This window comes from Eschrichtius robustus, chromosome 17, assembly GCF_028021215.1.
Source record: "Eschrichtius robustus isolate mEscRob2 chromosome 17, mEscRob2.pri, whole genome shotgun sequence".
In the NCBI taxonomy this organism is placed as follows: Eukaryota; Metazoa; Chordata; class Mammalia; order Artiodactyla; family Eschrichtiidae; genus Eschrichtius; species Eschrichtius robustus.
The window spans coordinates 17080092-17152180 of NC_090840.1; the positions used below are offsets into that span (position 1 = coordinate 17080092).

Here is a 72089-nt window from a genome sequence, read left to right on the forward strand (position 1 = left end):
AAAAATTGGACCTGTCACATAGGCAGCACACTTCTACACGTCGTGTTATGAAATTAACATATTCCACATTTCCAAGTTCTGTGGACCGTCATTCACCAGTTTATGGAAACTTTCAAAATCCCTGTTCTTCTGCCACTTTTTCGGCAGTGTCATTTACCAGCTTAGGTCAAATCCATTTCAAAGCGTGCTGTGGCAGCGCAGCAATTGCAGGAAGGTAAAATGTGCAAACAGGGAATGTGTACTGAGTGGTAAGACCACAGTGATTTGGATGAAAAGGGCCCCTTCATTCCTCGAGAACTGAGAAGGAAGGGCAGGGTTGACTACGAGATGCCAGGCAGCGCTCTAACTGCTGCAGAACTGGGCTTCTCCTCAAGTGAGTAGAGGGACAATTTGGATTAGCACATTTCCCATCTTATTTAAATCTGGAAGATGTGTATTGCTCAAGCTACACAAAGTTTGAGAAGTGTGAAGACTGTGAAAGGACCATTTGTTTTCATGATCGGGACATCCCTGGTTATTGCTCCTGTATTGTGAACTTCCAGTCTCTCTTTTTTAGGAAAACAAAGGCCAAAAGCTCTTCGTTTTCGTATCAAAGATTAATGCGCATACAACATAGCTTCTAGGCCATCGGTTCTGTTGGACCACGGATGTAAAAATGTCTGGTTTTTTCATATTACATATTGTCACTCAGCACTCTGCCTGAGTGAGTGTGTTTGAGGATGTGTGACAGCGGGAGGGGAGGCCACCGACGGGTCCATCTTTGGAGCAGACAAGAGTCCAATGCGCAGGTGCACACAGTGACAGGGAGCAGCCATCAGAGGTTCTTACTAACTGGACAGGGGACACCTCAGTTGTACCCTGCAGACATGACGTTCAGTGGAAAAGAAGTAAGAAAGAGAACAAGAGCCATAGCATAGCAACACACACACCTATGTAAATAAAAACATACCCAAACAATACTGTTCAACAAAACACAAAAATACATTCATGGCCAAAGACATTCCTTAGACAGGGTGCTTCCCGGGGGTAATAACATGAGACTTGGGGTGAAGAGGAAAATAAAACAGGAGAGGGACCTTGGAAAGATCCATGATGAGGCATTTAATTGATTCACACGTTGTACTGGACATCAAAAGAAAAAGGACATATATGATGGAAGCATTTTTGCAAATCTCAAAAATAAATGTAATAAAACGCTCACATGATAATCACTGGGGTGACTGTATCGATTTTACATTTATTACCATCATCGGCAAACAAAAAATACAGAAAAAACAGACGCTACATATAGTAAAATTCATGCATAAGGTCTATTCATTTGGGCCTCATCTCAAAGTGACATCAGGTGTGTCAGGAGCAGCAGGAAGGTGGGGGGATTTATTCTGGTGGGAACAGAGCACACAGGGTTCCACCCACAGAGTCATCCAACACAAAATATACCAAGTGGTAGGACCTAATACGATACTTCATTGTCTAATGCATTTCCCTACTGTATAATTATTAAGCAGGAATCCGGTATTGACATTTGTATTCTAGCTTAATAGTTACATGTATTACTCCTTATCATTACAAATGTGTGTTCTAGCAAATTAGTTTTCTACCCATTCAAATAATGTGAGGTAAAGTCCAACCTGAACTTATTAGCAAGGATATTCCCTGTACGTAGTGACTGGTAAAAAATATGAAGAGAGATAGAAAAAGAGAGTCTACCTTTCCTATAGAATACAGGAACCATGATTTCACATATAGTGGAATCAGAATCATATTTCTGCTTTTTCCTCACTCTTGCCAAATTGGAATTTAGACTCAGTAAGTCACGTAACCCCCCGCCCCCCGTCGGAAACCCCGTCGCAGGCTGGGATAACTAATGCTAAGGGCTGTGTGGTTTTGCCTTTACTGCTCTCCGTACAGAATTCCATTTGCTATTCCTTTGTTCTAACTGCTGTTTCTTAAACCTGTCTTGAAAAGAACTGTGGTAATCTTCATCCTCTGTCTCAGAGATGATTTCCATCTTCTGAGTGATGAGTTTAATAAGCTCATGCTGTTTTTCCAGAAGAGAACTGAGATCCTTCAGCCTAAAAGGACATACATTTCATGAGTTTCTTTTCAATCATCCTTTCAGCCCTCGAGTGCGGGAAGGCCTGTGTACTCAGGTGTTCTAGAGCGGACTAACTGTGCCCAGGTTGGAGCCTCCTGGTAATCATAATCCTAAGAAATACATACTTTTAAAGTTTAAGTGATTTTCCCAAGCTTACACTGTTCATTCATGGCTAGTTAATCTTTGTTCCCATTTTAAAGAGTAAAACACTGTTGCACAGAAAAGTTCAGCAGCTTGCCCAGGGTCATACAGTTAGTAAACAGTTGAGTAGGTCTTTGAATGCAGGTAAATGAACCCTAAAGCCCTCAGGCTTGACCACTGTACACTACATAGCTTCTCCAGGGATCCTCAAAGCTTCCAGAGTTTTGATGTAAGAATTCAGACGGCTGATGAAGAATGCAGTTTAGGATACTGATTGGCAAACTGATTTGTCAATAGCAGCAAATCAGTTATTGGGTCTAAAAAGAAGTCTCAAGATTCTCAATATACTAGCCACATCAGTCAATTAAAGCCTGGCAATATAGATAAATAAACACAAATATACAATATAAACTTATACTATGCCTCCTTGTTAAGAGTTTTAAATTTTTCAAATACAGATGAAAGGAAGCATACATACCGGTACTTTTGCTTCATTATTTCTGTTTCTAAAGATGTATCAACATTTGGCATTTCTTGTCTCACTTCTTGGGTGCAAAAGAAATAATGAAATACACCACGCTATGGGATAAAAGATTAATAGTTACGCAGGTAGAACTCAGTTCAGGAACTGCTTCTTGAACGTGTGCCATGATTCAGCTACTGAGGCCGGCATGCTAGCACAAATATTCAGACACAGCCATGACCCTCAAGGAGCTCACAGCCTCTTAACAGACAAATGCAAAGAGCTATAAAATGAAGTCATATATGTTACACTAGAGGAAAGTACAAGACGTATAAATAATACAGGGGAGTAAACTGGAATGGGGGGTTGTTTAGGAAAAGGTGTAACAGAACCATTTTATATTTTCTCATGAAAAACGTCCATCATGAGTGGTGGTATTCCACACAGGATTAGTTGTTAGTTCTCTAAAACTGCTCTGCACCATTATCCAACACAACTGAATTTCACATGGGGACATTTCTGAAATGCAATTTCAATATATTTTTTTAAATTCAGTGTCTTTTAAACCATCAGCGGACTGGCGAGGGTCAAGGGCAGGTGTGAAATGACTGGGAATGAGGAAGTTCCGGCCACCCAGGCGAGAGAAGATAGCCACTTGCACAGGCCACCTGGTAAGTCAAACGGACCAAATGTGGGACTGCCTGGGTGTGAGGGGGGAGAAAAGGGAAAGGAGACGACAAGGACGACGTCTTGCCCAGGCAGATGAATGGAGGTGACCGTCAATGAAATAAGACAGTCTGGAGAAGGATGGCGCTGTTTCACTCTCCCCCTGTAGGGGATGTCGGGAGCAAGTGAAACAGGAGGGGTGGAGCTCATGAGTGTGTTTTGCATGAGTATGTTTTGAACACGTGGAATCTGAGGTACATTGAAGACGTACCAGGGAAGATGTCAAGTAGACAGTTGGATACAGGGGCCTGAAACTCAAGGAGCTCTAGGCAGGAGAATCAACTGCTGAGCTTTCTGTGTTTCAGTAGTGACTGCAGTGGTGGGTACGAGTGAAATCAAATAGGGAAATAGTTTAGAGTAGAAGAAAGCCTAGGTTCATACTGAGATCGACTTTATCATTTTATGACTACACAATGGAAAATTAACCTATGAAGGACTCAGAAAGAATTAGCATCCAGTACTTGCAACTCTTAGTATACTCCCTTTTCCATTATAACGCAATGACCTTGCTTAGTCTTTGACAGTTTGTATGTTCTCTATAATGTACACTCTCCTTGTATGTGTATATACGTACCTGGGTGTACGTACATGTGTGTTCTAGATACGTACACATACACATCTGCACACATATGTCAGGGACATGTGACTAGGAAACGCAAGTGAAGTATACCTACACTGTAAGAAAAGATCCCTAAGGGTATGGCTGGCCCACCCCCCCATCTGCTCTCACAGTGGTGTGGTATATATTTAACACAGAGGCTGTGGACGAGCCACTTGGAAGACAGGACTACATGTCTCCTCCCCATTGATCATTACCAGGCACCCTTGGGGATAACACGATGAATGAATGTTAAGCTCCATCACATTATTTATGTCGATCTTTGTCACGTGTACTTACTAACAGCCCTTCACCATATCTGGGTCTGTTGGGATACACGACGGTGGATTTCTGATCGACTTTGTGTAGGAACCAGAGTGGCAGCTTCTTTTCCAGGCTGGTATGAAGTTCCACCTGAAGTGCATTGGGGATTTATTGAAAGGAATCATTGATAAGCACCTGGAATCCGTACACTGCAGAGAAGCAGTCGTTGGCACAGTGCACTGGAGACTGACTCCCGTGTCCTGGCCTGTGCACAGGCAGCCGGGCTGGCCCAGTTTCCTTCACCCTGAGTTCGAGCTCGCTGTCACCTGCCCCCACCTCTCACTTCATCCACTGACAAAACAGGGGCAGCCGTCTGCCATCGGGGGCCAGCTGTTTAAAGAAGGGATTCCATTTAAGTCAGCAGATGTTTACTGTTCAGGGACCGTGACCAACACTGGGCATGTCAAGAAGAAGAAGACGGAAGCCACACTCTCGGGGCGCCACACTCCACAACGTGCACAACCGCGAGGTGTGGGTGGTACAATGTGCACCTACGACAGGGCAGAGGGGGGAGTGCTGAAGTGGAGGGATCAGAGGTCAGCAGGGAAAGAAGGAGAATCTAAGCACATCCAAGAGGACCTGATAAACCTTTCACGCTGTGCTATCAGGTGCCAAACGGTTTATCCATGACGCACCTTGAGGATAATTTCTGGTTTCAGAGATACAAACTTTTGTTTAATGTTTTCACCTTGACTTATTATTGAATTTAATTCTCATATTTTCCACTTTTTTGTTTGCATTTGCCAAATTTATCTTTGATTCTCTTCTTAGAGCCCTTTGTGTCCGTTGTTTAGCTACGTTTAATATAATGACCGTATAAGTGAGATTTTTCTTTCTAAGACCATAGGCTTTTTTAATATATGGGCATCTAAGTGGTTGATATTCCTAAATGGTGTGATGGTAAGAACTGTCCTGACCACACTGTATAAAACTGCAGCCCCCCTCCCACATAGCACACTCCCTAACTTGCTTCCCTGGTATTTTTATAGCACTATCGCCACTTAACATACTTTACGTTAGTTCCAGTTTCAAGAAGAGCTATATTTTCTTATATCTTATTAACAATTCCAATTAGATGTTTTGAGTAATGTAATTTTCAGGGATTCCTCTTCCCCTGGGTCTTCAGGGCAATATTCCTTCCCCTTGCCATACACATTTTCAGAGGTCACATGCACTTACTCCAGCTCGACTGAGAAGGATTTATTCAACCCTCGTGTTTGCCGACAGATAAAGCACGTGGTGTGTCTTAACCTTGTTCGTTCTCTACACAGGAGCTGCCAGACTACCTCTCTCGAATACGGTCCTAGCGAGGATGGCAGGCAGAGCCCAAAGTCTAATCGTGGTGGGTCCAGTGGGACGCGCCCAGCACAGCTCCTCTGGAAGGGCACATCTTCACCTCTCCTACCTGGTGGGTCTTCCATGTTGAGGGGTAAGAAGCACTCCGTGGGTTTCCTTTCGTAATATGCACCATGTGTGTAAATGTCTGTGGAAGTCTACGGCTGCCAGCCTGCTCTGGGAAATGGGGAAACTAGTGTTAAAAACTAACCAAACAGCTCCAAGGCCCTCAAGATACTCACAACTCCTGTACTTGGGGAACTGACACTTCACTTCGTGAATGCATCTCCCAGCAGCACTGTCTCAGGGACCTTTCTGGCCTCACTTGTGTTTGAGATGATTTTGTGGGAAGACGAAATATCCCTGTAGGAAATGCATTGCTGCCCATCCTCTTTTGCCACCGGTTCTGATGTGGGCTCAAACTTCGGTTGTTAGGTCTGATGTAGAGAGTCGTACGTGGATAGAGAGTTCCTTAAAAAACAACTCAGGGAAGAAAGGAGGATGGCTTCCCGGTTTTCTAGTCAATACTATTATTGACCCAAAACAAGAAACAGATAATATGGGGGTACTTGCTTTGCCTGCTTCCCTTGGCGGTCTCTGCGCTGTTTGGTTCCGGGCAGCATTATCAAATCTCATATGGGACGGTGCTTTCCAAATCAACGGCACTGACGCTGCACTTCCGCATGCTTCCTCCAGGCGGTTTGTCTAGCGCCCTTGCTCATATTTATTTCCCCTGGTATTTTCAGGAGTCATCAGTTATGAAATGCTGCTGACATGCCAGCCGAGAGCTTAAACATCCCTTCTCCTCTCCTGTCCGCCTACCTGGAGTCCCGCAGTCCATCTTTGTTATGGCGATAGCCAGTCCGTAGCTCTTCCTTCCTGCAGTCTTTCCCCGCTAAACCAAGAGAGTAACAGGTCCTCTTAAATGCCACTTTCATTCTGTTCCCATTCTTTGGGAGGGCTGATAATAACTTTCTAGTCACTGACAAAATAACTTGAAGCACTTCATCGTTTACTGCCCTTTCTTTCCAAGCTAAGGTTCTTCTTTGTTCGCTGTTTTTGAGTAAAGCCCTCTATCATCTGGAGCAGCCTTATCCCCCTCTAAGGAGCCATCCCTCCAAGCCAGGAGGCCCCATCACACCTCCTTAGCCATTTCCCCTGTTTTGCCTTCGGCCCTTTGCTCCTGCTGGGTGCCCCCTTTCTGGACCGGCCTCGCAGCCCTTCTAAATCCCACCATCTTTCAACGCCCAGCTCACATCCCAATTCTTCCACGCAGCGTTTCCTTAGTTATTTTTACACTGATTTTCTGTACCTGACATTCTAACCATTTAATTCATGTTCTTTAATGTTCCAAGCTCTCTGCATGATATACAGCTTAGTCACAGAGTTTAGAGTTTAAGGATGGTTCTAAGTTGACTTTGATATTTTATACTCTGAAGGTTTAGTTGGTGTGCTGATTAGATTGTTTTGCTTATTAAAGTCAAAGATCACATCCCTTTAATTCCTCTGGGTTCTCATGCTAAGTTGTACCGTGCTTTGCTTTGTACATCCCATGTACTGGAGCAATTTTTTAAGATAAATATTTGCTAACATATAGCTGAATAAGTAACAGAAGAGAGCAGTGTGACCAAGAAAAGTGAAGAGTGAGGAGAAAGTTATATCTTAGCATGAATTTTTTTTCCTTTTGAACTGGCCTAAGTTCCTAAATGTATATATTCAACTGGTCGTCAGATATTTCTGAAACATCAAATATTCCCATTCAGATTTGAAACTGAAAGGCAATGCAATAAGAGCACAGAAATAGCTTTCTGTCCTGTAACAGGAAACTACCTCACAAGATTCAGTAGCCAAGGATCCATCCAGGAACCTTGACTCTAGGGAATTTTACATCAAATTGTCTAGAAAGACGATTTCTAGGGAACAAAATCTCATGTATGCAGTTAACACTTCAATATAGCACACGCTGGGAGGACCCTGTAATTCTGTGCCCAGAATATCAAGCGCTCCTTTGAACAGTTTGGCTGTCAGGAGACAGAGTGCTTCACCTGTGATGTTCTTGGTCCGCCCTCTAACTACCTGGTTGGCCACATGCTGACATAAAAAGAGGCTCAGGCAATTTCCCAATTTCTCTGCCGAGATTGCTGTGGGAAATCTTCTTCATGACGGTTGATTCTCTGACCCCAGCAGGGACATCACAGAACATGCATGACCTGCACGGTGCGGTGCTTCTCAGGACTAAGACAGCACCCGTATTCAATAACTGTGTTCTCAGAAACCAGCAGTGATACATTTGAATAATTAGGGTGGTGCTAATTTCAGCAAGTGATAATTAAATATAACACCTACCTGCATGGCAATCCTCTTCAACAATGCATGCTTCTGGACCTCAGCAATGTCACCAACTGCCAAACCAATCTGAAGGACAACACGGCAGTGAATCACTCTTGGTTTAATGGCTCACCTCAAAATACACTTGTGGTCTCTCTGGCTACAGTCTGGGAGTGGGCATGACGTTCACCAGCAGTGGCCTCAAAACACTGTGCTTACACACCTTACAGAAAACTGCGGTCACATCAGTGGGTCCAGTAATCCTAAGTATTATCATGAAAAGGGAAGGCACACAAATTAATCTGCACTTCATCTTATCTTAAAATAAAATGAAGTTATTTGTGGAGAGGACAGGGGTGATGTGATATCAACTAGGATTGGTGTAGCCATGAAACATGGTTGCAAACTCCAGGAATTTAGCACCCAAGGTAAACAAGAGTGACTTGACAACATGGAAAAGCTAAAACATTAACCTGAGGGAATGGAAGGAATGTGTATCTTCCATTTGTTTGGGAGGAACAGGTACCCTTTCAGGGTGGGTGAAGCTCTGGTAAAGTCTCCCTCTAGAAATCCATGGCTAGGTAGAATTAGGTGGAGGCAAGCTGTCAGCTCAGTTCTACTGAATCCGAATTAAATCAGCTACGTTCACTCATTCTCTCATCACTTGTTAGGAACTTAGTACCTGTCTATGCCGAACCAGCCTCCTGCATGCTGCAGTCGGAGAGCAAAAGCCAGTCTCTGCTCAAGGAGCTCAAAGTCAAATAAACGCCCCGAGAGAAGGGCTCTGTCTGCCCAGGTCACCACCATATGCCCAGTGCTTAGAACAGAGCAGGGCACATGGTAGGTACACAAAGTCACCGCTGAGTGAATGACCGGTGAAAGAGTATATTCCAGGGCATGCACACTAGCACTGAGAACCATTTAGATAGTCAGCAAGTAGGTTTTATTTGGCAGGATAACGGTTGTTTTAAATTTTTAATTTGCAAGCCTTTAGATGGGCATTCTCTCTAGTTTATATCGGCCCCCATCAGAACCAGCTGTCTCATAACTGCTGCTTCACACATTTAAGATACTTGCCTGGGCTCAGAGGATACCTGAGCTCATGAGTCAGTTATTAATGTTGAATCGTAGTTAACATTTACTAGATGCTTTTCATGTGCCAAGCGCTGTTTTAGGTGCTTTGTTTTAGCTCATTTCATCCTCACAGCAACCTCGGAAGTAGGTTTTATTGCTATCTTTCTCTGATTTGTGTCCTCAAAACTATGAAAACACAAGGAAGGGGCACTCGATTCAGACTAAGGGTGCTGGAGGGCGGAGGGAGTTGGTTAAGAAAGTCTGCCCAGGGGAGATGATGCTTGAGCTGAGTGGTGAGAGCTTAGAGTTAACCCAAGGTGGGCGGGCCCTCCAGGGAAATGGACAGCCCATCCGGACCCCAGGAGGCAGGAAGGAAAGCCTTGCACCCTCAGTGAATGTGCACGTCTGGGTAAATCCTGCTCCAAGCGGGGAGAGTTGGGTAAGATCTGGGTAAGATCCAGATTACGAGAACCCGTGCATGCTATGATAATGGGTTTAGACTGGATTGAAGTTTTTGGAGAATCATAGAAAAAATTTTTGGAAATACACTGATGAACCCAGCTTTTCATTACGAGAACATCACTCTGGCGACAATTTGCAGGAAGGAACAGACAGAGAAGTGAGAGGAGGTAGAAAGAATCTTCCGTCCTGCAGCAACTCGGATGAGGAGCCAGGAGGGTGCAGGCCCATAAAAGTAGGTGTGAGAGGCAACATTTATTGAAAGAGCTGAAGAAAGGGGGCGGGGGTGGGATGATTTAGAACATCTTCCAATGATTTGAGTCAGAAGACTGGGAGTTGCTACTGAGAGGCAGTAGCAGAGTTTGAAGGAAGAACAGTCAGTCTCAGCTCTGCTGGGTTGGATTTTCCTCTGGGAGATACAGGTAGAGCTGCTCCACGGATGCTGGGTTTAGTGGCTTGAGTTTGGCACCAACCTGTACTTCCGCTGGGCCTAATTCTCTTCTAGATAATTATCTCCCCAAACATAAGAGAGGAAGTGGGCTTTATATCATTCTTTATTAGTCTTAGGGCCATCCTTTATTTTTCTAGGTCACCAAAAGAAAACTCTGAAGTTGTATCAAGTATGTGAATCAAAACATTAAGTAGTCTGTATTTTTTTTTCTTTCCGTCAGCACTGCCTAGCACAGTCTCTGCCGCAGTCAGATTCAGAAAAAATGTACTGAATGTGTGCCTGCCCATTTAAATATTTATTTATTTATCTATCTATAAATATGTATTTATATGGACAGGCACACATTCAGCACATTTTTGCCGGGAAAGTCTCCCCATGGACCTGGTGTTAGGATGTACTTCTGCCTGCATCAGCCAAGATGCCCGTGGCCAGAGCAGGCTCTCTGTGGAAGAGAATGCTTGTGTCTCCTGAGGGCATCCAGCCTCTGACTGGCTCAGAGGTGGCAGCTAAATGCTGCAGATGCCCTCTGCGTGAGCGACTCTTCCCCACTTGAATCTCCGAATTTCAATGAGAAATTCGAGGGCAGAGATGAGGTCTTAATCCTTCACTCCATGAAGGTCTCGGCCTAAACTGTGACCCCCAGCCCAACCCCAAAGCGGCACACACCATTCATCATTATGTCCTTATTCTACTTCGTACTTCTTCATGGCACTTAACACCCCCATGACATCATGCTACATATTTATTGGTTTACTACTCAACTTCATGACTAGTTTATAATCATGTCAGGACTGGGTGTTGGTCTGTTTTGTTCATCACTGTTGCACCTGGATCAGTGTCTGGCACTTAGTAGGTTCTCGGTAAATATTTGCCAAGTGAATGCATCTTTGCATCCGCTGACCTCACACTACCTGGCACGCCCCAGGCACTAAATGAATGTTGAATGAATGAATTTTATAGTAGTCCCCTTTTCCCCTTCATGAAGGGAGACTAAAGAGGCTATAAATCATTATCATTATTAAACGTCCCAAATGATCAGCCAACAGAAAATACAAGGATAAATTACTCACAAGTAAATTCATGAGGACAATTGGAACGAACATGGTGAACGCAATAAGGTGTGCAAAGGACAGAAGTGGATAAGCCAATTCATTTCTCAAATACGGTTCTAAGAAGGCATCGTGATAATTGATGTCTCCTAGCATCATGCTGAAGGTCTGCATTATAGAAAGCAACGGAGAGCTGAAAGCATCCTGAGAAAAGACAGTAAGGTGAAAATGAAATGCAAAATGCATATAATGAAAAAAATGTTTCCTGGAGAGTGAAATGATAAAAATCACATTTAAAGTACTTTTTTTTTAAGTCATAAGAATATAGCTACTGAAATACAGTGATAAGAACTACTAATAAACTGGAGGTAAAGTCATCAGAAACATCTTTTCTGCACATATAACAAATCATCATGCACTAGACATAAACTTTTTTGACAATGAAAGAAGAGTCATTGAGTAAGACTATACTTTTTCCTGTAATGAAAATCATGTGAATGCTATTATATCAGATAAAAAAAATATTCAAATATTGTTAGGGTATTATGAATTTTCTACACCATTAAGATTTAAGTATAAATATGTATCCCCACTATTCACAGCAACAAAATCAATGACTCACGCAAATACCTCACCTGTATACTCAGGAGGACATAAAAGCTGAGTCCAAAAGCCACAAGAAGGAAGACAAACACAACTGTAGATTTCAACAGCGTTTTCATGATCACCTCCAACATCACGATAAAAATTCCACAATTTTCAAATCTAGGGACATTTTAACAATTACAGCATTTATTCACTTTTCTGCTCAAACTGTATTTCACTCAGTGTCATTAGTTATCAGGCACCAGGTACTAGGTTTCACAGATGAAATAATCAAGGCCAGTTACTTTCAAAAAGAGACATGAGAATTCATGAATAGTCAAGTCTTTATTTTCAAACTGTCAAACTGCTTTGTTTTTTTTTTTTTCCATCTTTCTAACGTTTATCTTGAATTGTTTGTCCACTTGACCACTGGACATTACTTCAGCCAAAGTAGGAGAGAAAAATCACAGCGTCCCAATATCAAGTAATGCTACTAAACGCTTGATGGAGTAGAGAGAGGCGTTGTCTGATGCATCCAGGGGAGATGGATTCAATGAGCTCACGTCCCCGAGGGCACCTATTCCTGGGCACAGGCCTACGTTCACCATCCCCACCGCTTCCTGAGGTTTCCCTTCTCTCCCCCAGCTACCAACACTGTGAGACTTTTGGGTAGATAACAGGTGTGTCACCTGCCACTAACATGTACTTTTCCTTCAGCAAAGACAACTTGTTAAAAGGGGGACTCACAAGATTTTAAAGCTGAAAAGGACTTTAGAGTTCTCAGAAACTCGGAGACGTCCCAGAGATGTCTAGCAACTCGCTAAAGTCACTGATGGTGACAAAGCCCGGGGGGTGGCAGTACCTGAACCCATCTTGAAGCCTCTTGCCCTCCAGGCCACTGCTTCTCCCCCCATCCCGTGTCCTCTCCTACATCCCCAGAGCAGCGTGCTCATGACGCAGCAGTGCAGACCACACGGTGGGAAAAGCATGTTCCTGGAGATGGAAGGACTGAGGGGAAATGCCTGCATCCTGACTTAACTAGCTGAGCTCTCCAGCCAGTCACTTATCTCAGTGCTTCAGCTTCTCTGAAACACTGCGAGTAATGACATTTACCCCTTGTATCGTAAAGGTTACGTGAAATAACGTATTGAACTCAATTTAGCGATTGCAGGAGGTAGTGGAGCTTAGCCCTTATTTCCCCTCTAGGATTCGATTTGTTGGGCTTACTTTTTCTCTTATGTCATTATTACTCCCCATACCTGTCACTTCATTTTGATTGTTTTATCTGAGATAAATGCTCACCAAACTACCAGGTAAAATAAGAATAACCAATACTTTTACTCCCATTTCCTTCCCACATTTCATCTACTTTTGTCTAGACCAGTGGTTCTTGATCCAGGGTGATTCTGTGGCCCAGAGGATGTTTGGTAATATCCGTGGAGACATTTTTTGCTGTCACACTGGGGAGAGGGGGTTGCTACCAGTGTCTAGGGGGTAAAGGCCAGGGACGCTGCTAAACATTCTGCAATGCACGGGACAGCCTCCCATAACAAAGAATTATCTGGCCCCAAATTTCAATAGTGCCGAGGTTGAGAAACCCTGGTCTACCCTCTGAACTCCAAACCTTCCTCCCCTTTTCCTTAATAGTATACAAAAGATATCTTCACAGTCTAAAACAACTGGAAAAGAAATAAGCCAGTGATAAACTCATGATACTTATAACAGTTCTTGTTTTGATATTAAACCTGCCTAAAGGATGTACAAGTCATTCAAGCTGGTTTTACCTCTGAAGATACAATAAGAAGTTCATCCAATAGAGGTATATAGCAATTGCTCCACATTGCCACTGCACATAAGCTGGTATACTGACGAACAAGGGTGACACAAAAATGATGCTTGTTGTGTAGATAATCCATTCAACTGCATTGTTATTATCCAAAAAGTAATTCCTTTTCTGGGGTTGAAAAGAATGAAGAATTACCACATGTAGAGACTAAGACCTGGCATCTTATGGATGGTTATATATATGTAACCAGTAACAAAATTTTTCTGGCATTGCAGCTGGAGAGAAGTTTATGCTTGGTATTTCCGGTCTTTACATTCATCAAGCTATGTGGTTTTATTCTGACATATATTGTTTCAATAATAGTTTAGCAATTAATTTATGTTATGCATATTAAAATATTTGCAACTTTAGAGATATAAAACGTATTGTGTACCTGTTGGAAAATTTGGACCACTTCCTTGCAATATCCAAATATGCTTGATAACAAGACTAAAATCATACAGATATTTATAGTATAGGAATTCTGAAACAAAAAAGGGTGAAAGACAAACAGTTATGAAGGATCTAGATAAAACACTTTTCTTCATAATTTTCACTATTAAATATTTGTTTTTCTTTGATTTCATTTCTACAAGCTGTCCATTTTTGCTTTAAACAGAAAATCATCGTGATGCCAATATAAAGACAACACACTCATTTCATAATGTCTTTATTAAGAGAGGTTGCCAATTGAATTCTAAAGGAATACAAATCTGTAGATCTATATAATTTTAACTGTGATAAAATACACATAACAAAAAATTTGCCATTTAAAAAATTTTACATTTTACACATTTACATTTTAAAATGTACAATTCTGTGGCATTAAGTACATTCACAATGTTATGCAACTCTCACTATTACATAGTTCCATAACTGTTTCATCACCTCCAAATGGAAACCCTATCCCCAACTAAGCATCACTCCCCTCTTCCCACGATCCCTGGCAGCCAGAAATCTGCTTTCTTGTATACCTATTTTAAACTTGTATACTTGAGCATCCAAGCTAGCCTCTCGTACATGTCAATTCCCTTTAAGTTAGTTTACGAGCTCATTTACTGACCTTTTTATTTATATTCCCTCTCATTCTACACAGGATTTTAGGAGGAATTGCTACATATATGAATTCTATAAGCTATTTGTATTAAGCAAAGTCTTGCTATTTCAGATTTATTATGAGGTTAGTATTTCTAAAGAAAAAAGGCCACACTTTTGAAAATCCTTTATTTTAAAAAGTTGAAATATAAAAACCAATTGAAAATACCTTGGTGTCTAATATTTCTGAATGGTCACTAGTTTCATTGATGATTCCAGTTGAGTTGAAAGCCATACCTGGTCTGATACTGACAACAAGAAAGGTCATAGGCAGGAGACCAAGACAGTAAGATCCTAGGTTCATAACATGGGCTCTAAACCCATAAGCCAACCTACAAAACATAAGCAAACCATAATTGAGTAATTTCAACGCCAAATATTTACTTAAGATGCCTGCAGAAAGAGTAGTTATAGTCTCTCCTGGAAATCTATCTGATAAATTCACTGAACTTTAAACCCAAGAAGATCTTGGAACTCACCTTTTTCATTTTCAGAAAAGGAATCACAGCTTCCTAGGAAATCATGACTTACTTAAGATCTGTCACCAACTAATGGAAGGAACTTCAGCTCATACCTTCTGACTCCAATTTGAATGCTCTTCCCAGGAACACACTTGTTACTTCATTGTCTGCTAAACTGCAGGGCCCAGGCATGCTTCTTCATGTTTTATATAATGATCCACCCCCCAAATATTTCATTTAATGCCAAAGATAAATAATATCAACATTTTTAATACCAAAATTTGCCTTTGACGTATTTCTTTTTCAAGATGTAAAACATTAAAGTAATAAAATATAAAATATTAAGATACCATTAAAGATAATTACTTAGAAGACCTTTAATAAATTTAATGAAGGCTTCATTAAAAAGAAACACTACTTAATACCCACCATTTCATAAGTAAATATTCTTTACACACAGGGTGATTGAGAAGCTCTATGCGGTTATGTTGTACCATTGCCTGAGAAATGAGGAAAGATCAATAAAATCACAAATCACGTTAAACTCTTGAGTATATACTCAGCTTTTTTGTTTGCTGGTTTTATAATTTTATTTTGGTACATCAAAACAACACTTGCTTATTTTAGAAAATGTGAAAGATCAAAAAGTATATCAAGAATATATTTCTTCAAAAAAAAAAAAAAACGAGCTAGAGAGGACCATTTTATATAGATGCTAAAATGCTTTGCATAGATCAAATGTGAGCGTCAGTTGCCATCACCAGCCTTATGGGCATAAAATCCACATGCCTCTGCTTCCTTCACACTCCAAGTCCCCAGTAAGCCTTCTCGATTTCACTTTAGGTGACGGCTGGTACCATGGTCTATACCAAAGGCTTCCATGTAGCGAGATGAACAAATTTAAACTTAACGAAAGTTCCTAATTCGTCTAGACCAATGCTGTCCGATAGAACTTCCTGCAGTGATGGAAATGTCTATATCTGCGCGGTTCAGCATGAGAGCTACAAACCACATAGGCTCCCGAGTGCTTGAAGTGTGGCTACTGCAAATGAAGAAATGAATTTTTAACTTCAATTTTAATTAATTTTACTTTAAGTAGTCGCATGTGGCTCCATTGCTATATTAGAGGGAACAGATCTATATCCTTGATCCCTTTATCACAATTTGCCAATCCAACCTTCAGATATGTTTCCTTTTGCGTGCACATGCGTTTACATGTTGCTGATATTTACACAAGCCTGGGCTGCCATTCCACATGGCAAAACTTTGTTGAAAGTAGTAGCTGCTGTGCTCTTAGGCCAGGAGCCCACTCATCTGGTACCCGTTTCCTCTGCAGTTATCTGAGTTTGAGGCCCCTGGTGTACACTGACGTGGGTCACCTGCACGGCTTTCATTGCTTCATCTGCTAGGAATGTAAAAGCACTTGTTAGAATAAGAGCTGGTTTGGAGCCCGTCTCTTGGGAAATTTGGGTCCAAACTGTGTGCTTAGGGCCCACTTTCAGGTTGGGTTCACTCTTCCAGAAGGATCTAAGAGCTTCTGAGAGGTCAGAGTTTACCCTGGAGCCCAGTGGTTGGCTGAATTTGGAATCTATGACTGTAAATGTCACCCCCTGCATTTTCCTGTGGTTTAGACTGTTGGAAACTCTTAAATATGTATGTCTATATTGAGATGGAAGGAGCTGGGAGCCAATGCTGATGGTCAGCCTGTGCTGTCCATGGTTTACTGGATTCTGGGTTGGGCAGGTTTAACATGACCATTAGGACTAAAGTGATCAAGAGTGTGGAACTTTAAGGGCACCAACTTATAGCAACTGTAGAAAATGTCTGCTTTCTCTAGTAAAAAAATAGAGAGTTAGGTCACATGGCAGACATAGACATCAAAATATAAATCTGGAATTCTCTCCAGGCTCCTTCCTGGAACTATCATACCAAAGCATTACAGAACCCGTGTATAAACTACATGGATAAGGAAAACACCGGACTTACATTGAGGGTTGAAAGAGGCTCGTATGTAACATCCTGTAGAGGTGCTCCTTTTTCGGTGAATTCTAATGGACATTGAAGATATCTGAAATTATACTCGATCTGTAGAAGATACAATTTTTTAGAATTACAGTCTAGCATAGGCCCCCAAAGTAGTTCTTAACACATCAACTATGCAAGCCTATAATTCTGCTGAAAATTAAGTGATTCAAATAAAGTTGAGTCATTTCACCTGAAGAAATGTAAATTAAGTCATTCTGTATAAATTTCAAAAAATAAATGTCCTGGCAGGCTATTTGATTGCTTTCTAACTCATAGTCATGGAAAAAGATGACTTCTCGAAAAACCACTTAGATCTTTTAGAATTTCATTCCTCAGGCAAGATTACCCGAGAAAATATAAAGACTAGAAACACTCCTAAATAATGCTATTAGAAACAATTAAAATACTGGGAGAAAACTGGAGAGCTAAGGAAAAAATTCTCTCATAAGTAGATGATATAATAATATGAGAAATGAAGACAATTACCATCTTTTGAGATTCTGGAACTCTAGTAACATTATTTTTAATATTCCTTAAACAACTATAATAGAATAAACTTTAAGTTATTGTAATAAAAAAAACTTACGTGGTAGTCTTGGGAGGACTTGTCTTCTGTGGAGGGCATCATGCGGAAATCTAAAAGTACCTTTGAGAGAGAAAAACCGGCTACGATATTAGGCAGGAGGCTAGATACGAGATGGAATTTGATGCCATTTCTAAAAGAATACCCAAGATATTCCCTTCCCTGTCTTTTGCTTCTTGCACCTCAAAGATAAACTATAAGTCACTCAGGAACAAGGTCTAAAACATAAAGTGTTACAGGTACCACTGCTGCCTCAGAAATGCCGAGTGATTCAGAAAAATATCATGCACTTGAGAATGAAATTGCATTTACTAAAATTTACGTAAGAAATATGCCATTGGTTTTGCCTAAGATTAGATGTTTTTCTGGGTTTCTAGAAAATATATAGATGACTGAGGACACCTTTGCTCAGCATCTTCTAGTGATAACTTACTGTCCCAGTCGAGACCTTTAGCCAAGCCCTGGGGTCTTCCCATGGTCTAGGTCCCCTCCTCTGTATCGCTCGAGCCTGGAGTACTGTGTCTGCTTCTGCACCTGGCTTACTGAGCAACCCTGACAAAGCACACATCCAGAGTGGCGTGGACAGGGCAGTGGGGCATCGGTATTATAACGAGAAACAGCTGAAGGCCCTCTAGATGCTCAACTAAGGGAGAAAACACTTAGGAGTTCAGCGTTGGATCCGCCCCTAGGAAGCGTAGGGACAAATATTTTGCGGCGTCCCTGTCTACTACATAAATAAATTGAGTCATCCCAAATCGGTGTGCTGGGACCTTTCTGGTGGCGCCCAAATCACGCTCCTGAGAAAGATATTCTGCCCAGTCAGACTACCCTCCTGGAACCGGATGTGGACTCAAAGCCCCAGGTGACACCACCAGTGTGTCCCTTGCTCCTGGGGCATCTGGTTGACCCCACCTACAGGACACGAGGGTTAGGGTTAGCACCTTGAAGGGGAGACACAGGGACCCAGGCCCCACTGGAAGGGTACCTCTATCCTGGCTGGTCTCAAGCACCAGGTCAACTTAAAAATCTCCAGGAAGTCTCTCTCTGTTGGTGACCAGGCAGCAGTACTGGGGGTCATAATAGACATCATGGCAAAGAAAGGCAAGACCAATCAGTAGTGCTGTGCAAGGCAGAACCGGAGGCAGGCCTGGCTGTTACAGCTGGTGAGCTTTGTGATTACCAGCACAGGCCAAGTGAAGGCTGGACTGCTGGGGGAGGGGAGGGGAGTGGGGGAGGGATTGTGCACATTATTCAAATGTGTGATGTGATGCTGATCTAGAAGACTCTTCACTTCCCCTAGTTAAAAGAATATATTCCTCATCCTAAAATAATACCAAGTCATTATAAAACACTAACTAGAGAATATACAGCAACATGAAGAAGAAAATAAAAACCAAATCATAATCACAGCGGTGATAACTCTTATTAACATTTTGGCATTTTGGTATAATTTCTATGTTTTCCATATGGGAATATTTCTTTTTTTTTTTTTTTTTTAAGAAATTCACGTTCTTTTATTTATTTATTTATTTATTTATGACTGTGTTGAGTCTTCGTTTCTGTGCGAGGGCTTTCTCTAGTTGCGGCAAGTGGGGACCACTCTTCATCGCGGTGCGCGGGCCTCTCACCATCGCGGCCTCTCTTGTTGCGGAGCACAGGCTCCAGACGCGCAGGCTCAGTAATTGTGGCTCACGGGCCCAGTTGCTCCGTGGCATGTGGGATCTTCCCAGACCAGGGCTCGAACCCTTGTCCCCTGCGTTGGCAGGCAGATGCTCAACCACTGCGCCACCAGGGAAGCCCCATATGTGAATATTTCTAACATATTTTTTTACTATTCTTCATGATGTTGCAGGAAACATCATTGCACATAAATCTGTTTATACGTCTGATTATTCATCAGGACAGATTCCAACAACTGGAATTACTGAGTGAGAAGGTCTGAGATCATTTTCAATCCTGAATATTTATGTGCCCTTGATGAGATTTATGCACCTAAAATGCTAATCTATGAACTGAACTGGCTCCAATTTCCATTAGACATCCTAAAGAAGAAATGCACATGAAGCACTTAGCACATTCTAAGTGCTTACTGAATAAATAAAAATAGTGTTAGTAGTAGTAGTAGTACTAATAACCACATAAGCAGTAGAAAAATAGTAAGATATATCATATGTGCCAGTTGCTATCCTGAACAGTTTTTACATTTTATCTCTAATTTTTGTAATCACTTTGCAAGATCATTATCAGCATCACTGTTTTAGAGATAAAGAAAATAAAAAGTGAAGCTCAGAAAGCTCAGAGAAGTGAAATGACCCACCTAAAGCAACAGAGCAACAGGCAGAGCCAGGACTAAATCCCAGGGCCACCAGGCTCCAAATCTGGCCCTCTGTCCCCTGTGTCCCTTTGTTTCACTGCCTCTTCCAGTATTTGAATATATTTTTCCCTCTAAGTGAAGGGAAAGTCATTGAAGTCATTCATTTTTTTCTTGATTATTCTATATCTGTCCCAATCCTCAAACCCCAACTTTCCCAGGAGGTCTTTTATCTGCATCCTTCACGTGCCCGAGAGCTCATGCGTATTTGACTTGTAGTTGGTTTCAAGTCATGTGCTGGGTATGTGTTTAATCTAGCATAGAGTCACACATTCAGAGGCCCACAGAGGCCAGGCCAATAGTGTAAATGAATGAACTGTACCAGCCTAAGAGCTCTCTCCCTTTGTTCTTGAAATGTTGGCTCTCCTTGTACCGGCTTTTATCTTCACAGTTTGGGTAGGGGCATTCATAGAGAAATCTCCCTCTACTATGAAGAAAGCAATTGCACAAGAATGGGAGTATATGGTAACCAACACTAGGCATGAGAGCCGAGTATCCAAAAGGAAGAGGTGCGGTCTGTCAAATGGGAGAGCTCGTGCCCAGCTAAAGGAAGCCGCTGATACTCAGCCCCGTGATTCCTGCCTCGTGAGGAGGTAGGCTCAATCATCAGATCTTCTGATTTTTATAGAAAGCTAGATACCTGGATCTTTAAGGGAAGAATACTGGTTTTACATGTTCGCAACTAATGAATGCAAATTTGAAACAATAACACGCGTGCCAAAAGCCCGCACATCTAGAGGCATTATTCAGCCAGTAACCAGCACTAGTGGTCTCTGCTCTAGACTTGGATTGTTTGAATAAAAAATCTGTTTAACATATTTTCCTATATTGCACATAACCACTAATAGGATTTTTTAATCCAAGTAGGTCCTTCTCAAATACTCGTTGGCTAGATTCCCTTATAGCATATATAAAACTAGAAACCTTACTTTAAAGATGGAAATTACTATGTTTAGGTTGTGATTACAACAATAAATCCTCACATTTTATTATTTGCCAAGCATATACCCAGAAGGAGTTTTGTTTTGAGAGCTTACTTTCCTGCATTCAGGGAGGTATTCTACCATTTCCAGGATTGGACATCTATTGCTTGGAGAATAATGACTAAAAACCTTAAGACATTCTTCCCATCTGTAAAAAAATAATAATAAAACAAACACAATTCTGAATCCTCCTGTTGCGTGCAACAACAAAGCTACCAGTTGAAATTCAAGATTACTATCTTTAGGAGAAACTGAATTGGTTCCAGTGGAATCAATATGTGAACCAAGATCAATCCAATAGAGTCCTTGTCCGTTAATGGAAATGAAATGTGGGCAAATTCTGGGATGGCTGTTATAATCACTGTTCTGTCTCTTTACCCAAATGCCTTCTCAAGAAGGCAAGTTTTTACCTTGTTTTCCTCCTGAAGTCATGAAATGGTATGTACTTTCAGAGCTGGTCATGCCAGATAGAGGTACCCACATGTACATACATACAACAGCAACATGGCACGTGATACTTTACATTTAATCCAGGTATACATCATGTATTGAATTAAACTAAACTACAAAATAACATGTATCAAGTACATTAATAAACAGGGGTTCTGTCAGAACATTGCAGATTTGCCCATTTCTTTATTGCCATCCAGTTGGACAGGATAAGATGTTTATGATACCAAAAATGAAATAAATCTACAACAGAGAGTAAAAAGAGCCCATTTATCTTTAAGATCCTATCTTTGTAATAGGAGCCTAGTTCTAAAAATGACCCAGAAAAATTTTCTGTTAACCCTATCGGTAAAATCCATCTAGGATATCTGTATAATCAACAGAAACTTCGGGTTGCCCACTTGCATTGACTAGTGTTTCAAAGGAAGGATCGACCAGGGGATCTGGAGACTGCCCGCGCTCCAAAACACAGGCTCGGTCTGCCTTGAATATGAGATTATTCACCTCTGCCTCCACTACTGGGTGACACTGGGCCCTGGTGCATATCCATCTGTGATTATATAGAATGGTTTATGTTCAAGACATGGGACAAACTACTCTCCACCTTCATCGTTAGAACTCCTTAGAGTATGGTTTAAAAACCCATAACCACAAATGATCGTGGGTTAAAGGAAATTCCTTTTGATGGCACTGGTAACAACACACATTTACCGTGGAGAATATTTTCACCAATGTCCACTTTTGGGGTTTCCGTTGGCAGGAGAGCATCAGGCAAGTTCAGGTGGGGCAGGGCAGAGTTTGCCTGGCAACAACCATGGTGCCACACACTACACACACCCGAACCCTGTGAGCCTCACAAGAGTGCTGTGAAGGTGGTCTGTGCTCCCATGACTTAGAAATGGAAACTGAAGATCAGAGAGGTTAAGCAACATATCTGTTGTTACCCAGAGTTCACTAAAATTTGTATGTAAACAACTGACATTTTAAGATGCTGATTGACTTTTTGGGTCTGTCTCCTAAAGCAAAGGAAATAAAAGCAAAAATAAACAAATGGGACCTAATTAAAGTTAAAAGCATTTGCATAGCAAAAGAAACCACTGACAAAACAAAAAGACAACATACTGAATGGGAGAAAATATTTGCAAATGATATGACTGATATGGGGTTAATACCCAAAATACATTAACAGTTCATATAACTCAACATAAGAAAATAAACAACCTAGTTAAAAATGGGCAGAAGACCTGAATATACATTTTTCCAAAGAAGACATACAGATGGACAACAGGCACATGAAAAGATGCTTAACATCGCTAATCATCAGAGAACTGCAAATCAAAACCACACTGAGATATCACCTCACACCTATCAGAATGACTACCATCAAAAAGAACACAAGTAACAAATGCTGGCGAGGATGTGGAGAAAAGGGAATCTTGTACACTGTTGGTGGGAATGTAAATTGGTGCAGCTACTATGGAAAACGGTGTGGAGGTTCCTTAAAAAACTAAAAATAGAACTACAACATGATCCAGCAATTCCACTCCTGGGTATACATCCCAAGAAAACAAAAACGCTAACTCAAAAAGATACCTGCACCCCAATGTTCACAGCAGTATTATTTACAGTTGCTAAGATACAGAAGCAACCTAAGTGTCCATCACCAGATGAATGGATAAAAAGATGTGGTATGCGCGCACACACACACACACACACACACACACACACACAGACACACGCGCAATGGAATACTACTCAGCCATAAAAAAGAATGAAATTTCACCATATGCAACAACATGGATGGACTTGGAAGGTATTATGCTAAGTGAAATAAGTCAGACAGAGCAAGACAAATACTGTATGATACCACTTATATGTGGAATCTAAAAAATAAAACAAATTAGTGAATATAACAAAAAAGAAAGAGACTGACAGATATAGAGAATAAACCAGTGGTTGCCAGTGGGGAGAGGGAAGGGGGGGAGGGGCAAGATAAGGGTAGGGGATTGAGAGATACAAACTACTGTGTTATCAAATAAATAAGCTACAAGGATATATCGTACAACACAGGGAATAGAGCCAATATTTTATAGTAACTATAAATGGAATATAACATTTAAAAATTGTGAATCACTATGTTGTACACCTGAAACTTACGTAATATTGTATATCAACTATACCTCGATTAGAAAAAAGAAAAAAGGAAAAATAAATAAATAAAAATGTTGATTGACAGCTGAAACTTTTATTCTTTTTCTCCTTCTGCTTCCTCGCGTTATTGAGAATAATCCATGATGCCAGAGGACACTAAACAATGGTGGACAGATCGGCCGCGTACCTTTTGTTCCTGACGGTCGTGAGAACCACCTCCTTTCTCTTATTGTGAATAGCAGTGTGCAGGAAGGAGGCCTGCTGCTTGTTCAGGACGATGTCGGCATCGTACCTCAAGAGCAGCGCGACGGCTTTGGCGTGGCCCTCCCTTGCCGCAAAGTGAAGCGCGGTATTCTTTCAGAGAAAACAGAACACGGAATATCTGGTGACAGTGGCTACTCAGCCTTTGGCTGTTTTATTGCTTTGTTTCATTGTTGAATTGCTCGAAAGAAATTATTAACAAAACTAACTATTTAATACCAAATACACAAAATTTAAAACTGGCCTTCAGAATCAAGCTTCAAAATAATGGGTTCATAGTACAAATTGTGTGTGTGTGTGTAGCGTGAGGGTGGGAGTGTGTGTGTGCATATGTGAATTCCAAGCAGTTTGTTTTGCTTCTTTTTTGCAGTGGGATGATTCCACAAGGACAGAGGACAAGCTTTCAGAATACGGATATTGAACACAGAAGAAAGTACTTCGGGGAGATTTATCATCTAGTAGAGCAGTGGTTTCCAGATTTTAGGTTTTCACAGGCTTGTAAAAGTTTTTTTTTTAAATCAGAGATTGATACAAGGTTGCCAGTCTTTAGTTTTGCCACATAAAGACATTTTAAAAAGCAATGACATTCCTCTAGCTCTGTCATTTTGTGAAAGAATGTACATTTCAATACACACTCTCCAAAAAAGGAGGAAGAACACCATAGTGGAATAAAGGACAGTCTTTCAAATCAAATACACTTAGTTTGAGGGAAAACTTACCCCTGGCCTCTTCATTTCCCTCGGTTCACCAGGGAATGGTGAAATTTTATCAACGATCCACACGGGCCATGGGCGGGCCTCTGCGAGACTTACCAGGTGTCCTCAACTAGCACCCATCCCTTGGTATTGTCTCCTTATTCTGTTCCCCTTTGACTCTTTCCTCACTACGGGTCTGCATAGTAAGAACTCAATACGAGGCTACAAATAGGGTAAGGAAGGGAAGAGGGTAGCTAAGAAGGTCTCTTGCAGTGTTGGAAGTTTCTTCTATGCCAAGATTTGGGGTAGGTATGAGAAACACAGTACGTACCCCTTCTTCATCTAGCCGATCTGTGCACTTCATGTTAGTGTCCAGAATGACCTTCATGGTCTGCGTGTACCCTCCCAAGGAAGCGTGATGCAAAGCAGTCCAGCCACTGTGGTCACTGTTAAAGAGGTAAGAAAAAACGTGTGCATTTACTTTACAGATGAAAGGTGGGAAGGGATACTGCCCATCTGAAGGTGGGTCTGATGATCAACAAAGCATATCTGAGATATCTGAGTTCTGGCAGCTAAATATGTATTACGTATCTATTAAAAAATGAGCTAATTGCAAGCCTAATTGGATGAAGGTAGTTAAAAGGTACAACCTCTTAGTTATAAGATAAATAAATACTAGGGATGTAATGTACAACGTGATAAATATAATTAACACTGCCATATGTTATAAACTAAAGTTGTTAACAGATTAAATCTTAACAGTTCTGATCACAAGGAAAAAAATTTTTTTCCTTGTTTTGGTATCTGTCTGAGATTAAGGGTGTTCACTAAACTCACTGTGGTAGTCATTTCAGATGCATGTAAGTCCGGTAAATATGCTGTACACATTAAAATTATATGGTGTCAATCATATCTCAATAAAATTGGAAGGAAAATAAATAAATAAAAGTATATAAACACATTATCAAATATTTGGGGTGGCTGAAACTCGAGTCAGCATGTCTGTGTCATACATATTTCTTTTTCAAGGCTGTAATGTACTTATACAGATTATTTTAAATCTTGCTTTATTCTTTCATTGAATATCGTATCAAAAAATTTCCGTGATGGTGGCATTAGTCTTTGTGGCCACTAGTTATGACTAATAATAATAATATCATCTTACAGAACCTGGCTAGAAGATGCTTAACTTATGCCACTTATTTTTCTAAGAGTTTGGATCTGAAGAGATCTTGCCTCTTGTGCTCTCAAAGATGCTTACTTGATCCCTTTGGGAAATGTCTGTCCTTTCTCACAGAAATTCAAGATGCGAACACAATGAAGGCTTGCCTTTTTTTTCCAAATTAGACACAGAAAAAAAGTGTGAGATCCTGACACAATTTAATTTCAGGGTCAGTGAGCGAGTGTTTTAGGTGCAAGAGCCAATTAAAAAGCACATTTAAAAATTCCAATCATATAACCTCACCTGAGAAATAATGCACCTTTTTTCAGAAGGAGCTGAACTACTTTATCATGCCCATTTTTTGCAGCCAGGTGGAGAGGAGTCATTCCATGAAGGTCACCTTCATTCAAAAGCCTTGTGTCACTCATGTCTTGGAGGAGCCTCTGACAGGTATTGATACGCCCGTAACTTGAAAAAAAAAAAGTTTGACATTTTCAAAGCAAATATTAAACAGAAAGAAGACATGCTCATATGTCACTTAAAGTGACCCTTACCTGGCTGCAAAATGCAGGGGTGATTTTTTATCTTTGCTTTTGGAATGAATGGACACATTAAAGTCAAGTAGGTTATTTACAGAGACAGGGACCCCCCGTCTACATGCATAGTGTAGAGGAGTACACCCATCGTTGTCTTCGTCCATCACCAGCTCTTTAATATGGCGCATCTATGGGAAAAAGAACTGATATTCTAAGTGTAACTCTGCTATGATGCTAACATAGTGTTTTTCTGTTATGTTAACCTATCCTGTAGGATAGTATTTTCCAGCAAGGGCCAATATGTACACCTTGAGGGCAAAAATATAAATACCCTTAAGGGTACTAGAGTAAAATAAATGTAGATCATGATGCATGCTGTGTCCTCCTATAACGTACATTACCATATTAAAGGCGCTGAAAAATCCTGAGGGTAGGAAATGTATTTAACATTTTCAACCCGCATCTTCCAAATGTATTTGACCATGAACCACCCCTCTCAACTCTCCCTTCACTCCCCCCCAAAATGCCCCCCCAATAGCACTTAACAGCTTAATGCTAATGTGTTCTGTTAGGCAAAAGGGATGCGATGTTAAAATTAGCGTCACTATCTTTTATATGTATATTAAATAAAAAGCAAACGAGCAGCTTAAATAGATCCAAAAACATTTTATTTTTTTAAATGTTCAAATATATATTTTTGATTATTTAAGACACTGACTATATTAAAATCTCTTTATTACAAAAATATGATGCACTTCAAATGCACCTAATAGTCACTCAGTAAGTATCAGTTGGTGAACATAAATATGGAGATAAGGTTTTCAACCTGTCAACAAGCACGTTGAGCAGTTTTTCTTCATTGATGATGAAGTGTTGCTAATTCACTCATGTCCTTGACTTTTCCATTGATATGCAATTCATAAAGGTCAAAGAGTGAAGGAAAGTCAATGTATTATAGATGAGGCTATATGGAAACCCTCCATAGCTTGGAAAACAATCCCAGTGTGATTTATTATCATTAGCATAATAATCACTACCGTGTTGTAAATAAATATTCAAATATGACATCTTTGTTTAGAAATAAAATTTAAATTCCAGAACCAGCCTTAAAAGTAATAAAAAATCATAATAAATAAAATCACTTTACTCTTTGTTGAACCCAAGTCAGTTTATGGAAATCCATATATATGTATTACCTGCAAAAACTCAGGTGGCAAATTTTTTAATCCATAAGGTTGCTGCACAGTCAAATGCAAAAAATTACGTCCAAGATTATCTTTTATGTCTACACGGGCACCTAAAAAGCACAATATAAATATAACTCCTACTCATTTATTTAAAGCATGGCCTATGGTGGATTTTCACTGTAAGAAAATAAAAGATTTTTGACTTAAAACTTTGCCAACATTTAAGTTACAGAAAACTTTATTTAGGTAAGAAAACTAAACATGGTTTAAAATGTGTTTACCTTATAGTGTGCGTGTGTTTGTACAAGGGGGTAGAGAATATGTGATTTATTACATTAATTAATATATGAGGTCTCACCTTTTAAAACATAAAATAGAAATATAGACAGATTAGAGATCAAGAGAGAAGAGGGGAAGGTATCTCTTTTCTCTGTTATCTTACTCGGTTAGTATCTAAAATGGGAACAGTTATAGTACCTACATCACATAGGATTGATTCACTGAGAGAATGCCGAGAAAGTGTTCAGCAAAACGCCTGGGATGTAATAATTCCCTTATAAAGGTTATCAATTATTGTTCTTAAATTATCTTTTCAAGTATTGCTCCCTATTGGACTGAAAATTATTCTAGACATGGGAAGTATCCCATTTACCTTTGTATACATAGCACCTAGCCCAAAGCCTGGCACACAATAAATGGATACTAAATGTTTAACCAAACTGAGTAGTAATTCTAAGGGCTTGCCTCAGTCCCTCTTAGTACCTTTAGAGAGGAGCAAATTTACGGTATTCCAGGATGCGGAAGCAGTTGCTAATATAAGTGGAGAACGTCCTTCAGAATCGGTGATATCAATATCTGCTCCCTAAAATAAAACAAGTCATTCAACAAAGAGCTTATCAACAGACAAATCAGCTTACGTTGCATTCTGTAAATAATGTTCATTCATCGGGATAGAGTGTCCAAAATACTCCTAGCACTCATGCATATGACTGCTTGACATTTCCCTATAATTCCAATGTTGTATGAATTATAGGGAAAATTAAGGCATTCTTTTATAACTTCAACAACGAAAATTCTTCTCACGTGTTAATCTTTTGACTGACATCTGGCAATAGATCCTTCCTCCTGCCGAAATCATAAAATTTTAACCTATAGCGCTAGTTCAGTTCCCACTGTAAGAAAAGACTGTTAAATGTCCATAATAAAAAAATTATAAGTTTATTGCATTTGTGATTTTAAAAGCATTCACAAGAAATTATTCACTTTTATTGACTAGAGAGTGGATCCTGGGAGCTGTCATCACAGGAAAAGATTTTTGTAACTTTGTATGGTGACAGATGGTAGCTGGACTTGCTGTGGTGGTCACTTTTCAATGTATACAAATATTGAATCATTACGCTGTACACCTGAAACTAACATAATGTTATATGTCAATTATAACTCAAGAAAACAGTTGTTCACTTTTTAAAAACTCTACTTCATCTGAAATAGATGAACTGAAATAACTGAATTGAAATCATTCAAATCCTCAAGTAAAATTTTAGTCACGTATTTGAGAAAATGTGCATTTCAAAATCGCATTTCGTATATATATTTTTTAAATGAATAAGTCAATATTTACCATTACATGTTATGGTTATAATATTTGATGTGACAAGAAACAAAAGCTTTTTAAAAGTTCATGGAAAGAATTCCATCTTTCGCCCAGGGTAATAAAAAGAGCTTAAACTCCAAGTGGGGATATGACTCTTTTCTTTTGGGACCCACTGAATACAGATGACCATGGCAGCAGTATCCCCTTGAAAGCATGACAGTGATCAGTGAGGTCCTGCAACAGTCTTGGCAGGTGAAGAGATGGCTGCCTTTGCAGGAAACCGTGCATGACAAAACGATGGTATATAATGAGTCTTCCCGGGATTCTTCTATGTAAGTATCACAATTTCAGTAGTTGCTACTGACAACAAACACCTGTTAAATATTACAAGCGGGACTATACTCATGACTGATATGGTGGGGCTTAAATAAATACATCACAGACTCATCTGTATAAAGGGCTTACTAAAATTTAACTCAAAAGCTGACTGATTCCACTTCTTAGAGTGAAAAAGATCTTGTGCTTTCACTTGTAACAAACCTTGGACAATATTTTTAATTCTTCACTTTCTCATTGTTTGAAAGCTGGCACTGAGGCAGCTGGGGTAGAAGATTACAATGGAAGGTGAAGGTCACATGCGCTTCCTGTCCTGCCTCCACCTCAAAGTCACTTGTGCTCAAGAAGGGTCAACAGAGTCACCAAGCCTGACACTCTCCCAGGTTCACAGAAGAGCTTTCCCAGCCATAGACCTACCAACTCCCCACACTAAAAGCACTGATACAGGTGTCAAAAGTACACTCTGGTACTTCTAGCTTCCTGGCAATGAGGTTTGGCCATTATGCATTCATACACAATGTACTCTATTTGTGAATGTATCAAGCATCCTCTTCTTTTCTTCCAGTTTTATTGAGATATAATTGACATACAGCACTGTGTAAGTTTAAGGTGTACGGCATAAAAATTAGACTTATACAGACATCACGTAATGATTATCACAATAAGTTTAATGAACATCCATCATCTCAGAGATACAAAATTAAAGAAATAGAAAAATAATTTCAAAATTTTTTGCAAATGTATCAATCATCTTTTTGTAAACTTTTTTGCTGATAGGCAAGAAGTCAAAATTTGGTTTATTTTTGAAGATTCATAGTATGTAATTATATGACCTTTCAACTGTAAATAGTAATAAAAAATAAACCTGTTAATGGAATAGTTACCACTGAAATTAAGTAGTCTGCTAGTTCATGGTGATCAAATAATGAGGCTCTGCAAAAAGAATTATAAGCATATTAAGGAACTATTGATATAAATATATAAAATAAAGCTACTATATTCAGAAAGTGAATTTAAAGGATCATTTAATAACATGATAAAATGCTAGAGAGTTAATAACCCTTCCAAATCTGTAATTGGATTCTGATTAGGGTAACTTTTCAAAGTAAGTGTAATAGATCAAATACATCACAAGATTTTCTTCCTCATCTTTCTGTAAACCTATTTTCTCCTTGTAAAACCATCATGAAGATGTTCTGAAGTGAATAGTAAAGTCCGTCCAAGAGTTTAAAATAAAAGACAAAGGAACTGGCTATAACCACTGTGACCATGAGGAATAACAACAGTTGCATGCAAGGTACACCTAAACTTTATCTGCAGGGTTCAAAATGCCCCCTCTTTGGCAAAAGTTAACAAGGCAGTGTTAGCTTTCCTAAAGTTTTATGAAGCCAAAAAAATGATGGATAGAATTGAAGTCATTTGGTATCATCTCACAACCAGCCATAAGGATAATGTTAATTAATAAAGCAAATACAAAATTTTAATCTATATTAAAGCAACATCATAACAAATGTTAATACTAATGATTTAAAAGTCTACGTTTCTGGAGGAGCTTCAAGATGGCGGAAGAGTAAGACATGGAGGTCACCTTCCTCCCCACAAACACATCAGAAATACATCTACATGTGGAACAACTCCTACAGTACACCTACTGAACGCTGGCAGAAGACCTCAGACCTCCCAAAAGGCAAGAAGCTCCCCACGTACCTGGGTAGGGCAAAAGAAAAAAGAAATAACAGAGACAAAAGAATAGGGACAGGACCTGCACCAGTGGGAGGGAGCCGTGAAGGAGGAAAGGTTTCCACACACTAGGAGCCCCTTTGCGGGCGGAGACTGCGGGTGGCGGAGGCGGGGAGCTTCGGAGCCACGGAGGAGAGCACAGCCACAGGGGTGCGGAGGGCAAAGCGGAGAGATTCCCGCACAGAGGCTCGGCGCCAAGCAGCACTCACCAGCCCGAGAGGCTTGTCTGCTCAGCCGCCGGGGCGGGCGGGGCTGGGAGCTGAGGCTTGGGCTGCGGTCGGATCGCAGGGAGAGGACTGGGGTTGGCGGTGTGAACACAGCCTGAAGGGGCTAGTGCGCCACAGCTAGCCGGGACGGGGTCTGGAGCTGCCGAAGAGGCAAGAGACTTTTTCTTGCCTCTTTGTTTCCTGGTGCGTGAGGAGAGGGGATTAAGAGCGCCGCTTAAAGGAGCTCCAGAGACGGGCGCGAGCCGCGGCTATCAGCGCGGACCCCAGAGACGGGCATGAGATGCTAAGGCTGCTGCTGCCACCACCAAGAAGCCTGTGTGCGAGCACAGGTCACTCTCCACACTGCTCCTCCCGGGAGCCTGTGCAGCCCGCCACGGCCAGGCTCCCGTGATCCAGGGACAACTTCCCCGGGAGAACGCACGGCGCGCCTCAGGCTGGTGCAACGTCACGCCGGCCTCTGCCGCCGCAGGCTCGCCCCGCCTCCTCCGTACCCCTCCCTCCCCCCGGCCTGAGTGAGCCAGAGCCCCCGAAGCAGCTGCCCCTTTAACCCCGTCCTGTCTGGGCGAAGAACAGACGCCCTCAGGCGACCTACACGCAGAGACGGGGCCAAATCCAAAGCTGAACCCCGGGAGCTGTGCGAACAAAGAAGAGAAAGGGAAATCTCTCCCAGCAGCCTCAGGAGCAGCGGATTAAATCTCCACAGTCAACTTGATGTACCTGCATCTTTGGAATACCTGAACAGAAAACGAATCCTCCCAAACTGAGGAGGTGGACTCTGGGAGCAACGATATATATGTATTTTCCCCTTTTTCTCTTTTGGTGAGTGTGTGTGTGTGTGTGTGTGTGTGTGTGTGCTTCTGTGTGTGATTTTGTCTGTATAGCTTTGCTGTTACCATTTGTCCTAGGGTTCTGTCTGTCCGTTTTTGTTTTTTTTTTTTGTACTTAAAAAAAATATTTTTTCCTTATAATTATTTTTTATTTTAAAACTTTATTTTATTTTATATTACTTTATTTTATCTTCTTCTTTCTTTCTTTTCTCCCTTTTATTCTGAGGTGTGTGGAGGACAGGCTCTTGGTGCTCCAGCTAGGCATCAGGGCAGTGCCTCTGAGGTGGGAGAGCCAACTTCAGGACACTGGTCCACAAGAGACCTCCCAGCTACACGTAATACCAAATGGCGAAAATCTCCCAGAGATCTCCATCTCAATGCCAAGACCCAGCTCCACTCAACGACCAGCAAGCAACAGTGCTGGACATCCTATGCCAAACAACTAGCAAGACAGGAATACAACCCCATCCATTAGCAGAGAGGCTGCCTAACACCATAATAAGGCCACAGACACCCCAAAACACACCAACAGACGTGGACGTGCCCACCAGAAAGACAAGATCCAGCCTCATCCACCAGAACACAGGCACTACTTTCCTCCACCAGGAAGCCTACACAACCCACTGAACCAACCTTAGCCACTGGGGACAGACACCAAAAACAACGGGAATTACAACCCTGCAGCCTGTGAAAAGGAGACCCCAAACACAGTAAGTTAAGCAAAATGAGAAGACAGAGAAACACACAGCAGATGAAGGAGCAAGTCAAAAACCCACCAGACCTAACAAATGAGGAGGAAATAGGCAATCTACCTGAAAAAGAATTCAGAATAATGATAGTAAAGATGATCTAAAATCTTGGAAATAGAATGGAGAAAATACAAGATATGTTTAACAAGGACCTAGAAGAACTAAAGAGCAAACAAACAGTGATGAACAACACAATAAATGAAATTAAAAATTCTCTAGAAGGGATCAATAGCAGAATAACTGAGGCAGAAGAACGGATAAGTGACCTGGAAGATAAAATAGTGGAAATAACTACTGCGGAGCAGAATAAAGAAAAAAGAATGGAAAGAATTGAGGACAGTCTCAGAGACCTCTGGGACAACGTTAAGCACACCAACATTTGAATTATAGGGGTCCCAGAAGAAGAAGAGAAAAAGGGACTGAGAAAATATTTGAAGAGATTATAGTTGAAAACTTCCCTAATATGGGAAAGGAAATAGTTAATCAAGTCCAGGAAGCACAGAGAGTCCCACACAGGACAAATCCAAGGAGAAACACGCCAAGACACACATTAATCAAACTATCAAAAATTAAATACAAAGAGCAAATATTAAAAGCAGCAAGGGAAAAACAACAAATAACACATAAGAGAATCCCCATAAGGTTAACAGCTGATCTTTCAGCAGAAACTCTGCAAGCCAGAAGGGAGTGGCAGGACATATTTAAAGCGATGAAGGAGAAAAACCTACAGCCAAGATTACTCTACCCGGCAAGGATCTCATCCAGATTTGACAGAGAAATGAAAAGCTTTACAGACAAGCAAAAGCTAAGAGAATTCAGCACCACCAAACCAGCTTTACAACAAATGCTAAAGGAACTTCTCTAGGCAGGAAACACAAGAGAAGGAAAAGACCTACAATAATAAACCCAAAACAATTAAGAGAACGGTAGTAGGAACATACATATTGATAATTACCTTAAATGTAAATGGATTAAATGCTCCAACCAAAAGACATAGACTGGCTGAATGGATACAAAAACAAGACCCGTATATATGCTGTCTACAAGAGACCCACTTCAGACCTAGGGACACATACAGACTGAAAGTGAGGGGATGGAAAAAGATATTCCATGCAAATGGAAATCAAAAGAAAGCTGGAGTAGCAATTCTCATATCAGACAAAATAGACTTTAAAACAAAGACTATGAGACAAGAGACAAAGAAGGACACTACACAATGATCAAGGGATCCATCCAAGAAGAAGATATAACAGTTGTAAATATTTATGCACCGAACATAGGAGCACCTCAATACATAAGTAAAATACTAACAGCCATAAAAGGGGAAATCGACAGTAGCACAATCATAGTAGGGGACTTTAACACCCCACTTTCACCAATGGACAGATCATCCAAAATGAAAATAAATAAGGACACACAAGCTTTAAATGATACCTTAAACAAGATGGACTTAATTGATATTTTTAGGACATTCCATCCAAAAACAACAGAATACACATTCTTCTCAGGTGCTCATGGAACATTCTGCAGGATAGATCATATCATGGGTCACAAATCAAGCCATGGTAAATTTAAGAAAATTGAAATCATATCAAGTATCTTTTCCGACCACAACGCTATGAGACTAGATATCAATTACAGGAAAAAATCTGTAAGAAATACAGACACATGGAGGCTAAACAACGCACTACTTAATAACCAAGAGATCACTGAAAAAAATCAAAGAGGAAATCAAAAAATACCTAGAAAAAAATGACAATGAAAACACAACGACCCAAAAACCTATGGGATGCAGCAAAAGCAGTTCTAAGACGGAAGTTTATAGCTTTACAAGCCTACCTTAAGAAACAAGAAACATCTCAAATAAACAACCTAACCTTACACCTAAAGCAATTAGAGAAAGAAGAACAAAAAAACCCCAAAGTTAGCAGAAGGAAAGAAATCACAAAGATCAGATCAGAAATAAATGAAAAAGAAATGAAGGAAACGATAGCAAAGATCAATAAAACTAAAAGCTGGTTCTTTGAGAAGATAAACAAAACTGATAAACCATTAGCCAGACTTATCAAGAAAAAAACGGAGAAGACTCAAATCAATAGAATCAGAAATGAAAAAGGAGAAGTAACAACTGACACTGCAGAAATACAAAGGATCAGGAGAGATTACTACAAGCAACTGTATGCCAATAAAATGGACAACCTGGAAGAAATGGACAAATTCTTAGAAATGCACAACCTTCCGAGACTGAACCAGGAAGAAATAGAAAATATGAACAGACCAATCACAAGCACTGAAATTGAGACTGTGATTAAAAATCTTCCAACAAACAAAAGCCCAGGAGCAGATGGCTGCACAGGCGAATTCTATCAAACATTTAGAGAAGAGCTAACACCTACCCTTCTCAAACTCTTCCAAAATATAGCAGAGGAAGTAACACTCCCAAACTCATTCTATGAGGCCATCATCACTCTGATACCAAAACCAGACAAAGATGTCACAAAGAAAGAAAACTACAGGCCAATATGACTGATGAACATAGATGCAAAAATCCTCAACAAAATACTAGCAAACAGAATCCAACAGCACATTAAAAGGATCGTACACTATGATCAAGTGGGGTTTATCCCAGGAATGCAAGGATTCTTCAATATACGCAAATCAATGTGATACACCATATTAACAAATTGAAGGAGAAAAACCGTATGATCATCTCAATAGATGCAGAGAAAGCTTTTGACAAAACTCAACACCCATTTATGATAAAAACCCTCCAGAAAGTAGGCATAAAGGGAACTTTCCTCAACATAATAAAGGCCATATATGACAAACCCACAGCCAACATCGTCCTCAATGGTGAAAAACTGAAACCATTTCCACTAAGATCAGGAACAAGACAAGGTTACCCACTCTCACCACTATTATTCAACATAGTTTTGAAAGTTTTAGCCACAGTAATTAGAGAAGAAAAAGAAATAAAAGGAATCCAAATTGGAAAAGAAGAAGTAAAGCTGTCACTGTTTGCAGATGACATGATACTATACATAGAGAATCCTAAAGATGCTACCAGAAAACTACTAGAGCTAATCAATGAATTGGTAAAGTAGTAGGATACAAAATTAATGAACAGAAATCTCTTGCATTCCTATACACTAATGATGAAAAATCTGAAAGTGAAATTAAGAAAACACTCCCATTTACCATTGCAACAAAAAGAATAAAATGTCTAGGAATAAACCTACCTAAGGAGACAAAAGACCTGTATGCAGAAAATTATAAGACACTGATGAAAGAAATTAAAGATGATACAAATAGATGGAGACATATACCATGTTCTTGTATTGGAAGAATGAACATTGTGAAAATGACTCTACTACCCAAAGCAATCTACAGATTCAATGCAATCCCTATCAAACTACCACTGGAATTTTTCACAGAACTAGAACAAAAAATTTCACAATTTGTATGGAAACACAAAAGACCCGAAATAGCGAAGGCAATCTTGAGAAAGAAAAACGGAGCGGGAGGAATCAGGCTCCCTGACTTCAGACTACACTACAAAGCTACAGTAATCAAGACAGTATGGTACCGGCACAAAAACAGAAATATAGATCAATGGAACAAGATAGAAAGCCCAGAGATAAACCCACGCACATATGGTCACCTTATCTTTGATAAAGGAGGCAAGAATATACAGTGGAGAAAAGACAGCCTCTTCAATAAGTGGTGCTGGGAAAAGTGGACAGCTACATGTAAAAGAATGAAATTAGAACACTCCCTAACACCATACACAAAAATAAACTCAAAATAGATTAAAGACCTAAATGTAAGGCCAGACACCATCAAACTCTTAGAGGAAAACATAGGCAGAACACTCTATGACATAAATCACAGCAAGATCCTTTTTGACCCACCTCCTAGAGAAATGGAAAGAAAAACAAAAATAAACAAATGGGACCTAACGAAACTTAAAAGCTTTTGCACAGCAAAGGAAACCATAAACAAGACGAAAAGACAACCCTCAGAATGGGAGAAAATATTTGCAAATGAAGCAACTGACAAAGGATTAATCTCCAAAACATACAAGCAACTCATGCAGCTCAATATCAAAAAAACAAACAACCCAATCCAAAAATGGGCAGAAGACCTAAATAGACATTTCTCCAAAGAAGATATACAGATTGCCAACGAACGCATGAAAGAATGCTCAACATCATTAATCATTAGAGAAATGCAAATCAAAACTACAATGAAATATCATCTCACACCGGTCAGAATGGCCATCATCAAAAAATCTATAAACAATAAATGCTGGAGAGGGTGTGGAGAAAAGGGAACACTCTTGCATTGTTGGTGGGAATGTAAATTGATACAGCCACTATGGAGAACAGTACGGAGGTTCCTTAAAAAACTAAAAATAGAACTACCATACGACCCAGCAATCCCACTACTGGGCATATACCCTGAGAAAACCATAATTCAAAAAGAGCCATGTACCACAATGTTCATTGCAGCACTATTTACAATAGCCAGGACATGGAAGCAACCTAAATGTCCATCAACAGATGAATGGATAAAGACGATGTGGCACATATATACAATGGAATATTACTCAGCCATAAAAACGAACGAAACTGAGTTATTTGTAGTGAGGTGGATGGACCTAGAGACTGTTATACAGAGAGAAGTAAGTCAGAGAAAAACAAATACCGTATGCTAACACATAATATTATATAGAATCTTAAAAAAAGAAAAAAAAATGGTCAGAAGAAACTAGGGGCAAGACGGGAATAAAGATGCAGACCTACTAGAGAATGGACTTGAGGATACAGGGAGGGGGAAGGGTAAGCTGGGACGAAGTGAGAGAGTAGCATGGACATATATACACTACCAAACGTAAAAAAGATAGCTAGTGGGAAGCAGCCACATGGCAGAGGGAGATCAGCTTGGTGCTTTGTGACCAGCTAGAGGGGTTGGATAGGGAGGGTGAGAGGGAGGGAGATGCAAGAGGGAAGAGATATGGGGACATATGTATATGTATAACTGATTCACTTTGTTATAAAGCAGAAACTAGAAACTAACACACCATTGTGAAGCAATTATACTCTAATAAAGATGTCAAAAAAAATAAAATAAAAGTCTCTGTTTCCTAATGCAAATCTTATTTCTTTGTTCCTTCACAAGATTTTCTCAGCTATTCTTAACCCTCTGTGTATAAATCTTAGAATCAGCTTGCCAATTTTCACCCCAAATTCACAACAGGTTGCATTATAAATGATATTAGAGGTATTTAGTAATTTTAGGAAATAAATAATAACATTAAGGTCCCATTCAATTTGTTCTAAATCTTTCCAGTCCAGAGATTTGTTACTCAGGGTGTGGCCTGCACACCACTGACATCTTTGCACTACACTAGCAAAAGGAACTGTGGCCCAAAGAGCAAGCTTTCCTTTGAACCTCAAGATAAACTCCAAAGGTCACTGTCTATCAGAAGGACATTCCAGGATCACACATCAGTATTAGGTTCCTCAGAATTGGACTGAACTGGTCCAAGAAATCTTCAGCCAATCCAAGTTGAATGTGTCTAGCTAGTCACCAGGCTAAGTACATTTTTTGGTCAGGTAGATGGGTATATTATCCTAAAATAATTCATTCTTATGCATATTTGTATATTAAAGCTCTATTCTAAATGTGCACATTTTTAACTATACCCAGATCACTAGGTTTCCAAATTGGTTAAACACTGGAATCACAAAGAGTTTTTAAAAATTCCTGAGACCCCTCCTCAGGAATGATGATGTAATCTGGCACATGAACTGACATTGGGATTTTATAAACTCCTCACATGATTCCAATGTGCAGTAGTTTGAGAAATCTCTGGTCTAGAGGTTCATCTGTCTACTGAGTCTTTGTTTTATTCCAATATTTGTTTTTTGCATTTCTTGGGTTTCCAACTGGATCTTTTTCTCATCACCAATCTTTGATTCATAAATGCCAATTTGTTTTCCATAATCCATTATCTTAATATACCTACTTTTACATAACTGACCATTCCTTCCTTTAAATTTCTGAAAGTTGTAAATATCCTTATTTTAAAATTATTTGTAAATTGCCCAATTATTCCATTTCTTTGGAAGTAAATTATCCTTTTGTTGGTTTCATTGTCATAATTTTATGTTTTCCTTTATGCTACGTAATTTTAATTTGCAAACTCATCCTACGTGGAAGCTCCTTGGAGTTCCCTTCTATTCATGCATAGCCCATTGTGGCTGATGGTTTTGCTAATATGTACATTCACCCCCGCCCCCCCCGCCCCCCTCCATTTCCCAGGTCAGAACCAGATCTTATGTTGGTAGCTGGAGTTTCTTTTTCCCTGTGGGATATTGTAGATTTCTTGGTTCAGTTACCTATTGAGAATATTGCAGTTTTTTTCTGCCATTCCAGGCTTCCAGCTCTGCGTGTGTGTGTGTGTGTGTGTGTGTGTGTGTGTGTGTGTGTGTGTGTGTGTGTGTGTGTGTGTGTGTGTGTGTGTGTGACACAGAGAGACAGTGATAGAGACAGAGACAGAGAGACAGCAAAGGCTCATCTCAGTCACCTCTTTCTCTCACACAGGGCGCATTCAGTCCTTGTCTTCCCAAGGAATTGAACTCTCCATCTACACTGCCTGTTTCCTGTCCTAGCAGCTAGTAAATAAGCCTATAGCTTCAGATGCTTTTCTCTGATTTGTACTTCTGTTAAACTCAACAGAAATATTTATCTTCTTTTGAGCTTGGCAATCGTTCCCTAAAACTACATGTATGTTTTGAGAGCATTTATGTGTAACTGTGGGGCTAAGTGGAAAGGGAAATAGGGTGGGAAAAGTGGACCATCCATATGTATCTGCTCCATTATCTCCACTGAGAAAGAGGATAAGACACACGTGAGGAACTGAAACAGATTAGAAAGGGCTTGAAAAGCCATGTATGTTGACCTCCTGAGCATATAGGAAATGAATCTTGAGCCTATAGCCACTGGACTAAGAATTGATCCAGAATATTCCACTGGAGATTTTATGCTATGAAAATCTATTTAACTTTCTACTCTGATTCCAGAGGAACATAGAGATTCCGGTTGAACCACAGGACCTTTGTTATCTCTGCTCTTTTCTTTCGAACTATAGAATCTCTGCTACCATAAGTGCTAACTTTGTCTTGCAGGGTATAGTTAAACATATGAATAGAAATCTGTATGCAGAATCATAGGTAGGAAACTTGCCTGTGAAGCAGTGTCTCGTGATTTCCATCCACCTGATTAACGATATCGCTGCTGCCAGAGTAGGAAGATATCATCAGTTTAACAATCTCAGTGGCTCCCTGGGTGGCAGCAAAATGAAGGGCTGTACACTTCCCTTTCTGTAAAGAGTTTTGATATTAGAATCAATCAATATTTCATCCCAATTTAAGGATAAAACCTAAATTCACTTGTTTTTTTTTCTCCCCAGGCCAACAAAATCAAGGAATATGGAATTTCAGATGGTGAATAGTAATTGGTTTCATCTATTGAAAAGCATCAATAGAAAAATCCTAGCTAGCAATTTTATTTCCTTGCAATCCGACAGTTCTTGACAGCTCTGACAGTACTCCTATCATCAGTGTATCTCTACTGTATCTGTATTTGTGTTTGCAACTGCTTTTGGTAGCTCTCAAAATTATTTACATAGATTAAAATTTGGGAGAGTTTCTTGTTTGGCTTCTACATGAATAGCAGGAAATAATATCTACCTAATTTAATCGTAAAAGAGCTGTAAAGCACTTTGGCAAATAATTCACGACAATTCTACAATAAAAGTATCAGGTGGAATTTGAACAACTCCCTCCATCAGGTCCAACTCTGCACCGCTGTCCAGGCACATTTTAATCATTTCCAAGTCACCACTTTGAACTGCCATGTGCAGAGGGCTAGCTTTCCCATTGTTCAAAAAGTTAATGTGAGACAGTCTGCTATGCCCACGTTCCTCACCTTTAGGAGAAAATAAAATTCAAGATAACAACTATTGTAAAGAAATAAAAGGATTTTTTTTAAAAAAGAAAGGACTTTCAGACTTGCAGAAAAGCCCAGGTATAAATTATATTAAATATTTCTCAAATTAATAGCATCCACCAGAATAGGTTTCTTTACACTACATAATGGAGGAAAGCCTTTACTCACCAAACTTTAATATTATTTCCATGCATTTTTTAGCACCTGAAAATGCAGCCTGCTGAATAGGGAAGCATCCCCATTTATTTGATTTACATGGTTTAGCTCCTTTATTTAACTGGAAGAAAAGAAAGAACAGACGTCGAATGACACAAGTTAAAGCCCAGATCACAAGAATGGGCAAGAATATGCGTCTCCCAGACCTTTTCACTACTCCATGCCTATGTAAAACTACACAGAAAAGCTTCATATAATACGAAATCTAGGCAAGAAGGTAATTTTGGAACTAGGCTAAGATTCTGAACTACAGACACTTTATATTTTCTAACGATGAAGTAACAACATAGACACAAAAATATCAATGTGATCCCCCACCAAACTAAAGTGAACACATTTTTCAATGAAATGAAAGAGATTTTTAAAGACATTATCATGATTCCTCCTACAACCATTCTCAATTCCTTATACAAATAAAGTGATATTTCCCAGATTATTTTCCTGTCATTTGTGCAGTTAACAAATGATTAGACCAGCACTCATGTTAAATTATGAAAATTAGACATTTTACTAATCAAAGTTCTCTACTAAAACGTTGTTAAAAGAACTGAATGGTATATTACCTTGACCTCTGAATCAACCATTTTCAACAATCATTTTCTACAGATCACTGGATTTCAGTTTTGTTTTAAGTACCTTTCTTTATCACGAAACAAGAGGTTTTGAAAAAGCAAAAAAGCGTGAAGAAGCAAATACCACCTATAATCTCACTTTTAGGGAGAGAATTGTTTTACACTTTAGAAGACAATATTCTTTTGTCTTCTTGGCAAAAGTAATGCTTATGTGTATACTATACTGTCTTTTCCTTATAGATCTGTAAGAATACAGATAATTTTATAACCATTTCAAGATAAACAGCTTGATACAATCGTATGTTTCGTTGACCCGGGTCAATCGATGGGTTATAATCTAACCTAATACTGAACTCTCCATCCAGTCCCTGGTAAGGCCAACATGGTATTATTGCGTGTCACTTTTAATTACTTCAATGTATTAACTGCTAGTGTTTTTAAGATTGCATCTATATTTGTGTGTGAAATTGATCTACATTTTTTTTTGGTCGGGGGAGCTCTCAAGTTTGGAATTACTATTATGTCTGCTTCATATAATTAATCTGCATGGTTTCACTCTTGTGCTATGTAGGAAGGTTATCTGAAATGGAAACTTTTTCCTTGAAAGTTTGAAAGAACTTGTAAAATCTATAAAAGCATGTAATATTAGCTGGTTCCAGAGCTTTAATAACGCTTTTTTAAAATACTTTTAATGGTTCCCCACAGATCTTTAAATTTCAGTCACTTTACTTTCAGTTATTTATCCCTTAAGGAAAGCATTTTCAAATTTTTAGGATAGGATTGCATACTGATCTTTTGCCATTTTAAAATTCCCCATCATATTCAGTTAAATCCCTTTGCTATTTCTAATTTTGTTGATTTGTGCTTTAGCTTTCTCCACTGCGGTTAGACTTGCCAACACTATGTCTGTTTTATTATCTTTTTTGGAGAAAATAACTCGATTTATTGAATAATTCCAAAATTATTACTTTCTGTTTTCAACTTTATTATTCCTTTATTCCATTTTTCTTTTGGTTTATTGGGGCCTGTTTTCTAAATTCTTTATTTGAGTATTAGTTACTTTATTTTTTATTCTCTTTTTGGTCCAATCATGACAGCTTATAAGAATATATATTTTTGTCCAAGTATACCTAGTAAATAGGTTAGAACACATTTGTAAATTGAAATATCCCACAGATACTCTGAAATTCTTTTATTTCATTTTATTTACTCTCTGGGATGGTGGAGAGGGAAAATCAAGTGCTAAAAATATAGAACCTGGCCTGAACAATGTATGAGTGATTGAGGAATATTTAAAAGAAAGCTATTTGATGGAACTCTGTCCCACACTCAGAAGGGTTACTCCATGGAGCAGGACGCAGCCATGGTGACGGGTATCTCCAGAGTTTGACTGGACCGGCCCCAAGAAATCTCACGGGAGAGAAGCCTGGCTCTGCTTTTAGGGTTGTGGCTAAAGACCTTAGTCGTTATACCATTCAACGTTCCCCTTCTGAGAACCCATGGCAGCAATTTCTTCTCATCCTGGGAACAGGTATGGCTGTGTTTCCCTTAGCCTTTATCTCAGGGCCCAACAATAAGTTTGCAAATGACTATATTCATCTTTCCTTTTACTATTCAGAAACTCAAGAGTCAAAAGTATGATCTACCTTTATGAACATACAGGCCATTATGCTTTGTATTTTGTATTCTAGCCTGACCACCAGCTTCACCTTAAATTTTCCTGTTGATATTTTCTTTTCCCTTCGATCCTCTCACATTTTCTGTAATGCTTTCCTATTCGTCTTCGATAAGCAATCTCAGACTCATTTAAGATTGAAGGGGTGTGTACATATACCCAAACACATAGAACTATTTTTTTCTGACCTAGTGTCTACATTTTATATTTTGCTAAGAAGAGAAACTGAAAGCTGTTGTAAATAACAAAAATTCATGTTGTACTAAAGGATAAAGAAAACAGAAAAAAATGTGATTAAAGTACAAACCAAAAGCTGCACTGCTTCACTATTATCTGTGAAACATGCGATTATCAGAGCTGTGTTTCCATTTTCTCCTTCCAGATTAACATCAGTGGTGCGATGCTCAATCAAGACCTACATAAAAGAGGGGAATAATTGTTAAAAAGTTAACATGGACGTTTCCCAATAGGGTATTTGTCTTCCACTGGATTTTAAGCGCTAGGATTCCAGGGACCATGTCCTTAGTCATCTTTTTCATCACTCTCCCATGGAATCTGGCATGAAACCTTGCACATAGTGGGTACTATGTAAATTTCTCAAATAGATGAAATAATGGCAATTTCTACAGCATGTCAATTAAGGCAACATGGAGCTGTAGAACAGGAAATAGACTAAGAATTGTAGATACTAGTTAACATTGCTCACTGAATACCTCTCACTTGTATTAAGTGAGCTATATTAACTAATATCTACCAAAACTAAATTGGTGGAGCCATTTGTAATGTGCAGGTGGTAGAGGAGTGACGGACGTAAAGAAAGAGGAGAGAGAGAGAAAGAAGAGAGGGAGGGAGGGAGAGGCGAAGAGGGGAGGGAATGGTTTCCTTTTCCCATCTAGTCATTTTTCTTTTACCCAGATTGCAAGTATTTTGGGAAATGTCCATTAAAACTCCATTCTCTCCAGCAGAGAAAAGAAGAGTCTCATGTAACACAGGTATAGCTTAACTCAATCAATTCACACAGTCTGGAACAGAAACTTTGTCTCTAATGTAAAAACGAGCATTCCTGATAAAATGGTTAAGCGATTTTTCTGATGGAATTTAATTGAAGACCTGTTACCCCCTCACCTGGTTGACTTCAGGCTGATTATTGACCAAGAATCTATAGATCTTGAATCAGTCTTCATTTTATATTAAATCTAACAAAAATTATCTTACATAAATGTCTCTCTCAAAAGAGAAATCTTTGAATTGGCCTACTAGAGGCCTTTTCTTTTGCAGCAGGTCTCTGATAAAACTATAACATGTACTTGCACTTAAGCTGTTTAAGAAAGAATTTGTTAAACATGCTGTTTCCTAAAAACCTTGACTTACCAAAAAAAAAAGGCACACAGAGCCCCTTGTTAATAGAATGTGTCCTGATGTGAGTGTCAGCAAATGAATTAGGCTGACTAATTAGCTCTGCTCATTAAGGAAAATTACACTGAAATTATAGGCCACAGGAATACACAGGGAGATTGCTGATGAAGGAAAATGAGAACACACAGCTCAGTCTATGGACTTGAAGCATCGCATTCTGTTCTTAACGAACTCTGGATTCACCTGTGAAATAATCTACCCAAGTCTATTAGGAGAGGTTTTTCTATCTTTGCCCTCTTAGAATCTTGGATCATAGATGTGGGGCATCTATTAGGGGGTTTCTGCTCACTGCCGTTAGCACGATCTTTCCTAAAGCTGTGTTAAATTGTATGCGGCAGGGAGCCCAGAGAGAGCAACTAAACTGTGTGCCCGCTTCAAGTTCAGTCACGACCAGGCAAGTCTGGAGGCTGGCAGGTGTGGCCTCTGGAAGTCTCCTGATGAGAATCCAGGAAGTCCCATGGGAGGCTCGAACTGGATACTTTGAGCTTAAACCCCAAGAACTGAGGCCTGCAGGCTACTGAGAAGCAAGGCCAGCCCCTAACCCACGGTCCAGTGTGCCCCAGGGAACACTATATACACCACTGGTATCTGTGTAAGAACTTGAGGTCACACATGGGTAGCAATTTTTTACTTTATAACCACAAGGCGGCAGTGGAAGGTTTGGAGGAAGGCTGGACAATGGAGATTGAAATTGGCAAGAGCTGGTGGAGGTACAGGCCTGACCCCTGGGTGTAACTGGGAGAGTCAGGCCCCCAGGACTGCTGTTTGCAAGCACACAGAGAGACACTCCTAAATTCCTCCTCCTCCTTCTCGGGTGAAGCAGAAGGGCTTGAAAATACTTTTCAATGAAGTGATGGTTGGTAAGACCAAGAAAAGGAGAGACAACTAATTTCAATTCCCTTATAACCCTATTTTTTTTCTTGTTCTGGTGTCACCCAGGAAAACCTGTTATATCCACCATCTAGATTATAAATCAGTTATGGGCTTATTTCTAGACTTTCTTCTCTATTTCGATGTGATACCTATCTTTCTGTATTTGTTAGCCTGAAGATTTCTGATTTCTAATTAACAACAGCCTTTCAACTGTTACCTGCCTTTGAATTCCCAAATCACACTTTTGGAGCCAAGATTAATTAAGTCAGTGGGCATCTGTTTCTGAAAAGAGCCTCAGAGGAAGCACAAGAGTTCACTGGGGAAAAAGGCAGCATCTCTGGGGGGCCCTGCAGTCACTAGTGGCCCAACACAGACGACACTTAAGTAGCATCTGGCTCATGAATAATGTAGCCATTGGCAAAAACAGAGAGCCTGTTGACAAAGGCCTTTCCAGTAACCTCTGCAAGGGGCTGCCCTGACTCATCTTCTTAGGCACTGATACCTAAGCTCTCCCCTTCTCCTTCAGCCAAAACGCCTAGTTACTCATTTATTCATTCAAGAGCCAGCATTTATCAGCAGTGCTGAGGACTGGAGATGTTAGATTAGTCACACACGGTCCTTCCTTCCAGGATACCCAGCCAGAAGGGGAGAAAAGCATGTGAGCATTTGATTACCATACCCTGTACTAAGAATTATGGCAATGCTAAATAGAAGGCACAAGGGGAGAGAGGAAAGGGGGCTCCCCTCACACCCTCTGTGTCTGGCTTAAAGGAGCCAAGGACTCAGGGGGCTGAGAGGAAAGTGTCTGGGCTAAGGGAGCATGGAGCTCATGGACACCCCTGAGATCTCATTGGTGTGGTGTGATAAACCGAATATTTTTGTCCTTCAAAATTCATATATTGAAATCCTAATCCCCCATGTGGTACTAAGAGATGGGGCATTTGGGAGGTGATTAGGTCATGAGAGCGGAGCCCTCACAAATGGGATTAGTGCCCTTGTAAAAGAAACCCCAGAAAGTTCTCTTGCCCCTTCCACGACGTGAGGACACAGAGAGACAAAGGCCATCTATGAACCAGGAATCAAGCCCTCACCAGACACCAGATCTGCCAGTGCCTTGATCTTGGACAATGCAGCTTCCACAACTGTGAGAAATGACTGTTGTTTAAGCCACCCAGTCTCCGGTTCTCTGTGATAGCAGCCCGAACTGACTAAGACAGGTCACAAGCACAACAGCCAAGTCATCATTCACAACACTGCTTCTATAGGAAAACTTACCGTAAGGTCCAAATTGCCTACCTAAGAAATGAATTTCTGGAACAAGATCTGCTTGTAAATTGCATTCCTCTTTAAGTCAGCATGTGTGTTTTCTAGTGTGTCTGAGACCCTGAGATGTAGTTTAAAAGCCATGACCTAAACCATACCCTTTAGGCATTTACCAAGGTTTCCTCTATTTGACCAAACCCACTCTCTTGAAAAAAATAAGAAGAAATTTCCCAATAGTATTATTGTCTTCTGCAAAGACATGCCATCCACTAAGGCATGCCATTCACTTTCACAAAAACAGTAAATCATAATGATGCTTTCTGTCTTCACTGAGGCACTCATCACCTTCTTCCTTTTAATCATTCAACTGGCCAGGTAAAAGCAGTAAAGCCTTGACTTGCAAAACATAAAGATGAGAAAAAAATTCCTAATTCTTGCTTTCACCACCTAACTCTTATGCGCTAATTAGGCAAGTTATTTAATTCTCTCTCTACCTCAGTTTCCTCAGCTATGAAATGGGGGTAATAATAGTCTTACTTTATAGATTTTTTTTTAAATGAGGAGGATTTAAAAAACTAAAACACGGAAAGCTCTTAAACACAGAAAAACGCTGGTAGCTGATACATAAGAACTGGTCAATGAAGACTGTTGTTATTATTATTCTCATCGTCATCATCATCATCACCACTATCGTCAGTTGGTCAGAAGAAAAGCCAACGTTAAAATGATTACATTCCGTTGGCCCTGGCAGCTGAGGTTGGCCTTCTGGAGCAGGCAGACACAGCTGGACGTGGGTCCCGGCCCACGCTACGATGGTCGGTACCTGGGGAGCCGCCTGCAGCCTTACCTTCATCACGTCGTTGTATAAACCCTGCACAGCCACGTGCAGTGGGGCCATCATGTCGCAGTTTCGGAGGTTTGGATTGGCTCCTTTGCGAAGAAGAAACTTAACACTTTCCACCTGGTTTTTTCCTGCAGCCCAGTGCAGAGGGGTATTTCCATAATCATCCATCACATTCAGTACTAGAAAAAACACGAAAACGTGGGTTAGATTTTGCTTGGACCGTACTCACTGCCTACTGCACGCCTATTCACTGCAAAGCTCAGTGCCAAATGCCATTGTAGCAGGCTGCTCCTTCTTTAGGAAAAATAAAAAGATAGCTTCAGTTCTCAAAAACATCTAACGGACACCTTTGGGAATGCACATACATGTGGCACTGACTTTGTCAAATGAGTTAGCTGTCGATCTATAGACTCCATAAGAAATAGGTCTTCCTATCACATGTTTTTATCTGTGGTATGAATTTGGGAATGGTTATAAAGCAATGAGCTTATATAAAAGCAATACCTCTACGCCAGGCACTGTACTAAGTTCCATGCAACCATTATTTTATTCAACCCTCCAACAGCCCACAAGGAACTGTGACTGTTTTTCAGAAAGATGAAGCCTAGAGATGTTCACAATCCTGCCAACGTTACACAGCTAGTAAGGAGCTCTGTAAGCTGACTGACCCCTTAGAAACTCAGTTTTCTCATATTCAAATTTGGTGAAAGAAAGGAAGGATGGAAGGATGGAAGGAAGGAAGGAAGGAAGGAGGAGGGAGGGAGGGAGGAAGGGAAAAAGATATGTATACCTTGCAATGTTCTTGGAAGAAGAATATCAAATCATGTCCTTAAAGATCTTAGTGGAGTGTTCTGCCCACAGGCAATAGTTCAAAAAATGTTAATGAGAAAAAAGACACACCACAAATAAACACAAGACTGGAATTAGAGTTTGAGCCCCTTGATGCCACACATGGTTTCCACATATTTCTACAATACAATACATTGTACTATTTACCCTGTGAGCTCAGCATGCCCTTTGATACTTTAGGGTTTTTTTTATATCTGTTCTAAAATAGGCTGCTTTATCAACCATTGTAATTGGTGGTAGGATATTTTTATGTCTGAAGAAGGGGGAAAAGTGCTCATTCATAAATATGACTTGGGGACCATCTATTGTACAATACCTGGAACCATGCTGCAGCCACGTTTCCCATTTCTCTCCTTTTTAAAATTTATCTCCCCACTATCTTCTTTCATTCATTCTAGTGCCTCATTCTCAACCACACACACACACACACACACACACACACACACACTGACATACACACATCTCTTGACCATTTGGCCTGATCAAGACAAAGCACTCCACTCAGCATTTCAGTCAGCACCAAACTTAATTAACCTGGGGTCTAAACTTACGAAGTCCCATTCACCAATTAAATAACTTGAATTTGTCTTTTACCTCCATCGCTTTTCAGAAATCATTTTTACAAGGGTTGGGTAGGCCTTCTAAACAGCAAGGTTGTTGTGATCTTCTTCCTATGTGACCTCTTTGTGGCACCTGGTCCTTCTAACTCAGCTCTCCCTTGGCTCGTGTGTCATCAATCTCTTCTCCATCACTGTCTTCACCATAATTTTGCTGGCTTTGCCTCTGCCCTCTGACCCTGAACGTTGGTGTTCTACCTCTAGCCACCTTTGCTGGCAATCTTACGGTCTCCTAAAGGATTGTCATGCATTTCCACCACTTGAGCTACTTCCTATGCAACGAGGGTCCTGTGGGGGTTATTCCTTTCCTCCTGTATTTCTAGTCTACTAGACACAAGATACTAGGCTCCAAGTCTACTGAATGTTTCCAAGGGGATGTCCCCTGGGACTTTTAAACTCAGTATGACCCAAACCATTAACACCTCACACTCTTACACTCACTTTTCTTCTGTTTTCTTATGTGCCTTCTCTTCTGGATGGCTAGACTATTAACCTAATTCCTAAATTAAAAATCTCAGAGTCAGTCCAACTCCTGGCCACTTACTCCTCATATTCCGTCTTTACCAAGCACTGTCTACCCTACACGCAAAATAGCTCCTGAATCTCTCCCTTTCTCCTTATTCTAATCTCAAAACCCTGGTGGATGCTCATCTTCTCTTTACTGCTATAATAGCTTTTTAACTGAGCTTGCACTTCTAATCTATCTTCCATAATATTGACAGAATTACCTAAAACAATAAAGGTCTTATCACACCACCTCACTGCTTAAATCTCTGTGGCATCCCCCTTCCTTATCAAGCACAGTTGAGTTTCTCAAACACGGCTGGGCGTACGAGGCTGGGGAGGATGTTACATCTTCTTGGAGTCTCAATTTTATTCCACGATAAGCAATTTAAGTATACGATGACCTCAGTGAAAATGGTATACAAGAATACATGAAACGTACATGAATTTTTATGATCTATCATCAAAATGCAAAGAAAATCTGCACCTGCAGGGGGCTGTCCCCGATCTCTGCACTATCCTCTGCAGTATTTCAGTGGAAAAGATTGAGGGGCACTGGCCTGGAGGGAACAGCGCACTCCTGAGTGACATATTCAGGCCCTTTATAATCTGGAACTAACCTATCCTCCAGAATCACTTTATTCCGCTCTTGCTAATGAGTCTAACGGGATGATGGATTTACGGAGTACTCGTTGTAACGTTCTGCTGCCTTCACAAGAGGATTCATTGACGATCATCTCCGTCAGACCCACCTGACCTTCTTCTGCAGCATGGTGCAAAGGGGAGGCATTCACATCATCACAGTTTTTTAATCTCTTTTGTTTCTTTACGGAGTTTTGTAAACCGCATGCACTTCCCTCGAAAACCACCTAGAAGTATATACAAAATTGTTACCTTAAATAAGCATATGTAAAACTTAATATAAGTTAATCGTTAAAAGATTATCATCCAACCTACTGTACAGTACAGGAAACTCTGCTGAATTCAAGGATTAAGTGCAGGAAGTTAAATTACTGTTCTCTCTTTGGCCTTCGTGCTGACAGTCGATTCCCATCCCACGCGTCCTTAGATAACAGAGCTAGAATCATATTAAAGAATCGTCACGTTAGGTCACTTGGTCAGTGATCTAGAATAGCTGCCCACTCTCCTCCAGGAATGAACGATCCCTCCTCTTTTGACCACTGGGATCCTGCACCAGGCCTACTCAGGTCAGGTTCATTCCTCATTGTTCTCTGCACGCAGGAAGGGCTAGCATTACTGCGTACTTACTCAGAGCCAGAGATCAGGACACTGAGAGGTAACGCTGTTTGCCCAAAGGCACACAGTAAGGGGAAAGGTCAGAATTTGAACGGGAGGTGCTCGGAATACATATCTTGGCTGACTGATGAACGCCAAAAACCCCACATACAGTAGAAACTGAAGCTGAAGGCAAAACCCCATCCTAGCATGAACTGTGTGATAGAATAAGGTTCCAGAGCATAAAAAGGGACTTTGCAGAGCAAGCTTCATAGCTTTCGGGCGTCGTTGGCTGTTGTCACTGGCCTGTAGCAGTGTAATTCCCAACAGATGCTCACTTCCACTGATGTCAGGGGAGGAGCAAGAAGTTTCTAGAACATCTTATTTTTCTCTAAGATTTTTTTCTTCATGCTCTTTATATTCTTTAGTATAACTGCACTGAACATGATTAATCATGGGTGACATTACACTTCTTCCTTGTGAAATTCCGAGGTGCTGACATTCTGTTTTTGATTCATCCTCACAAGACGTGACACTTTCCCAAACAGGACTTTTTCTTGAAAAGCTCATTGCCTAAACAGAATAAACTTACCAAAAATCAAATAACTCTCTAAACACCGTTTTATTTAATGTTATTAATGTTACTATAGCAAAAAAAATTTCATAAAAGCCTTAATGTCAAAAACTTGCTTCTATTATCTTGCCTTGCATTATTATTACACTTCTATAAATGCTTTGGATCAAAAATTGTGTTCTGTTCTTCCTAAAATTAACAATGCATCCTCTCTTAATAACTATATTAATTGACAATCTAGTTCCCTATTCAACTACTTGAAAATTCTAAATGTCTGTTTTACATAGAAAATTAAGAATTTTCAAAATCATTAATTATAGTCACATTTAATTATACTTCAATTGACTGACACGATTCTTATTCAAAGTTGCTTATAGAAGTCCTGCCTATATTTGAAAGTGAATATTTAGCTATTAGCAATAAATATAAATGACAAACTTTATTTGATTGCCAATATATTTACATTGTTTAGATATAATGGTATCATTGATCACATGCCAGTTCAGAGACGCCAGAAATGGCATCAAATTTGGTATTTTGATATTTGGTTGCCGAAGGCAAAGCCTAAGCCGAATTGCAGATTTTGGCCCCAAACTGAGGCTGAAGCCAAGCTCGGGCCTGTCCCTGAATTGCACACCAGTGTCCAGCTCTCCCGGCACCAGGCTGTGCTGCTGGGTTCCTACTGGGCTTAGCCTGAGCTTCTCCAGGCTTCCACCTGAATGAAGTGCATCCATCTCCCTTTCCTTGCTTCCCAACGACCTACAGCCCCCCTCAACCCTCCCTCCTCCTCCAGGCCTTCAGAGAGCAACTCATGCCATCCTGTACCCCAGCCCTTCACTCTCTCACTGGTGCAGAGCAGAGTTTTCCAGAGGCCACAAGATGTGTGGTGACATCACACCTCTGACAGTCACTGGGATATGTGCCATGTAGTCCCATGTTTAAAACACTTTCCCCACTTTAATTTCTAACATGGCAAATATTGGCAGCTCTAACCCAAAGACAAGGAGTGTTTGGGATCCTCAAGATGGTTTGTTAAAAGGGGTTCTGAGACCTAAAAAGGTTTGAGAAACTATCTCTAGTATTTTCCTCACACCGTCTATGCTAAATGTGTACTAGACATTTATATGTTTATTTTACATGATACTTTCATATATGTAAATAAATTTTCCAGAAAGAGAGAAGGAAGGAAGGAAGGAAGGAATGGGAACCCAGAGCTCTTACACAACAGCAGTTGAGGCGATATGGGCTACACACTAGAACTTCCCTGAACTACTTATTTAAAAATCAATGGGAAAAATTAAGGGAACTTCATTAATATACACACTAAAATTATTTCTCAATATTCCTTTCAGCTTTACAAATATGTGACCAAATAATACATTTGTCTGAATTTTTTCCAAAGCTATTTCTTAAGCAAATAGCTCATCACATGGACCAAAAGCAAAATGTTCTACAAGACAGTAGCTTTTCATAGAACCCACTGGAAAATGACTACTTTCTGAAAATATGAAAACCTCCCCCAAACAAATGATCCAAGTTCTTGCTTTAACTCTGCCTTTGACTGGGACTGGTCACATTTGATAATATATGTGTCCAAAACCCTAATTTGTTATTCTAAGGATAACAGGAATGTTTCTCACTATTAAAATTAAAAAGCTATCATGAAATAAAATGAAGTCTTAAAGTACTTAATGTATTTTCAAATAGCTAATAAAATATTGAGCATATTAGAATTCATTCAGTAAATATCAGGTTGAAATAAAACAAACTCTCTTACAATTCTGAACATTGGATTTTGCTCTGTTATCACAGAATAGTACCTAAGAAATCACCCTTCAGTGATAATCCCTTAAATAGGGATGTGTCACTTTTCAACCACAAAATTCTGTATAAGCTACATACAGCTTTAGCAAATACAGGTTATAACAGTGTGCTTCCAACCATTTCCAAATTTATGCATATTCAGTAATAAATTTAAAATGAGCTTCTCACAGAAAGAGGCTCTTTCTCAATGTCTCACCCTATCAAAGGAAGTGCTTACCTAAATCCATTTGGAAGTATTGTAGCACCTGCATTTGATGTGTTCTTCCAGTGACAATAAAGGGATTCTATCGTCTACCTGACAGTTCCAGAAAGAGCAATTTACGGGTCTGCTCAGTGATGTGCCGTCAACACAAACCCAGTCACACACTCTTGACAGCAAGGACTGGGTTCAGAGGCTCACAAGGCACTGCTGAGTTCACAATGACAGCAGAGCATCTAAATATTCTATACAAGCTCATCAGGTGCGCTAAGGAGTCTGAATTCAGTTCATGACTTTTTTTTAATTTATTTATTTTATTTTTGGCTGCACTGGGTCTTCGTTGCTGCGCGCGGGCTTTCTCTAGTTGCGGTGAGCGGGGGCTACTCTTCGTTGCAGTGCGCGGGCTTCTCATTGCGGTGGCTTCTCTTGTTGCAGAACACGGGCTCCAGGCGCACGGGCTTCAGTAGTTGCAGCACGCGGGCTCAGTAGTTGTGGCTCGCAGGCTCCAGAGCGCAGGCTCAGTAGTTGTGGCGCACGGGCTTAGTTGCTCCGCGGCATGTGGGATCTTCCCAGACCAGGGCTTGAACCCGTGTCCCCTGCATTGGCAGGCGGATTCTTAACCACCGCGCCACCAGGGGAGCCCTCATGACATGTTAAGCTAGGCTTTGAAGAGATGTCTTTTTTTTTTTTTTTTTTAAAGGAATTCCTTTATTTTTATTATTTATTTATTTATTTATTTATTTATTTATTTATTTATTTTTGGCTGTGTTGGGTCCTCGCCTCTGCGCAAGGGCTCTCCCCAGTTGCGGCGAGCGGGGGCCACTCTTCATCGCGGTGCGCGGGCCTCTCACTGTCGTGGCCTCTCTTGTTGTGGAGCACAGGCTCCAGACGCGCAGGCTCAGTAGCTGTGGCTCACGGGCCTAGTTGCTCCGTGGCATGTGCGATCTTCCCAGACCAGGGCTCGAACCCGTGTCCCCTGCATTAGCAGGCAGATTCTCAACCACTGCGCCACCAGGGAAGCCCCGTGAAGAGATCTCTTTAAAGAAAGTTCTGAAAGTAAGTCAAGGATGTCATGTAGACAGGTTATCTATTCAGTCAATATAGTTTTCTACTGTCATAAGGTCACTTCAGATTCTTTCGGATTCTGAACTATATGACTAGATATAGAACATAACAGACTAGATCGCGTTTACAGAAGCTAATTCTGAGTCCTTTAAATTGGAGATATCAAATACATCTGTTTTAGGTTGCTTTAATGAAATACGTATAATGGGTAACGGCAAAAAGGAGGGAAACTATATATTACAATGAGAGATTTTAACAAATGAGAGGTTATAACTATGAGAAATTTTAACAAATGAAAGACCAAATGCTAAAGTGTTAACTCCCTTGAAAGAAAGTCATTGGAAAAGCTTATAGGCATCAGTCAGATGGTTCATTTTCCACATTTCTAATCCTGTCAGGTTTCTGCCATCCTTTGATTTTGTCAGTATTCCTGAGATAGTGTGTGTACCGGGGAAAATATGATAATTTCTTCTTAATGAGGAAATCCTTAGAGTTCAGAACTCTCCAGAGTGTTATATGTATTGATTTGTAACTAGTCTCACAGCTGAGATTTCTACAGGGTGATCTGGAGTTAGGTAATAAAATAATATATATAAATCCCTCAATCTACAAGCTCGACTGTGGTTTCTAAAAGCCTTAAATAACGTAAATGCCTCGACTGGACTTAGGCAAGAAAACTAAATAAAGACAAACAAAAACATGATGAAAAATAAGTTTGAGACTTTGTGCTGCAGAATTCCTCACTAATATCTCCAGAAAACAAAACCCACAACGGTAAGCAAAGTATTTCCAGCGTGACTTTCAAAATTTAAAAATTTCTTCCTGTCCCTTAATATTAATTCCAAAGACACTCTCCTAGTGTTTGATATTCACTTGTAACCTCAGTTCTTTTTATTAAGCCAAAAGACCATAGTTAATAGACTAATACTAAGGAGGAGGAAAAAAAGTCAGTGTTTAATCTGGACGTGCAAATAGACTCACCTTGGGAGGCCTGGTTTGTTGCTTTATGTGATTTACTACACATGCCTGCTCACACATGATTAAAAACACTGTCAATTCATGTAACCTATTTAGAGGGCAATGTGGCGATTTCTACCAAAATCAAAGCTGTACATAACTCTTGATCTTACTAGGATTTTAACATATTCACTAAGGTACTGTCGACAGACAGAGGAAGCCACATCTACACTCACTGACACTCAACCATATGTGTAATAGCGAAACGAAACAAACACCACCTAAGTATACACGTGCAGGACTGGTAAAATAAAGCATGACACATTCATACAAGGGAATATTATGAAGCTGCTAAAAAGCGTGAGGTACATCTCCAGGTGCTGATTTTAAAAGTATTCTGAAATATATTCCATGAGTAAATCAAAGTGCAAATTTCTGTGGCTTCATACTTTGTAAATAAAAAAGAGATATCAACGTGTGTGTATCTGTATGAGCCTCTTATCCCTCCTGGAAAGTACATAAGGACATGTTAACAGGGTTACACCGTGCAGAGAGATTTGTGCTGGGGGTTAGAGAGAACTTTTAATTCTATTTTAACGTTTAAAAAGAGATTCTTCCTCCTGCTGACAACGTGAGGAAATCCAGGGGCGAGTGTTCTCAGTGTCCACAGCCTCCGCCCTCGGATCGCGCCATCAGGCGGTAGGGGGCGCTGGTGCCGCCTTTTGGGCAGAGCGGCCGGAAATCGCAAAAGAAACAGAAGCCCCATCCTAGCCCTTGGGACCTCCGGAAGACCACCTACCCAGTTTCGAAGGGTCTCCTCCCCCAAAGCCCCTTCCGACTGCCCCACCCCTGGAGGAGCCCGCGGGTCCTGCCATTCCCTGCAGCACTTCACTGGTAAGTGCTCGTTTCTCTGTTTCACTCCACGAGACAAGCATATGCTTCTGAACCCCCAAACACCCCGTGAATAGCTGGCTCTCCGACTGCCAGATACAGCCATCTAGCTGTTTGGTTCTAAATAAAATGTATAAAAAGGTCAAGCGGAACAGCACACGCTCCAAAATTGTCCTGATTTTAGGCAATTGCCTGATTCTGCCGAATGCTAAGGATACTTTGGGGGTAGGTCTCCCCAGACTGCAGCTGCCCATCACGAGCAAGAGCAGGGTGAACAAGCAAACAAAAAGGACAAAGCAGGCACCGGGCGGGCGCCTTTTAATAACTCGGTCCATCGCCCCCCCACCCCCTTCCTGAGAAGGTCCTGTCTTGGAAGGCACGCACACCCCGAAGCAGGCAGCCCTTACGTCGCCCGGTCCTCCCATCCCGGGGCTGCGGGCTAGGAAACTTCTAGTCGGGGAGGGCAAAGTTAGGAAGAGCCGACCCCCGCCCGGACTTCGCGTCCCGACCGCCGACGGCCCGGGTACCTTAAAGTCCTTGGAGTCGTCCATGTGGTCCTCCACGCCCAGGTAGACGACGCCCCGGGGCTCCTTCTTCTCCCCCGGGCGCAGCATCTTTCTCAGGCTGCGCCTCACTGACCACACCCCGGACGCCCCCTGCGGCAGCTGCTCCCCACGGGCGCCGGCACCTGGGGCGAGAAAGCGAGCGCGGGAGCGGTGAGCGGGCGCCGGGCGCGGAGGCGGCCGTGGGGTCGCGCGCGCGCGCGCGCGCCGCCGGGGTCGAGTACGGGTCCCGACCCGGGTAAGCGCCCGAGCTCCGAGCTCTTCTGCGCCCGGCGGTCCCCGGGAGCAAAGAGGTTTGCTGTGCGTGAGGCCGAGAGAACTTCTGGCAGGCGTCGTCCGGCTTAGGCTGCTTGTAGGGCGGGAAGCAGGAGCGGGGCAGGGAGGGGTGAGGACGCGGCCATCGTGTCCACGCGCGGCCACCGGGCGGCCGCGCCACGTGTGTCCTGGGACTCGCAGCTTTGGGGCGGACAGCGCGACTTGCCCGTCCAGGCTGCAGCTGCGGAGCGCACCCTTGAGTCCCCTGAGTCTAGGGGTCAGGTCAGGGTGGGTCGCGCGAATCTGGAATCTTTTATGATAAAAATCCTAAGAGCCCCCGTCCTGTCGCGCAGTCAGAGAGAAAGAAAGGCGCCGGGCACGGGAACGAGGGAGAGAATGACGGGGTACGCTGGGAAGAGTTTTATTTAAAAAAAATTTTTTTCCAGCTAAAAGCCACTGGGCCTCAGTTTCCCGTGTCCGCATCATTGTAGAAGGCTCTTGGATTTAGAGCTAAGGTTTTTAGAAAAACTTATCTTTCCAAAAGAAAAGGGGAGTGATTAAATCTTAGCACCGGGTTGAGAGATTAGATGAAGTCCCTTTGAACTTCTGGTCCCATTTCCTGTGCATAACAATACTAATCCCTCAGGGATTGGTGTTTCAGCATGGCTAATAAAATGACTCTTAGATTAAACAAAAAGTCATGACTGGTGTCTGCTTGTTTACCCTCGGCTCTGTTTGAAAGGCTTGTCTTCATGGGCCAGTGCCGAGTTTATTAATCCACAGCATTAGTGCAATTGTGGAGTGGAAGGCGTCTCCTCTCTGAGAGTGGCTAGTTCCACATCTACCTACAGATAATAGAGCCTCCGTGACTGTTGCCGCTGTGTTTCTGCCACAAGGTTAGAAAGCTTAAAAAACTTCATTCTGTTGTGTATAAAATGGATGACTAATAAGAACCTGCTGTATAAAAAAACAAATTAAATTTAAAAATTTAAAAAAAAAACCTTCATTCTGAAGCTGATTACTCTGCATAGGCTGGAATTGAGCTGTGACAGTCTTTTGACAGTCTGTGTGCTCTTTTAAGGCTCTGGATTGTCATAATAACCTGTAATCTCCAGCATCTGACACAAGAACCTGTGGATCCACGACCTGGCAGAGATCAGGCACTAAATAAAGGTTTGTGGACTGCCTGCTCTATGGGTTACACTGGGCTGAACTTAAGGGCAGGTGAAGTAGCATGATGATATTGTGGAACTATGGAAAGGTTCCCCCCCAAATCTTCCAGTAGAGATGGCAGGTTGCCATCAATTCCACCCTTTGAATGGAATTCCTTGGAAGGGTAATATTGAAGAAGTTATCACTGGTCATTGACCCGTGAATGTGGACTTTTGAAAGACTGGTGAAGGATACAGCATTCAACTTCACTACCTGCACAGTTTTCCCATCAGCATCTGTGTTCAGGGAGTACAGAACTGGGATCGGCTGCATACCTTCCTTACTGTCATTTAGTTGAAGGTGGTAATGTATTTGGGAAAACCAATAAAGAAAAGAATCAGAGGAACGGGGAAAGAGAATAACCTTGAGTCACTGTTGTCTGCCTGACGTTTTACATACATGAAGCCCTCATTTTTAAAAGGAAATGCCTCATAGGAATATTAAGACTTTTTGTTTGTGATAGTCAATTATGTTGATCAATCGCTTTTCTCCTTACTCTTAGCTGAAAGGGATCACTGAGACAAAAAGAGAATTAAAAGCAGGGTGTTTCGGGGTCATTTTGGAAGCTGGGCAGAGGGCATGTCGTGGTGGTAAGCGTCAGCTGGCTGAGCTGGCCTTAGAGAGGGATGTGGGCCCAGGGAACTCCAGCATCAGTGGAGGCGCTGGCAGGAGGGTCACAGGAGGCTAACACTCCCCCTTACCCGCCCCGCCGCCTCCCCCCACGGCGTGCTCTCCTCGCCCTCCTGCACCGCGCTGCTGCCCATCGTAGGCAAGTCTTCCAGCTTCTGGGACAGACCCCTCTGACGCCAGGGGAAAAACTATAGTTGCCTGGCCCTTGCTCCACCTGCCGGCTCTCCATCCTTAACCCTGTGCCCAGCTCTTGGCTCTTGCTGTCTGTTTGGAAGCCCGGCGCCCGCAGATTCCCTACTCCAGGCACCCAGAAGACCTTCCTGGATTATGGCCTTAATCTTGGTCCTGAACCATGGCTCTTGAGAGAGACCCGGGAGAAGATGAGTCCCTCTTCTACTGAGAAACACATCGAAATGTTGGACACTGGGGACTTGAGTGGCAATGCAGTGTGGGAGGAATCTGGAGACATCCCAGGGTAGATTCTGGCTCCCACGGAGCTGGGAACAGGAGCTGGATCCTCTCAGGAACACAGCTGCCTGGAGTACTGAGACCTGGAGAGGAAGCCACGCCAGCATTCAGAGCAAAAAGCAGGGGTTCAAACCCTGGGGGTGTGGGAGCAGAGGTGGGGTCCCGGAGCTGCATGGGAGACGGGAGTCAGCTCAGTGTGCATTGTCAGAAGACTTCATCCACGTCCCAGCCACCGAGCTGAGCCAATGGCCACCAGTAGCTTTAGACTGAAAGCAGGAAGCTAGAGCAAGCGGGGAGCTTAGAGCCCGTACAGAGTAACTCAGAAAGGTGACAGCACTTGTCCAGGGCCACACAGCTGGAGGTGGCAGAGCCAGGGCGAGATCCAGTCCTCTGAACTCCAGGGAACGCCTTTTCTGTTAAAACCTCCACCTCACCCGCGACATCCGGGTCCATTCTGACCTTGGGTTGAAAGGGACACTGAAATCGCCCCAGCCAACCATACAGGAAGATAAAATGGGATTCCAGAGGTATTTGAGCTCCATATTAAAAAAAAAAGAAAAAGTCACTGGCTTTAGCTGTCAGCTCAGCATCTCTGCATTCTTGCTTCTGTGCCCCATTTTTATCTCCCAAATCATGTATTCTTTTAATTAGTCCTCTAGTGTTTTAACACTGAAAAATAAAGATGGCTGGTGTTAAGAGATCTGATTTTTTCTCCCTGCTTTCTGCTTGTGAAAACAAAGATTGAAATATTATTTAATTTTTCCTTTTATCTTTGGCCGGACTTGTTCATTTCAGGCACTTTTTAGGCAGCGTCCTCTCAAGACCTCTCATTCCCATCAGTGTTTCTTAATAATAGTTAAATTATTTCCTACCCAACAGTAGCAAATACCCTTTTCTCAGGCAGGCAGGGCTTCCTTTTTAAAGATTTTACAAATCGTGGTTTTAAAATGCATAATGTAGACAGGAACAAGATGGTACCTAGCCATTTACAATTAAGATCTCATTCCCTTTGAAGTTTAATTACTGTTGTTTAGTAATGAAATACAATATTTTTACACCAATTTTAATTTCAAAATAGGGATGGTCATTAGAAAAAATAAACTTTTGTAGAAATTTCCAGAAGGTAATTTTTATTATCACATTACTTTTTGATATTACACAGGACTTTAAGAAAATGAAAAATGATAATAAAGAGGAATTTATTTAAATTCTCAGGGAAAATATAGTTGTATACATATGTCAGCTCAGTAACTTTTTACAAAACAATCTAGATTATCAAAAATTATCTTTAGTCATTTTTCCTTACATTTAAATATTGTTTCTGTTTATTTGTTCACAAATTAATTACAAAATTATTTATTTTTAAAAAAACATCATTAATCCAAATATATTATTAGTAGAACCTATAACTGAAGGTAAAACTGTTTGGTTACCTTACCTTAAGTGCCTTAACTCAATAATATAATGAAAAGGGGTCCAATAAACCCACTAAGGAACAGAAAACTTGTCTTGCATCTTTTTAAAAACTTTTCATAAAATTCACTTACGCTAAGTGTACAGCTTGATGATTTTTAGTACATTTATACACTTTTACAACTATTTCCACAATCCAGTTTTATACTACTTCCATCAATTCAAAAAACTTCCTTGTGCCCTGAAAGCAGTCAGTCCCCTCTCCCACCCTCTGCCCTAAACAACCTTTGATCTGTTTTCTGTCTTTGTTGTTTGGCCTTTTCTAGAAATTTAAGATACATGGAGTCATACACTGTATAGTCTTTTGTATCTGGCTTCCTTTGCTTAGCATAATGCACTTTGAGAATAATCCATGTTGGAGTGTGTATTAATAGCTTCTTCCTTTTTATTGCGCAGTATTCTGTTGTATGAATTCACAGCCCTCCATATCCACGCGTTCAGCATCCCTGGATTCAACCAATCCCAGATTTCTAGTTTTTCCGTATCGCAAATAATGCAGCTATGAACTTTTTCATACACATCTTTTTGTGGACACACATTTTCATTTCTCTTGGTTAAATACTTAGTAGTAAATTGCTGAGTCATGTGGTAAGCATGTATTTAGCTTTGTATGAAACCTCCAAACTGTTTTCAAAAGTGGCTGTACCATTTTACATGCCCATCAACACTGTATGAGAATTCCAGTTTCCCCATATCCTTACCAAAACTTACTATCAGCAATCTTTTGATTATAGTCATTCGAGTGGGTATTTGGTGGTATCTCATTGTGGTTTTAATTACCATTTCCCTACTGGTTAATGATATTGTCTATGTTTTCGTGCCTTATTAGCCATTCATGTGACTTTTTAATGAAATGCTTATTAAATTCTTTGCCTCTTTTTTAATTGAATTGTTTGTCTTATTATTGAGCTATAGAGTTCTTTATTCTGGATACGAGACTTTTACCAGATAAGTTATTTGCAAATATTGTCTTAGACTTTGTGGCTTCTTTGTATTTTCTTAATGCTGTCACTAGAAAAGCAAATTTATAAAATTTTGATTAAAATCTAATTTGTCCATTTTATGGATTGTGCTCTGTCATATGTAGAAATTTTTCCCTGCTAAATTAAAAAGATTCTCGTCAATATTTTCTTCTAGAAGGTTTATGGTTTCAGCTTTTACAAAGATTCATTTTGAGTTAATTTTTGTGTATGGTGAGAGGTGGAGTTGTGAGTTTCTTTTTATTTCACACAGATATCCAACTATTACCATTTTTTGAAAAAACCTATATTTTCTTCATAGATTTGCCTTGTAACCGTTGTCAAAAATCAATTGACCATAAATATATGCATTTGCTTCTGGACTCCCTATTCTATTCCATTGATAGATATATTTGTGTTTAAGCCAATACCATACAGTTTTGATTTTGTAACTTCATGGTCAATTTTGAACTCAGATTGTGTAAGTCCTCCAAATTTTGTTCTTTTTTTTTCTAAATTGTTTTGGCTATTCTAAGTCCTTTGCAGTATAAATTTTAGGATCATCTTGTCAATTTCCATGGAAAAGCTTGCTAGCGTTTTGACAGGAATTTCACTGAGTCTATAGATCAGTTTGGTGAGACATGCCATCTTAATATTGTCTTCTAATCCATAAACATGGTATTTTTCTCCATTTACATAATCTTTCCTGATTTCTGTCAGCAGTGTTTTATAGTTTTCCATGTACGGGTCATACACCTTTCTTGTTAAATGTACTCCTAAGTATTTTATTAGTTTTAAGATATTTTGGGGCTTCCCTCGTGGCGCAGTGGTTGAGAATCTGCCTGCCAATGCAGGGGGCACAGGTTCGAGCCCTGGTCCAGGAAGATCCCACATGCCGCGGAGCAACTAAGCCCGTGCACCACAACTACTGAGCCTGCGCTCTAGAGCCCATGCGCCACAGCTACTGAAGCCCGCGTGCCTAGAGCCCGTGCTCCACAACAAGAGAAGCCACGACAATGAGAAGCCTGCACACCGCAACAAAGAGTAGCCCCTGCTCGCCGCAGCTAGAGAAAGCCTGCGCACAGCAACGAAGACGCAACGCAGCCAAAATTTTTTTAAAAAAATTAAATAAAAAATAAATAATTTTTTTAAAAAAAGATATTTTGAATGGAATTGTTTTTTTTTTTAACATCCTTATTGGAGTATAATTTCTTTACAATGGTGTGTTAGTTTCTGCTGTATAACAGAGTGAATCAGGTATACGTATACACATATCCCCATAGCTCCTCCCTCTCGCATCTCCCTCCCACCCTCCCTAGCCCACCCCTCTAGGTGGACACAAAGCACCGAGCTGATCTCCCTGTGCTATGCGGCTGCTTCCCACTAGCTATCTGTTTTACATTTGGTAGTGTATATATGTCCATGCCACTCTCTCACTTCATCCCAGCTTACCCTTCCCCCTCCCTGTGTCATCAAGTCCATTCTCTACGTCTGCGTCTTTATTCCTGTCCTGACCCTAGGTTCTTCAGAACCGGAATAGTTTTCTTAATTTCACTTTCAGATTGTCTGTTGTTAATATATAGAAATACAATTGATTTTTCATATTGCTTTTATTCCCACAGACTTGTTAATCTTGCTCACTAACTTTAATAGTTTTTTTCTAGATTCCTTAGGAAATTATATGTATATGATCATGTCTTATGCTATAAAGACAGTTTGCTTCTTCCTTTCCCAACTGTATGCCTTTAACTTCTATTTTTCCATTTCAATGCACTGGTTAGAAGCTCCAGGACATTGTTGAGTAGAAGTCCAGAGAGTGGACATCCTTGCCTTGTTCCCAATCTTAGGAGGAAAATATTCTCTTCCACCACTGAGTATGATGTTAATAGTAGGATTTTCACAGTTGCATATTATCAGGTTGAGGAACGTCTACTCTATGCTTACTTCGTTAAGAGATTTTTTTATCCTTAATGAGTGTTAAATTTTGTCTGATGCTTTCTCTATAACTATTGAGATGATCGTGTGCTTTTCCTTACTTATTCTATTATTTTATATTAGTTGAGATTTTAATATTAAATCAACCTTTTATATGTTGCTGGATTTAATTTGCTAATATTTTGTTAAAGATTTTTTGTTTATGTTTACAAAGAATATCGGTGTATAGTTTTCTTATTTTCTGATGTCTCTGTGTGGCTTTGGTATCAGTATAATAGTGGCCTCTCTGAAGGAGTTCAGAAATGTGCCCTTCTATTTTCTAAGTGGTTGTATAATATTCGTATTATTTCTTTCATGTTTGATAGAATTCACCTCTGAAGCTGTTTGGGTCTGTCTGGGTTTTCTCTTTTCTTTTTGGGAATATATTTAATTACCAATTCACTTTTATTATCTTTTATAGATTTTTAAAATATTTTTGCTTGAGTAAACTTTGGTGAATTGTGTCTTCAGAGAAATTTGTCCATCTAAGTTGCCTATTTCTTGCCATAAAGTTGTTCATAAAATTCTCTTACAGTCCTTTTAATTCTTTCAGGGTCTGTAATAACATCCCCTCTTTCCTTCCTGATTTTGGTAATTTGTGTCATCTGTCTTGTCTAGCAAATAGTTTATCAATTTTCTTGATCTTTTCAAAAAACCAACTTTTGATTCTATTGACTTTTCTCTATTGTTTTACTACTTTTGGTTTCACTGTTCTCAATATTTTTTCTTTTGATTTATCTTTCTTTCTAATCACTTTGGATTTGATTTGTTACTTCCTTGATAGGTAACCTTGAGGTTTTTGATTTTAGGTCTTTCTAATACAAGCATTTAAAGATTATTTAAAGCTAATCTAAGCACTGTGTTAGCTGCATCCCATAAACTTTGCTTTGTTGTGTTTATATTTGTGGTTTCTTCTTTAATTTACAAGTTCTTTTTTGGAAGTGTGTGTTTAATTTCCAAGTATTTGGAGTTGCCCCAAATTTCTTTTTGTTGTTTTTGACAATCTGGTTGTGGTCAGAGAATATACTTTGTATGATTTCAATGCATCTAAATTCAAATGTAGACTTACTGAGTCTTGTTTTAGGGATGGCATGTGGTTGCTCCTGGAAATTATTTCATGTACACTTCAAAAGAATATGTATTCCACTGTCATTTGGTAAAGTTTCTGAATGTTTTAAAGTCCATTTAGTTAATAGTGTTGTTCAAGTTTTCTATATTCTTGGTGATTTCCTGTCTATTCTTCTATCAGTTGCTAAGAGAAGAGTATTAAAATCTCCAATTATAACTGTTAAATTGTTGATTTATTCTCTCAGTTTTGTTCAGGATTTACTTCATTTTGGGTAGCTGTGTGTTCTTAAATGTATGCATATTTGTAATTATTGCTATTCTGTTATATTTTCCCTTTTATTATTATGAAATTTCTTTCTTTGTCTTCAGTAATATTTCTTGTGTTAAAGTCTATTTTGTCTGAGATAGCTACTCCAGATCACCTATGTTTATTGTTTACATGGTAGCTCTTTTTCCATCCTTTTACTTCTAACCTATGTGTATCTTTAAAGTATTTCTTATACATAGCATAGAGTTAGATCTTGCTCTTTTATTCAACTCCACAGTCTCTACCTTTTAATTGCAATGTTTAATCATTGACATTTAATGTAATTTTTGCTATAGTACTGCCATTTTGATATTTGTTTTCTATGTCTCATATATTTTTCTCCCATTTTATTCCTCCATTACTGACTTATTTTGTGTTCAACAATTCTTTTAGCAGACCATTTTAATTCATTGGTAGATTGTTTTAATAAGTTATTTTCTTTGTGTAGTGATTACAGTGTTCATCTTCAACTTATCACAATCTACTTGAGGTTAATACTTATTTAATTCCAGTAAACTATAACAACTTTGCTCCAATACACCTCCATTTTCTCTCCCACCTTCATACTATCACTGTCATATGTAATACATTTATAGATGTATACTATATCTATGTATGTTATACACTTCAAAATAAAGTGTTATAATATTTACCATATTCAGTGCTCTTCATTTCTTCCTGTAGATTTGAGTTATTGTCTGGTATCATTTCCTTTCAATCTGAAGAACTTCCTTTAGAATTTCTTGTAAGGCAGTTCTGCTTGAAAAAAATTATTAAGGGACGCTTTCGCTGGATGTAGAACTTTTATTCAACAGGTTTTTAAAGCACTTTGAATTTTATTACACTGCCTTCTGACCTCCATTGTTTCGGATGGGAAATCATCAAAATATCTTATTGTTGTTCCTCACTTGAGATTTTTGTCAATCTCAAAAGTTAATGATTGTCTATATCTTCCCATTTATAATATAATAAGCTTAGCATGCTTACATTCATTTCTTCCTGATTGTCCCTGTCATCCATATTAATATATCCAGTGTTTAGTTTCAGATTTTTAAAAATTAAACTTTATAAAAATATTTAGACAATTGTGAATTGTATTATTATATTTTATATTACTGTTTCTCACAATCTTTATCATTCTTTTTCTTAGAGTCATATGAATTTTCTGGATTCCATATATAAGTAATTCTTCTAGAGAAGAAGAATTTGTTGAAGAGAAGTTGGTGGTAAAAAGTTCTAGGCTGTTGAGTGTCCAAAACTGTCCTTATTTTGGCTTCCTATTGGGTGATAGTTTAAATAGATATAAAACTCTTTCAAAGTCATTTTCCCTCTGAAATTTGAAGACTTTATTTTTCCCTTTCACCATCCATTTTTATAGATAAATTATATCAATCTGTTTCTCATTCATTTCTTGGTAATTTATTTTATTTTCTCTCCAAAACCTTTTAGGATTTTTATCTTATTCTAGGTGTTATGAAAATTTCACCAATATGCAACTCAGTGAAGGATTTCTGTTGTTTGCCTTGTTCTGAACTCTGTGGTTACTTCTAATCTAATGATTTTCTTTGGCTCTGGGAAACTGTCTTCCATTTTATTCAATATCATCATTTATATCCACAAGGTTAGGTATCTTTTCATGGCAGAAAGCAGAATGACACAACCAAAACTGGAACCAACAGTGGAATTGACTGGCTCATAGAACTAAAAAGACCTGTGATAATGTAGTACTAGTGTAAGACACAGATTGATCTGGGAATCAATGTTATGAAAGGTATTTCTCTCTTTCCTTCTATCTCTTTTCTCATCAAGAAAGAGAAATTTCTCTAATTATTTGAAGGCTTGCACTCTTCCAAGTTCATGACCATTGGTACAATCACTGAATTTTATACCAGCTCTACAAAATTTCATGACATACCTTTGCCCTCCCATCTTTCCAGAATTCTTTAAGATGTCTAAATTGTTGGATGCATTGTTTTTTTTTTTTGTTTTCCTACCTTGGTTTGGATTTACTCTTTATTAAAAACACATTGTTGTTATTTCATAGGTTTTCAGTTGGGAAAGAAGGTAGACGTGTGCTTAGACAACTATCTGAATCCATCGCTTTCTCTTATTTTCTCTGTAATTTTAAAAAATTCTATCCTGTTTACGCCAACTTGTGTGGAAAAGAGAAATTTTTCTGTATAGCACATCTTGAAATAATTAAGTTACATTAGAAGGAATTGGGTCTGGGAGGAAGGGAAGAAATGAATGTTCATGAGATTCTACTACTCCCTAGGCCATGTTGTTAGTTTGGTGACAGTGGAGTCCCAGATGGAAAATTCTGCTTAATACAGATAAATAGATAAGTTATACACATACATGCATGCATGCACAAAGACACACACACACATACGCATATTACTGTGGACACCTATGAAATGCTCTTTTCTACCAGGAATCAGAGAAATTCCGTGTACTTTGATACAGAGAAACCCAAGCAGATTCTGCTCTGTCTATACCTCCCGGAAGACCAACTGATAGACACAGATTACCCAAACCAGCACCATTCCAGGGCCCTTGGCAACTGTGGACTAGAGAGATTATTGGAGCAATTAATAAAAATGTGAATCCGATAAGATTATTTCAAATGTGAGATATTAAAAAAAGCTAATTAAGTTGGCTCCCTAGACAAAGAAAACCTTGCTAAGAGTCCCTTGTGTCATGGCAAATAGTATTTCAAATTTTAGAATAAAGCAAGATATATAAATTTATTTTACTTGTATTCTATTCCTATAAATTGTATTCCATAACTTAATCAGATGGTGGAATTAATCTTTATGTTGTGAATTTTTATTTCTAACTATTTAACCTGAAGCAACAGTCAAAATTTAAAATACATTTCCATGATATCTGCCAAAGAATGAGATAATGGTGGATTTCTCGTAGTAGCAGTATTATACTTTATAGGGTTTGAAAGTACAGTGAAGCTCCCTGCTGATTATAAAAAGCCTCTGTGGTGCAACTTTACCTGCTATCCACTAATTAATTTATACCAAGATCATTGTTGACTGGGGCAGTAAAAGTACAAAAGAAAGCACCTCTACTATTTACCTTAATAACTTTATTATATATGGAACCTTTTGAACACAAGGATATTTTAAATTAATATATGAAAATGTTTTATTGAATTTATCTTAAGTAGTTAACACAAATAATATCTGTAGTTCCAAGTCTGTCTTCAGTATATAGAGTTATTCTTGTTTTATTGTTTCAAGGATGTATTAACTTATCCCAGTCTGTGAAGAGAAAAACTTTCTAGGTTTCCAGGTCTTAATTAAACCTCTCAGTGAATTCTGGACAACCATAGCTCAAACAATTCAAATAAAATTATATGTAAAAATAAAGTTTTAATTTCATCCAATTCATGATGGGAACTAGGCCAAATTGGAACTAAGTAACATCAAATATAAAATGAGAACTTATATTCCTTACAGTTGAAACACAAACTAGCCTTTCAGATACATAATTAGTATTATTATTATATTAATTTCTTATGTCAGAAACCTTGACTCACCTAAGAGCTGAAATACATGCATTATCCTTTAAAAATATGAAAGTTACAAGATATTGAATAAAAATTATGCTTACCTTTATTCATGGAAATTGACATACTGTTTCTAATGTTACCCAGGCTTAGACATCCAAGTAGAGAGCTGTTCCTTTTCCCACACAGTCAATAGGTTACACCCACTTTTATAGTCCCATATAATTATACAAGGGGTGGTTCATTCTAAGAGTCAATATTATGCCTTTTTATTAGATTACCTTATATAAATGATGACTGAACACTAAGTTTTCATAATTTGAGTTTTGAAATTTGATTTCTGCCCACTGAAAAGGAGTCACCTAATTTAATTATTGCTTGTAAGTTTATCTCACCTACCATGGCCTCTTATAATATCACAAATCAAATTAGTTAAAAGTGGTAGCCTTAGGAGAATTATCTAGCTTCTGCGGGAAACTAATGACCATCCTTCTACTGAATAAAAGACAGAAGACCAAGAAAAGTATATAAAGGATTGCAACATTGTCATTTACCTATTAAAATGTGTAATATACCAGTAAATTGGGGACAAAACTGAATTATCCAAGAGAAAACTATCCAAAATAAAATGACAAAAGCCTCAAACCGTAAGCATATATCTGGGTCTACCATAGATAGGATTTGAAAAAAAATAAACTTCTAAAGAGAGTAATTAACAAGATAATCGTGAGAGCTGTAATGTCTTAAGTTAAGCTAGCTGCAGACATCAAACATGACAACTTGATTGGAGATGGTCCATTTGATGTGTTCTGTTTTCTGTCCCTAATTCATTTTTATTCACTCATTCAATTATTAATTCAGAAACATTTATTGAGCAGTAATTGTATACTAGGTAGTATATTAGGATGTCCTAAGGAGCTGCGAATTTCATGTGAAAGAAAGAGAAGTAGATATTTGCACCAGAGTGTACAGTGTTAGCATAGGCTAACTGCGGGAATCAGAGTTGGTACCTCAATCATGCAAAGCCCAAAACAGGTATTCCCAATCAGCCAGAAACTTCTCTTCAAGTCGTGGTTCACAGACCAGGGATCCTGCTATAATCATCCAGTGTCTTCCCTTGTTGCCTTGTTTATTTGTATGAAGCCATGGAAGAAGAGAAAGCGTGGTGCAACTCTAGGGCACTGCTTTGGGCCAGGCCCGTTGTGGCCACATGACCATAATAACTGCAAGGGAGTCTGGGAGATGTAGTTCCTAAGAGGCGGAAGAAATGTGCTTGCTGTTAGTCCTTCCGCCGGTGCTGTGGGACCACAGCTATGGGTGGGAGGTTGCTCAGGGAAGGCTCTCTGAAGGAAGCAAAGCCCTTCTTATTTGATGAGTAGCGGCTAACGAGGAGAAAATTGGGGTGAGGAAGGAAGATGCATGGGAGCAAGATCAGTGCGGACAGAAGGAGGAGCAGGTGCAAATCACGGAAGTGAGAAAGGATGGTGAAATGAAGGCATTGCAAGCACATGGGTTCTCATGAGGGCATAGAAGGAAAGGAGAGCGTGAAGGACCATGGATGCTTTGGTAATAGGGTTGTCCATATTGTAGGGCTTTAAACTCCAGGTGTTTGGGGAGATATCTCTAACAATATTGTAGGGGATGAAGCAAGCAAGCCAGAGTGGGGTCAATAAAATCGATATGGATGGCGTGGTGGTCAGAAAGTCAGAGAGGAGGAAACCCTGAACCATGGCCGTAGAAATAAAGAGGGGGTTAGGATTTATTAGACCTCTGGGACATAGACACTATGGAAGCTGGAGGACAATTTGAGGGTGAGATGAGTGGAAGTAGAGTTTCATACTTATTATCTCATTTCAGTGCTTTAGGTTTATTATCTCATTGAATTCTCATGACAGTTTATGAAAGTAGGTCCTTGATTTTCCCCTTTTTACAAATGAGGAAGCTTAGGCATAGCGTGGTAGACTGACTTTCCCAAAGTCAACATATGTGACTTTTAAGGACTGTTAGGGATAAAGATTCCCTAACATCTTTGGCTGCCAACTCTAACATTTAATAATCTCCACACATCAACAAGTTGCCTCACCTACTCCCTCCATCTCTCTACTCATGTAATTGTTATTTTCATCTGTAAACGCTGAGACTCGGTAGTCTGATTCATCCTGACTGTGCTCAATAAATACTTCCAGACAAATTGCCTGCCCAAGAGCAAACCCTTCCAGATATAAATTTCCTGTGTTGTGGTTTCAGAAAAAGAAACAAAGTAAAATTACGTTCTTGCTCAGGAAGGCACAGAATCAATCCAAATTAGGGTTAATATTGGACAAATTGTGTCTCACCCTCGTTGGGAGATTCCAAGCAGAGATCCAAGGGAGATAACCAGTTAATCTCTAATAAAGGCCAAATTGAGAGTCAAGCTGAACATCATTACCCTCTTTCCTTAAACATCACTTCATAGATAAACAACAAGATCCTACTGCATAGCACAGGGAACTATATTCAATATCTTAAAATAACCCATAATGGAAAAGAATCTGGAAAAGAATACCCATATATAATGGAATCACTTTGCTGTACACCAGAAACTAATACAACACTGTAAATCAACTACACTTCAATTAAAAAAAAATCCCTTCACTACTATTGGAAAAACCAAGATAAATATCACAGTTTTCTTTTACATCTAACAGCATTTAAAATAAATCTCAGTGTACAAATTGAAATAAAGTATTGGAATGAATTTATGGCTAAACATTAATCTCCCATTTTAAATGATGCATTCATTCAATTAACGTTTGCTAAAGACGTTCTGGGCTAGATACTGGAGACACAAGAAAGAAAGACATGGTTTCTGGCCTGAAGACCTTCTCCTAGAGGGAAAAGCAGTTGGTGTGTTAACAGAAGTCAACGGATGGTGGAGAAGCCGTTTGAGGGCAAAGAAACAGTATGGATAAAGCCTTGAGAACCTGAAAGTCAGATAAAAGTTTTTCAATGATCTTGGAGCATAAAACTGAGCAGTGAGTGTCTACATAGGTAAGTAGCAGTGAGATTGTCAAGGGCTTTATCTCTCACCTTGTAGATTGTGTGAGACACCAAAAAGGTGGAGCAACCCAATTTGCTTCTTAGAAAAATCAAGCTGCTCACGTGAGGAATGGGTTGGATGGCACAAAAACTAAAGAT

General features: G+C 39.9%; 1 protein-coding gene across 1 annotated transcript; it reads right to left on the reverse strand.

Annotated features, from left to right (window-relative positions):
* Nucleotides 1-1870: 1870 nt before the first annotated feature.
* Nucleotides 1871-59274, reverse strand: TRPA1 (transient receptor potential cation channel subfamily A member 1). Its single transcript, XM_068525479.1, has 28 exons — nucleotides 59212-59274; nucleotides 57008-57601; nucleotides 50444-50603; nucleotides 47768-47943; nucleotides 43676-43783; nucleotides 41074-41182; nucleotides 40736-40884; nucleotides 40141-40277; nucleotides 30231-30279; nucleotides 28179-28278; nucleotides 27426-27526; nucleotides 26248-26417; nucleotides 25997-26161; nucleotides 24863-24977; nucleotides 23763-23929; nucleotides 21029-21122; nucleotides 17624-17683; nucleotides 16999-17097; nucleotides 15442-15512; nucleotides 14721-14883; nucleotides 13851-13940; nucleotides 13416-13585; nucleotides 11682-11811; nucleotides 11068-11250; nucleotides 8032-8100; nucleotides 4327-4440; nucleotides 2718-2818; nucleotides 1871-2075 (listed from the first exon to the last, which is right to left on the reverse strand). The coding sequence occupies exons 1-28, from the start codon at nucleotides 59272-59274 to the stop codon at nucleotides 1871-1873; spliced, it is 3912 nt and encodes a 1303-aa protein (XP_068381580.1).
* Between the last annotated feature and the right edge of the window lie 12815 nt (nucleotides 59275-72089).

What these genes read in the sequence shown, in the direction of transcription:
- TRPA1 (XM_068525479.1), bottom strand. Translation starts at nt 59,274, where the DNA reads ATGGGCAGCAGCGCGGTGCAGGAGGGCGAGGAGAGCACGCCGTGGGGG. An exon ending in CAGAAATATTAGACACCAAG is followed by an intron (nt 13,941 to 14,720) that starts GTATTTTCAATT and finishes TTTTTGTTTCAG; the next exon opens with AATTCCTATACTATAAATAT. An exon ending in TTGTCCTCATGAATTTACTT is followed by an intron (nt 8,101 to 11,067) that starts GTGAGTAATTTA and finishes GTTGTCCTTCAG; the next exon opens with ATTGGTTTGGCAGTTGGTGA.